The 58,683-nt window shown below is 34.8% G+C and overlaps 7 protein-coding genes and 1 non-coding gene across 13 annotated transcripts; 5 read left to right on the top strand and 3 right to left on the bottom strand.

The window, feature by feature from the left end:
* The first annotated feature begins 7,531 nt into the window (after nucleotides 1-7,531).
* Nucleotides 7,532-9,538, top strand: LOC133671268 (uncharacterized). The gene is made up of 3 exons (XM_062091990.1): nucleotides 7,532-8,925; nucleotides 9,016-9,088; nucleotides 9,212-9,538. The coding sequence occupies exons 1-3, from the start codon at nucleotides 7,532-7,534 to the stop codon at nucleotides 9,536-9,538; spliced, it is 1,794 nt and encodes a 597-aa protein (XP_061947974.1).
* A 1,927-nt stretch (nucleotides 9,539-11,465) lies between these two features.
* LOC133671224 (uncharacterized) lies at nucleotides 11,466-13,660 on the top strand. Its single transcript, XM_062091912.1, has 4 exons — nucleotides 11,466-12,185; nucleotides 12,357-12,848; nucleotides 12,936-13,166; nucleotides 13,364-13,660. The coding sequence occupies exons 1-4, from the start codon at nucleotides 11,466-11,468 to the stop codon at nucleotides 13,658-13,660; spliced, it is 1,740 nt and encodes a 579-aa protein (XP_061947896.1).
* A 6,105-nt stretch (nucleotides 13,661-19,765) lies between these two features.
* On the bottom strand, nucleotides 19,766-23,020 carry LOC133696132 (protein PIN-LIKES 3-like). 3 transcript variants are annotated; one of them, XM_062118212.1, is made up of 10 exons: nucleotides 22,756-23,020; nucleotides 22,202-22,389; nucleotides 22,021-22,100; nucleotides 21,670-21,916; nucleotides 21,326-21,523; nucleotides 21,142-21,234; nucleotides 20,917-21,017; nucleotides 20,707-20,759; nucleotides 20,379-20,564; nucleotides 19,766-20,070 (listed from the first exon to the last, which is right to left on the bottom strand). In XM_062118212.1, the coding sequence occupies exons 2-10, from the start codon at nucleotides 22,334-22,336 to the stop codon at nucleotides 19,946-19,948; spliced, it is 1,218 nt and encodes a 405-aa protein (XP_061974196.1). In that variant the 5' UTR covers nucleotides 22,337-22,389; nucleotides 22,756-23,020; the 3' UTR covers nucleotides 19,766-19,945. The 3 variants fall into 3 exon arrangements, with proteins under 3 accessions (XP_061974196.1, XP_061974180.1, XP_061974188.1); XM_062118196.1 differs by having other exon boundaries at nucleotides 21,142-21,237; nucleotides 22,756-23,018; XM_062118204.1 differs by lacking the exon at nucleotides 22,756-23,020 and adding an exon at nucleotides 22,473-22,716 and having other exon boundaries at nucleotides 21,142-21,237.
* Nucleotides 23,021-28,825: 5,805 nt separating this feature from the next.
* Nucleotides 28,826-36,143, top strand: LOC133681156 (AT-rich interactive domain-containing protein 6-like). Of its 3 annotated transcripts, none has more exons than XM_062104307.1 (13): nucleotides 28,826-29,116; nucleotides 29,533-30,253; nucleotides 30,359-30,398; nucleotides 30,824-30,876; nucleotides 31,516-31,561; nucleotides 33,181-33,312; nucleotides 34,236-34,343; nucleotides 34,436-34,487; nucleotides 34,577-34,646; nucleotides 34,756-34,822; nucleotides 34,911-34,961; nucleotides 35,496-35,588; nucleotides 35,781-36,143. In XM_062104307.1, exons 2-13 carry the CDS (start codon nucleotides 29,541-29,543, stop codon nucleotides 35,880-35,882), a joined length of 1,527 nt encoding a protein of 508 aa, XP_061960291.1. In that variant the 5' UTR covers nucleotides 28,826-29,116; nucleotides 29,533-29,540; the 3' UTR covers nucleotides 35,883-36,143. The 3 variants fall into 3 exon arrangements, with proteins under 3 accessions (XP_061960291.1, XP_061960290.1, XP_061960289.1); XM_062104306.1 differs by having other exon boundaries at nucleotides 29,509-30,253; XM_062104305.1 differs by having other exon boundaries at nucleotides 28,827-29,116; nucleotides 29,451-30,253.
* Nucleotides 36,144-36,563: 420 nt separating this feature from the next.
* On the bottom strand, nucleotides 36,564-40,828 carry LOC133681157 (serine/threonine-protein phosphatase 7-like). 2 transcript variants are annotated; one of them, XM_062104309.1, is made up of 5 exons: nucleotides 40,235-40,828; nucleotides 38,299-38,793; nucleotides 37,680-37,826; nucleotides 36,933-37,071; nucleotides 36,564-36,867 (listed from the first exon to the last, which is right to left on the bottom strand). In XM_062104309.1, exons 1-4 carry the CDS (start codon nucleotides 40,742-40,744, stop codon nucleotides 36,958-36,960), a joined length of 1,266 nt encoding a protein of 421 aa, XP_061960293.1. In that variant the 5' UTR covers nucleotides 40,745-40,828; the 3' UTR covers nucleotides 36,564-36,867; nucleotides 36,933-36,957. The 2 variants fall into 2 exon arrangements, with proteins under 2 accessions (XP_061960293.1, XP_061960292.1); XM_062104308.1 differs by having other exon boundaries at nucleotides 36,964-37,071.
* An 8,299-nt stretch (nucleotides 40,829-49,127) lies between these two features.
* LOC133672227 (thioredoxin reductase 2-like) lies at nucleotides 49,128-52,843 on the top strand. The gene is made up of 2 exons (XM_062092612.1): nucleotides 49,128-50,261; nucleotides 52,484-52,843. The coding sequence occupies exons 1-2, from the start codon at nucleotides 49,223-49,225 to the stop codon at nucleotides 52,552-52,554; spliced, it is 1,110 nt and encodes a 369-aa protein (XP_061948596.1). The 5' UTR covers nucleotides 49,128-49,222; the 3' UTR covers nucleotides 52,555-52,843.
* A 1,006-nt stretch (nucleotides 52,844-53,849) lies between these two features.
* TRNAK-UUU (transfer RNA lysine (anticodon UUU)) lies at nucleotides 53,850-53,922 on the top strand. Its single transcript has one exon. It is a non-coding gene; the product is annotated as a tRNA-Lys (tRNA).
* A 648-nt stretch (nucleotides 53,923-54,570) lies between these two features.
* Nucleotides 54,571-57,852, bottom strand: LOC133696353 (3-hydroxy-3-methylglutaryl-coenzyme A reductase 1-like). Its single transcript, XM_062118528.1, has 4 exons — nucleotides 56,742-57,852; nucleotides 56,040-56,221; nucleotides 55,591-55,937; nucleotides 54,571-55,234 (listed from the first exon to the last, which is right to left on the bottom strand). The coding sequence occupies exons 1-4, from the start codon at nucleotides 57,704-57,706 to the stop codon at nucleotides 54,992-54,994; spliced, it is 1,737 nt and encodes a 578-aa protein (XP_061974512.1). The 5' UTR covers nucleotides 57,707-57,852; the 3' UTR covers nucleotides 54,571-54,991.
* Between the last annotated feature and the right edge of the window lie 831 nt (nucleotides 57,853-58,683).

Genomic DNA, 58,683 nt, shown 5'->3' with positions numbered 1-58,683 from the left:
ACAAGAGGGATATTTCTTTTATATACTGTATCAGCAAAGGGGCTTCCTCTAACTCTATATATCAAATAAATCTTTTATTCATAGAATAAAGAATTTAGGCATATTGTTTTTTTCATATTTCGATATATAAAAGAACTAAAGAAGCCAACGTGCGAGTTTAATTATCAGTTTTATTAATTCCATTTGGAGAGGATTAATTCTATAACTTTCCACTTTGCATGACCTGTACTGTTTTATATATATATCCTGAAAATTTAGAGATGGAAGACTAGGCTACAGTAGCCGAAAAAATAAAATAAAAATTCTATATGAATTAGTATATAAGCATGTGATAATATTGAGCTGATTAAAAATTACAGTTACAATATGTGAGGAAAGCACTGTAATTTTCTTAGAAATTTACTGTTGATTGTTATAGTGTTTTTTCCCACATGGTTTTTTCCTGTTTTTGTTATATTTTTCCCTAAAATTATCTTTGTCAATTTTATTTTTTAAATATTAAGTTGGTTAAGAATTGCAATTACAAGTAAATACAGGTTTTTTCTCACAAAACACTATGGATTGATGCAGTTTTTCCTCACATGGTTTTTTTCCAGTTTCTTTTGTGTTTTTCTTTTTTGTGATATTTTTTTCCAAAATTATCTTCGTTGATTTTTTTTTAATATTGAGTTGATTAGAATTTAACTTTGTAATAAAGCTTAATCATGTGGGGAAAACATTGTAGATTGCTACAGTGTCTCTCCGCGTGGTTTTTTTTTGTTATAATTTTTTTAAAATTATCTTTTTTAATTTTATTTTTTTAATATTGAGTTGTTTGTGAATTACAATTACAAGTCATTACAAATAAGGCTAAATCATGTGGGAAAGCACTGTAACTTTCATCACAAAACACTGTGAATTGCTACAGTGTTTCCAACATGATTTTTTTTCCTTTTTTAGGTGTTTGTTTTGTTATTTTTTTTATATTGAGCTGATTAAGAATTTAGCTTTATAATTTTTTTTTAAACACTGTGAATTGTTGCAGTGTTTTCCCATGTGATTTTTTTATGATTTTTTTCAAAATTATCTTTGTCGATTTTTTTTTAATATTGAGTTGGTTAAGAATTATAATTGCAATAAAGCTAAATCATATGAGGAAAGCGTTGTAGTTTTTCTCACAAAACACTGTGGATTGTTATAATATTTCTCTAAATGGTTTTTTATTTTATTTTATTGGGAAAAACGCTATAGTTTTCCTCACAAAACATTGTCAATTGTTATAATATTTCTCATGGGTTTTTTTCCTTCCAAAATAATCTTTGTTGGTTTTTTTTAATATTAAGTCGGTAGAGAATTTAACTTTGTAATTTTTTTTCTTTTTATTAACTGAAAAGCTAAATCATGTGGTGAAAGCACTGTATCTTTCCTCACAAAATACTATAGATTGCTATAAATCATTTTATTCAGTCTCTAAGTTTTTTGTCATAACCCAATTTTTGAATAAATAATACAAAATGAATGGATAAAAATATATTTGAGAATGGAGTTAAAACAACACAAAATTTGAAGTTTGAGGATGTAATTATTAAATTTGAGAGTCAATTGGTCAATAATGGAAGAATTAATAAGTTGGAGACTTTAATTAAAAATTTGAGTTAGTTTAATTAATAAATCAGGTGTTTAATTAAAGAATTGATAAGTTTGAGGATTTAGTTAAGTTTTGATTTAATTGATTAAAAAAAAGATCAGGGGTTTGATTAAAGAAATACCAGATTTGTGGGTTGATTAGAAGCAAAATTTCAAGAAATTAAGAGACCGAGGCCCATAGTGAAATTGCTGGTTTGCTTTAGGAATTTTGACTGATTTTTCAAGGATGATTTTGAAAGAATTAAAAATTAAAGATTTAGTTAAGGGTCAAATTGAACAATCCGGAAGTTAAGGACTGTTTTGTAAACACTTTTATAATTTAGGGATTCAATTGAAATTAATCCAAATGGCAAAATTGAAAGGAATTTTTAATTAATTGAGATCCAACAGTTAAAATTCCAAAGATCAGGGGTCAAAATGAAAATGTCCATTGCTGCCGAAACGTCGCCGTTGCTGGTGGAACAACTGTGTTCGTCTTCTCCATCTCGATTCAATAGGCTAAAAATCTGCAACGGATTCGATCCAATCGAGGATCACGTCTCTAGCCCACGATCTCGTTCGTGGAAAATAATAGTCCTGCAAAGGCAAGACGGGTTAAAGGAAGCGGCTGGGGAATCTCTATAAAAGGGAGAAGAAAGCCTAGAAAGAGAGGGAGAAAAAGAGCAACCCAGAAAAACATAGCAATTAACCCAGAAAAACAGAGCAAACAAAACACAACCCAAAAAATATACAGAGTCAAGAACGGAAACATCAACCCAAAATAGATAGAAAAAAACAAAAAAAAAAGCAGGGCATAAACCAAAAAAATATACACAGAAAAGGAGAGAAAGGCATAGGAGAGTCACGGATCAGCCCTGTTTTCGTCCTTGCAAGAAAGCAATTGATCACCGAATCATCGGTTATTGATAGAAAGCAGTCGAACCCACACCAGCGTTGCAGCCGTCCTCACCATCGCCAAAAACAAAAAGCATTCGAACCCACACCAGTATTGCAGCCTTCTTCACCATCACCAGAAACGGAAAGCAGTTAAACCCCACCAGCGTTGCAGCCTTCTTCGCAATCTCTAGAAACAGGTGCGCCCGTTTCCATTTGTTTTTGCTTTTATGTGTTCAAATTGCATTTGAACAGTGCGAAGGTAATTTAATTACCTTCGCACTGTTGATGCACGTATGAAAGTGCTTCACGCGTGCATCAGCCGTTTGCACAGCCGGTCACTGGCTTGGGCCAGTGACCGGGCCCGACTGGCTTGGCCTAGCCCAGCCCCTGTGGGGCTGAGCTCAGCCCAGCCACCAATATATATGCTCGGCTGGATTTAGCCCAGCCCAGCCCAGCCCAGCCCAAAAATGTAAATAAAAAAATATATAATAAAAGTGTGTCTATATAAATAAAAAAATAAATATGAATTTATTGTTTTATTTCATTGATGCCAGAGTCAAAATAAAAATACTGATTCAAATTTATTTTATTGTATTTTATTTAATTACATAAAAATAAAACATATGCATGCAAAAATAAAATAAAATAAAATAAATTTATTGGTTTATTCACTGACGCCAGAGTCAGGAATAAAGATATCGATGTAAATTTATTTTATTTTATTTTATTTAGTTACATAAAAACTATGGATGTGTAAAAAATAAATTTATTTGATTTGTTTATTCATATGCAAAAATAAAATAAAATAAAGTAAATTTATTGGTTTATTCACTGACGCCAGAGTCAGGAATAAAGATACCGATGTAAATTTATTTTATTTTATTTTATTTAGTTACATAAAAAATGTGTATGCGTAAAAAATAAATTTATCTGATTTGTTTATTCACTGACGCCAGAGTCGGGAATAAAAAAAATACTGATTTAATTTTATTTTTTTTGTGTGATGCGTAAAAATAAATTTATTTGATTTGTTTATTCACTGACGCCAGAGTCAGGAATAAAAAAATGATTTAAATATATTTTATTTTTATAGCTACGTAATATTTACCAACGCCAGAGTTGGAATTATCCGTAGCTAAATATTCACTGACGCCAGAGTCAGGAATATTACATACAAAACCACCGTAGCATAATCCAACAAAACATTAGCAATTTATGACAATGTCAACAATGCAACCTGCCTTAGGCAGGACGCTTAAATGGTGATAATATCTTTCCTTTTGCGTAAGCAGTCTCATACCATAGAATCTCTGTTGACCAGTTAGGGTTCCTAGTGACCATAATACTAGGTGGCGAGTCCTTAAACAAGAATATTCCCCATTAAAGAACAGGATGCCAGAAATTCGTTCTTTCCAAAGATTTATGCAATTTTTAAGGCCGTCGCGATGTCGGGTGCTACAGAATGACAAATCCACTGGGGAAATATGGACTAAGCTTTGTCTTTGATTTTTTATAATTGCTACAAATACTTGTTGTGTTGTTTGGTTTTTATCTTATTTGGTTTATTTTATTTTATTTATTTTTACAGCTTTGGCATTCATATTTATTCATGTCATCATAAATATATTGGATATGGATTTATGCCTTCACACACCACGCATTTCATAATAAACATCTGCTATATCAACTTTAAGTTAAGTGGGAGAGTAGCGGTACCACAATGGCTTTAGCCTGGGTAAGACTCGTGAAACCATCCAACTTTCGCTTGATTGTTTACTCGATAGTGGTTGATATGCCTAACTGATATTATTCAGGGCCTCTATCTTCACGCTACTTGTAAGCCTCACATCAACCTTTCGAGGAAGATCACTGAGCATGCGAAAGACCTTTCAAGACTAGATAGCAACCTACCCCGAGCATTTAAATGACTAGAACCTACCATTTAGGTTGTTCTCTATATAAATTTCACTAAGGCAAGCTTAACGTATAGCATCTTCATTATAGGATTGTTTTTGGGTGACATAATGGCCATTAATCATGAAATCACAACTGTTGAGTATGGGCTCAAATCTTAATCATTGCATATGACTGAGGGAGACTGCCCTAAACTGGATGACAGTGGGATACCGCTGCTAAAGGATGTGAGATGCGTAATAAATGATGCCAGTCGTTTGCTTCCATTCACCAAATACTTGGCCGATGAGACATAATTTACTAAGATATATGGGAGAATTTTGCATCTTCTGAATGTTCCAGTACTGCTATTAGCCATAAAAGCCCTAATTCATTTTTGGGATCCTGATTATCAATGTTTTACATTTAGGAATATCGATATGGTTCCTACCATTGAAGAATACGGTGTTTTGACAGAATTCCCTGAGGATATCCATAAGGTTTACTTTCATCAAAAGATTGAGAATACTATAGAGGAGCTTGCTAAGCTATTGGGAATCCATCAAATGAGTTTATATAGAGAAAAAAATAATTCTGGGGGTTTGAGATGGAAACGGCTAGAAGAGCTGTTGATTGCTAAAAAGTCTAATCCTGGTGTTAATTTGGAGGTATACCAAATATTGGCTTTGGGAATATTTGGGCTGATTTTGTGTCCTTCAACTGTGGGAATTATCAGTTTAGAGGCAGCTAATCTGTTTGTTGAGTATAAGAAGACCAAAATTAATCCTTCTGCTGCGATCTTGGCTGAAACTTTTTTGTCTCTTAATCATTGCAAAAGGATTGGAAAAGGTTCTATGAGATGTTGTGTTCCATTGTTGTTCATTTGGATGGTAAGCCATATAAAATCCGAGACACCAATATTCCAAAATTTTTGGTGGTTTAATCAAAAGCTACTCGAGTTATTTGTATCAAGTGAATGGGAAAATTTTTCTGAAGATGATTGGAGGGTAAAATTGCAAGGAATTCCACAAAGCAATTTTAATTGGAGAGCTCCTTGGATGAAAAATGTAACATACCTAATAGGTTGTGGGAAGAAGCCTTGGGTACCTTTGATTGGAGTGATTGGATATATTAGTTATGCGTCTGCTTTGGTTGCAAGATAGCTTAGGGGCATACAAAGCATTCTCTTGCAAGGGGGCATACAAAGCATTCCAAGAACAGTTGGTTTAGCTCAATTCACCGGAGTCTACAAAGGTGCATATAATGAGATGCTGGAGAGCATTAAACATGATTGGGGATCTTTGGTGCTAGTTAAAAAAGAGATCGGTGTAAGGAATCCTACGGTTAGTGAAAAGTATCTTGAATGGCGAAATGGAGGGGTCATTTACATGATGGAAGTTTCTGAACCCATGGGCATTCGAAGGAAAAGAGTGAGCTGTGAAGAAGAATTAAGAGAACAAGTAAAATTGTTACAAGCTGAGCTTAAAACAAAGGAAGAACAGAGAGTGTCCTTGGAGCAACAGTTAGCCAAAGAAAGGGCTGTAAGAAAAACAACTGAAGAAGAAAAGGACTCTGTGGGTCAAGACTGGATAAAGGCAAAGGATGACTTGAAGATAATTAATAAGGACATAACGTATTATATGGCAAAAGCTAAGCATTGGGAAGAGTTAGCTATCAAGACACAAGCTGCATTGAAAACACGTCGGGCAGACGTAGTCAAGCTTAAAAACCAATTGGGAAGAGCTGAGATTGAAATAGTCAACACTAAACATGTGACTAAAATTCATGAAGAACTAAGAGTAAAGTTAAATGATCATAAGACTGAGGCAGAAGCACTGAGATCTAAGCTGAACAAAGAAAAATTAAAGACTGTACAGCTTATGGAAAGCTAGAAAATGATAGAACAACATAATCAAACATTGGATGCTGCCAATAACTTTTTGTCTAGAAACAACTTGATACATACTAAGAGGATAAGGGAACTACAAGATCAAGTTGATCATGCAGCTGCAGAAGCCCATTTATTACGAGTGGAAGCTCGCCAAGTGGGAGGTGATATAATAAAGTATCGAAAAAGCTTGGATAACACCGATCTTTTCTTAAAAGCAATAGCTAATAGAGGCGGTGTTTTTTCTCCTGTAATAGATTAGATCAATTTTTCATTGTAAGCTTCTGAATAAGTAATAAAGGGTTGAGACCTACATTTTCAATTCAAAAATGTGTGTATATGGCTGAAAGCCCAAATGTCAAAAAGCTAAGCAGATCTCTTCTCGGCATAACAACAATGATATCAAGTTCAAGCTCAAACCATATCCAAAGAATGACGGCCATATGTTTTTACCAATGAAAAGCGAATCCATATCCAATATGTTGCATTCATATTCATGCATTTCATATATTTGCTTATAAATTGTCATATTCTACATATAGCAGGTGAAATATAGGTCCCCAACTAAAACATATCCATAATACTCGTTTACGGAAGAAAATGGAAAATGAAGAGAGAACTCAGTTAGAAATTCAACACCAAAAAGAGTTGGAAAGCCTGAAGGAGGATGTAGCAAGACTTACGAGCTTGCTTGAACAGGCTTTGAGGCCTAGAGCTGGAGAGGGAACATCTTCTCAACAAACATTTACACCCCAGCTTCTACCTCCCTTTATTCCGCCATTTGAACCTCAACATGCTGCTCATTTCTTACCTACTCAATCAACATATCCAATGAGGGTCCCCCATGCAGTTTTGACAGAGGAAGAACCTCAAAGGAATAAGATAGTGGAGGGAAATGGTCATGAAAAGCTAGCTGCTTTAGAAGAAAGAATGAAGGTAATGGAAGGGAATAGTTTGTATGATTCGGTGAAGGCCGCTGAAATGTGTTTGGTGCCTAATGTGGTTATTCCCAGAAAATTCTGTGTATCAGAATTTGTTAAATATACTGGAACTTAATGCCCGATCACCCATCTTAAAGCATATTGTAATAAGATAACTGAGGTAGTCCATGATGAGAAGTTATTGATCCATTTCTTTCAAGACAGTTTAAGTGATGCTGCTCTTGCTTGATATATGCGTTTGGATAATACCAAGATCAAAGGATGGAAGGATTTGGTTGATGTTTTTATTAGATAATATAAGTTCAATATGGATATTGCCCCAAATAGATCAAGTCTGCAAGCCATGGAAAAAGGCAATAAGGAGTCTGTGAGAGAATATGCCCAAAGGTGGCGTGAATTAACCGCGCAAGTAAATCCTCCATTGTTGGAAAGGGAGATGACTGGTTTATTTTCCAACACTTTTAAAGCCCTATACTTTAAATACTTGGTAGGTAGTGCTGCACAGAATTTCTCTGATTTGGTTGTCATAGCTGAAAGAATCGAACAAGTTGTTCGGACGGGTAGGATCATGGATCCTATTGAAAAAAGAGGTTTTGTTGGAAAAAGAAAAGAAGTAGAAATTCACAATGTCGAAAGGGAAAGTAGAGGAAAGAAAACCTACCAAGATAATTACAGTTTCAAAACCATTACACCTACCCCCTCCATATCCAACATAAAATTCACCTCACCTACAAACACCAAGAATAACCTATCAAATAACCAAACCAACAATACCTACCGCCCAAGAAGAAATTTTCCAATAGACCAAATAGAACTTCCACCACTATCTATACCTCTTACAGAGATGTATCAGAGGTTGCTCAGTATTGGCCAAGTAGCATCTATTCCTTTAACTCTTTTACAACCACCATTTCCCCAATGGTATAAACCTGATAAAAAATGTGAATACCATGCGGGTCTCGTGGGACACAATATTGATGGATGTTTTGCATTCAAAAGAAGAATCCTTCAACTCATCAAAGCTGGGTGGATTTCTTTTGATGAATCTCCAAATGTTAATTCAAACCCTCTACCAAACCATACTTCTGGAAGTGGAGGAGTTAATAGCCTGGAGATAGAAATGGGAAGTAAAGCAACGTTAAGGGTGACTATGGATAGATTATATGGGATGTTGAGGCAAACTAATTATCTGAAGACACCGGTCAGAATACAAGCTGTAGGGGATGCTAATGAATATTGTAAATATCATCAGCAGTTTGGGCATGATATTGACTCGTGTGAGGAGTTTCATTTTAAGGTAGAAAATATGATGACATTGGAAATATTAAGATTGATGAAACCCAAAGAAGATGAGTTAGTAGGAACAATGACTGGTTTTAACAAGAAAGTGGAAGTTTGTAGATATATACCAACTGAAAGAGGTCCGCCAAAAATGATCCTAGCCAAACCTATGAATACTGTTAGTGGAAACTATAATGCCCAACCCTATAATTATGGTTATTCCTTTCACACCACAAGTCCTGCCCCTGTTTTCCATGCCGAAATAGGAGGACTCACTCGGAGTGGAAGATGTTTTACTCCTGAAGAGTTGGAAAACCATAGAAAGGCCAAAGGAAAGAATATGGTGGAATTGGCAAAGACAAATGAGGTTAATAAGCCAGTAAGTGATGAAGAGGCTAATGAATTTCTGAAATTGATGAGGCATAGCGAATATAGCGTGGTTGATCAACTAAAGAAAACACCTGCTAGAATTTCTTTGTTATCATGAATGTTGAGTTCAGAATTGCATAGGAACGCACTTCAGAAGGTTCTTAATGAAGCATATGTTCCTCAGGATATCACACAAGACTCCATAGAACATTTGGTGGGTAGGATTTAAGCCACTAACTACCTCTATTTTTCCGATGATGAGCTGGATCATGAAGGGACCGGTCATAATAAACCACTGCATATCACGGTAAAATGCAAAGACTGTGTGATTGCAAAGGTGCTTATAGATAATGGCTCTACTCTCAATGTATTTCCAAGGCATGTACTTGATAAAATGCCAGTTAATGCCTCTCACATGAAGCCAAGTACCATGACTGCTAGGGCATACGATGGGTCACCTAGACCAATCATTGGAAGTATTGATGTTGAACTAATCATTGGCCCCCAACCATTCCAAGTCACATTACAAGTAATGGATATTCATCCATCATACAACATTTTACTAGGGAGACCTTGGATCCATGCAGCCCGAGTTGTCGCATCTTCTTTACATCAACAGGTCAAGTTCATCATCAATGGGAATTTGGTGACTGTGAGAGCTTAAGAAACTTTGTCAATGATGAGAAATGTATCGATCCCTTACATAGAAACTAAAGAAAGTAAGGATGGAAATCTGCATGCATTTGAAGTTGTAAATGCTGAATGGGTACTTGAAAATACGATACGAAGAAAGCCAGAAATTTCTGAAGCAGCAAAAATGGCTGCTAAATACTTCTTGAAGCATGGATTACCATTTCAATATGACCTAACTACCAGAATGCTTGAGAGGGTTAATGTGATAAAAATGAAATGCACCGATCAGAGGTTTGGTTTAGGGTTTAAGCCTGGAAAAGCAGATTTTAAAATAGCAGCTGAAATTAGAAGAGAAAAGAGAGTAGCCTGGATTGAAAGAAGAGAGCCAGATGAAGATCGAATGGAGATCCCACCTATCCATGTAACATTTCCAAGAGTTGCATATGTGATAAAAAATAAGGATTATGAGGAGGGGCTAAGAAAAGAATTCAGTGGTGCTATTATTAATTATCTTGAAAATGTTAGTGAGCAAGATGTAAAGGAAGAAGAGAGTCCTCATGAACAGCTACCACAACTAACTATTGGTGTTTTGGAAGATGGCTCATCCGAATTCGTGAGGAAGCTGGCTGAGGGAGAAGAGTTGGAAAATTGGGAAATTCATGAAGTCCCAATTGTTTTCAAAAAGTAATGTTTGTTTTGTTCTTTGTTTTTATTATTGTATTGTTTGAACAAATTGTGCCTTGCCAAAATCATCGTGGCTCAAGAGTTTGGCAATAAGGTTTTGTTGTTGAGCCCTTATATCCTTTAAAATTTAATGAGATCATGAATATTTTCTTTCAAACATGTTTTCTTGTTCTTTGTTTATTTATTTACTTTCCCAGAATTATACACTCATAACCGAAACACATTCCGCTTTCAGGAAATCTGAAAGCGGATTGTCGTTAAACTCACAAACTCAATGCACTATGGATAATTGGCCTAACTTTGATGAAACTATAATTGCTATGGATGAGGAAGAGTTGGGTGAGGAAGACATCAATGAGTTCGCAAGGTTAGTGGAACAATCTGATCGCACATGGAAGCCTGTAAAAGAAGAACTAGAACTGATAAATGTGGGCACCGAATATAATAAAAGAGAGTTGAAAATAGGGAAGCTAATCTCTGCTGGTATAAGAAGTGAGTTGGTCATTCTTTTACAAGAATATATTGATGTTTTTGCCTGGTCATATGCCGATATGCCTGGTCTGGATATTGATATTGTGGTACATAAACTACCTTTGATAGAAGGTTGTAAGCCGATTAAGCAAAAGTTGAGGAGGACAAGGCCTGATATACTAATCAAAGTGAAAGAAGAGATAACAAAACAGTGGGATGCTGGATTCTTAGAAGTTGTCGATTATTCTCAATGGGTGTCCAATATTGTAGTAGTACCCAAGAAAGACAACAAAATCAGGGTATGTGTGGATTTTTGAGATTTGAATAGGGCAAGCCTGAAGGATAATTTTCCTTTACCCCACATAGATGTACTTGTAGATAATGATGCTAAGAGTTCTACTTACTCTTTTATGGATGGTTTCTCTGGGTATAATCAAATTAAAATGGCCGAGCAAGAGAAGAAGAAAACAAGATTTATTACTCCGTGGGGAACATATTGTTATAGAGTTATGCCATTTGGACTAAAAAATGCTGGAGCAACTTATCAAAGAGCAATGGTGACACTATTTCATGACATGATGCATAAAGAAATTGAGGTCTGTGGATGATATGATCGCTAAGTCTAAAGATGAGGAAAATCATATCCCAACTCTAAAGAAATTATTTGAAAGGTTGAGAAAATATCAATTAAAGTTGAACCCTGTAAAATGCACATTTGGAGTGAAGTCTGGGAAGTTATTGGGATTTGTGGTAAGCAATAATGGTATAGAGGTGGACCCTGACAAAGTGAAGGCCTACAAGCTATGTCAGCTCCTAAAACTGAGAAAGAAGTTCGAAGCTTTTTGGGGAGTTTAAACTACATTGCTCGATTTATTTTACAACTTACAGTCACTTGTGAACCAATCTTTCGATTACTTCGAAAGAAAAACCCCGGAGTATGGGATGAAGACTGTCAAGAAGCCTTTGATAAGATCAAACAATATATGCAAAAACCACCGCTATTGGTGCCACCAGTGCCTGGGAAGCCTCTCATTTTGTATTTAACAGTGACTGAATCAGCAATGGGCTGTGTGCTTGGCCAACATGATGAGTCTGGGAGAAAGGAGCAAGCCATCTACTACCTTAGTAAGAAATTCACTGAATGTGAATCTCATTACAGTATGATTGAGAAGCTGTGTTGTGGTTTGGTATGGAGTGTGAAAAGGCTCCGACAGTATATGCTATATTATACCACTTGGTTAATTTCAAAGATAGATCCTCTGAAATATATTTTTGAAAAGCCATATATGTCAAATAGGCTGGCCAGATGGCAAGTGTTGTTGGCTGAATATGATATCATCTACAAAACAAGAAAATCCATGAAAGGAAGTGCAATCGCAGATCATTTAGCTGATAACACCATTGAAGACTATGAGCCATTAAATTTTGACTTCCCTGATGAAGATGTGTTGGTAATAGAAAGAGATTGGTGGACCATGTACTTTGATGGTGCGGTGAATGTGTATGGTAATGGAGCTGGTGCTGTAATAATTTCTCCAGAAGGAAAACAATATCCCATCTCCATTAAACTGTAGTTTAGTTGCACGAACAACACAGCTGAATATGAGGCTTACATTCATGGATTAGAAGCTGCATTGGAACTGAAGATAGGGAAATTAGAGGTATATGGAGACTCTATGTTGATAATCTGTTAGACAAAGGGGGAATGGCAAACAAAAGATGAGAAATTGAAATCATATCAAGAATATATCTCCAAATTGGCTGAAAACTTTGAAAAGATAGAGTTCAATCATTTAGGAAGGGATAAGAATCAGTTTGTGGATGCTTTGGCAACCTTGGCCTCTATGGCCACGATTGATTGTGGTATCAGAGTACATCCTATAGGCATTGATATCAGAAGTTCTCCTGCTCATTGTTGTTTAATAGAAGAAGAAGTGGATGGCAATCCTTGGTATGCAGATATAAAAAGATTCATCCAATATCGGGAATATCCTTCTGAAGCTTCAAAGACAGATAAGAAGACTCTAAGAAGAATGGCAATAGAATACTTTATAGATGGAGAAATCTTATACAAAAGGTCATTTGATGGGACTTTATTAAGGTGTCTGGACATATCAGAAGCCAATAAAGCCTTGTATGAAGTGCATGGAGGAATTTGCACCACCTATGCAAACGGACACATGATGGCAAGACAGATGTAAAGAGCTGGGTATTTTTGGATGACTATGGAGAAGGATTGTATAGAATTTTTCCAAAAATGTCATAAATGTCAGGTGTATAGTGACAAAATCAATGCGCCTCCATTGCCCTTATTCAATATGGTGTCACCTTGGCCATTCGTGATGTGGGGGATAGATGTGGTTGGGCCTATTAATCCAAAAGCTAGCAATGGTCGTCGGTTTATCTTGGTTGCAATTGACTATTTTACAAAGTGGGTAGAGGCCTGCTCATATGCTCATGTGACTCAGAAGGTGGTCAAGCAATTCATTGAGAGAGAAGGTATGGTTTGCCAGAAAGGATAGTAATCGATAACGCCAAGAATTTTAGTGGGAAGATGATTGTGGAACTATGTACAAAATGAAAAATCAAGCATTCTAATTCATCACCTTACAGACCAAAGATGAATGGTGTTGTTTAAGCTGCTAACAAGAACATAAAAAAGATTGTCCAGAAAATGGTGGTTACATACAAAGATTGGTAGGAATGGCTTCCTTATGCTCTATATGCATATCGAATAGCAGTAAGGATGTCAACTGGCGCTACACCTTATTCACTAGTTTACGGAATGGAGGCAGTGATGTCGTTGGAAGTAGAGGTTCCTTCTCTAAGGGTCCTCATGAAATCTGAGCTAGAAGAGGCTAAATGGGCTAAGATACGATATGAGCAGCTAAATATGATCAGTGAGAAGAGATTAGCTGCAATTTGTCACCACCAACTGTATCAAAACAGGATAGCAAGAGCGTATGACAGAAAAGTTCGACCACGAGAGTTCAAATAAGGAGATCTTGTATTGAGAAAAATCCTATTACTACCTAGTGATAGTTATAGCAAATGGGCGCCCAATTATGAAGGTCCCTATGTAGTAAAGAAGGCATTCTCTGTAGGAGCATTGATATTGACAGGAATGGATGGAGAAGATTTGAGAAGGCCAGTGAACTCCGATTCTGTAAAGAAATATTATCCATGATTGTATAAGTTCTCATCAAATCAATAAAAGTTTTGGCCAAGAAATTCACTTTGCATATCTTTTCTTTCTCTCATAAATGTTTATTGATACCAAAGAATCAACAAATACACCCTTGAAGCCTTGCATGATCTCATAGACTCAATTCACTGCTTATATCAAAATCTTTTATAGTGGAATTTTTGGAAAATTAAGTTTGCTTTTTGATTTCAAAGATATTTTTTATGTTTATTTGAAACAACATTTTGACATTCTACTTGTAGAATAAGAAAGTGAATCAAACAACTCCTTCATAGAGGTGACCAAACTCTAAAAAAAAAATGAATAAACAACCTACCCCATGACTCTTGAATCATGTGTTTTTAAATGTATGAATAATGATATGTAGTGAACTTGTTGCTCATGACTCATGAAATGCATCTTTGCAAAGACCAAACCATCACACTGGATAAGGTCAAAGTTTATTGATCATAGCTACTTGCGCTTGAAATGAGGAAAGACTATCTTTGTTCTTCCTTTCACTTTCTGAAATAAGTACATCCTTTGTGATCCCCTTTTGAGCCTGAATAATTTTTCTTTCATAAAAAAATCCCGACTAGGATCACACCCCACACTGAGGGCAAGTGAAATTTCAATGATCAAGAAAGATGATAAAGCCGTAAGAAATGCCGAAAGTCAAAAGAGCCCAAGAAACTCAAATGCTAGGGGGCATGCCCAAATCACAAGAAAAAGTGATATCCAAGATGAAGTGAGTATGCTTTAGCAACGCAATGAAAAAAAGAAAAAAAAAAGCAAATCAGAGAAGAGCGGCAAAAGAAAATATGAATGACATCAAGAGTGAAACTGTTGATAGTGATCCTTAGTCTTTGAAACCCCGAAACACTCTTTGAGCCTTATGAATATTTTTCTCATACAAAACTTCGAGCTTTTTCTCGAGCCCTTCACTTTGAAACAAAAGGTCATCTCATGACATATTTTCACCAAAGACCTCATGGCCAAACACAAGAGCAAATAATCTCTTTTCCAAAAAAAGAAAATAACCAAGGAGTTGCAAGATTTCAAAAGCAAATTGTTTTAGACTCACATCGAAATAATTTTTTGTTTTTAAAATGCAAGATCAAGATTTCAAGATCCATTCTAGACCTATATTCCTTCACCAAACTGAAAAAGAAGAGAAATGAGAGATTGGTCTTTTAAAACTATTATTTGTCTAAGTCGTTGACAGACCACACTTGGGGGCAATGACCAATACAAGGGGGCAAGATTGTGTTTAGAAGAAAAAATTCTAGAAAATGAGATGTTAATTTCCTTCAACAAGACAAGGGGGCATTAATGATTACAAAAGACAGCTTGATCCTTTCAGCTAGTGACACCGAATGTTTTTAGCAGTGAGATGAAGGGTAATGAATGATCCTCTCAAATTATTTAACGAGTCAGAAAATCTTTAGCAAGCAAGTGGGTTATGATGGGCACCACAAAGGTTGAGTTGTGCAAACAAATCTGGGAAAAGACTTATATGGGCTAACTCGAGTGGGCTAGAAAGCCAAATGACAAAGATGACTCAAATCAGATAGTGCATTTCATATCCTACCTTCTTTTGAGTGCGCCTTCAAGCCCTCACCTCATTCCTTTTCGAGCGCGCCTTCGAGCCCTCGACCATCAAAGGTAGTGCATTTTCTATCCTACCTCTTTTTGAGTGCGCCTTCGAGCCCTCACCTCATTCCTTTTCGAACGCGCCTTCGAGCCCTCGACCATCAAAGGTAGTGCATTTTCTATCCTACCTCCTTTTGAGTGCGCCTTCGAGCCCTTACCTCATTTCTTTTCGAGCGCGCCTTCGAGCCCTCACCTCATTCATTTTCGAGCGCGCCTTCGAGCCCTAGACCATCAAAGATAGTGCATTTTCTATCCTACCTTCTTTTGAGCGCGCCTTCGAGCCCTCACCTCATTTTTTTTCGAGTGCACCTTCGAGCCCTCGACCATCAAAGGTAGTGCATTTTCTATCCTACCTCCTTTTGAGTGCGCCTTCGAGCCCTAGACCATTAAACGTAGTGCATTTTCTATCCTACCTCCTTTTGAGTGCGCCTTCGAGCCCTCACCTCATTCCTTTTCGAGCCAGCCTTCGAGCCCTCGACCATTAAAGGTAGTGCATTTTCTATCCTACCTCCTTTTGAGTGCGCCTTCGAGCCCTCACTTCATTCCTTTTCGAGCGCGCCTTCGAGCCCTCGATCATCAAAGGTAGTGCATTTTCTATCCTACCTCCTTTTGAGTGCGCCTTCGAGCCCTCACCTCATTTCTTTTCGAGCGCGCCTTCGAGCCCTCGACCATCAAAGGTAGTGCATTTTCTATCCTACCTCCTTTTGAGTGCGCCTTCAAGCCCTTACCTCATTTCTTTTCGAGCGTGCCTTCAAGCCCTCGATCATCAAAGATAGTGTGTATCTTAACCCTATTTCCTTTTGATTGCGCCTTCGAGCCCTCTTCATCTTTCAAGTGCACCTTTAAGCTCTCATCATAAGGTCGTTTGTCAATCTACTATTTTCGAAGTTTTCAAGACTCTTAGGAAAGCGAAACTTCATTTTTGTCTACTTTATAAATCTACCACTCTAAGCCAAAAAGAAAACAATTTTCCAATGACTTTGCATCGTAAATATTATAAAGAGGGGGCAACTGTCATAACCTAATTTTTGAATAAATAATACAAAATGAATGGATAAAAATATATTTGAGAATGTAATTATTTGGAGTTAAAACAACACAAAATTTGAAGTTTGAGGATGTAATTATTAAATTTAAGAGTCAATTGGTCAATAATAGAGGAATTAATAAGTTGGAGACTTTAATTAAAAATTTGAGTTAGTTTAATTAATAAATCAGGTGCTTAATTAAAGAATTGATAAGTTTGAGGATTTAATTAAGTTTTGATTTAATTGATTAAAAAAAAAGATCAGGGGTTTGATTAAAGAAATACTAGATTTGTGGGTTGATTAGAAGCAAAATTTCAAGAAATTAAGAGACTGAGGACCATAGTGAAATTTCTGGTTTTCTTTAGGAATTTTGACTGATTTTTCAAGGATGATTTTGAAAGAATTAAAAATTAAAGATTTAGTTAAGGGTCAAATTGAACAATCCGGAAGTTAAGGACTGTTTTGTAAACAGTGTTATAATGTAAGGATTCAATTGAAATTAATCCAAATGGCAAAATTGAAAGGAATTTTTAATTAATTGAGATCCAACGGTTGAAATTCCAAAGATCAGGGGTAAAAATGAAAATGTCCATTGCTGCCGAAACGTCGCCGTTGCTGGTGGAACAACCGTGTTCGTCTTCTCCATCCCGATTCAATAGGCTGAAAATCTGTAACGGATTCGATCCAATCGAGGATCACGTCTCTAGCCCACGATCTCGTTCGTGGAAAATAACAGTCCTGCAAAAGCAGGACGGGTTAAAGGAAGCGGCTAGGGAATCTCTATAAAAGGGAGAAGAAAGCCTAGAAAAAGAGGGAGAAAAAGAGCAACCCAGAAAAATAGAGCAAACAAAACACAAACCAAAAAATATACAAAAAACAAAAAAAAACAGGGCATAAACCAAAAAAATATACACAGAAAAGGAGAGAAAGGCAGAGGAGAGTCACGGATCAACCCTGTTTTCGTCCCTACAAGAAAGCAATTGATCACCGAACCATCAGTTATTGATAGAAAGCAGTCGAACCCACACCGGCGTTGTAGCCTTCCTCACCATCGCCAGAAACAAAAAGCATTCGAACCCACACCATTATTGCAGCCTTCTTCACCATCGCCAGAAACGAAAAGCAGTCGAACCCCACCAGCGTTGCAGCCTTCTTCGCAATCTCCAGAAACAGGTGCGCCCATTTCCATTTGTTTTTGCTTTTCTGTGTTCAAATTGCATTTGAACAGTGCGAAGGTAATTTAATTACCTTCGCACTGTTGATGCACGTGTGAAAGTGCTTCACGCGTGCATCAGCCGTTTGCCCAACCGGTCACTGGCTTGGGCCAGTGACCGAGCCGGGCTGGCTGGGCCTAGCCCAGCTCCTGTAGGGCTGAGCTCAGCCCAGCCACCAATATATATGCTCGGCTGGATTTAGCCCAGCCCAGCCCAAAAATGTAAATAAAAAATTAAAAAATATATAATAAAAGTGTGTCTGTATAAATAAAAAAATAAATATGAATTTATTGTTTTATTTCATTGATGCCAGAGTCAAAATAAAAATACTGATTCAAATTTATTTTATTGTATTTTATTTAATTACATAAAAATAAAACATATGCATGCAAAAATAAAATAAAGTAAATTTATTGGTTTATTCACTGACGCCAGAGTCAGAAATAAAGATATCGATATAAATTTATTTTATTTTATTTTATTTAGTTACATAAAAAATGTGGATGCGTAAAAAATAAATTTATTTGATTTGTTTATTCACATGCAAAAATAAAATAAAATAAAATAAATTTATTGGTTTATTCACTGACGCCAGAGTCAGGAATAAAGATACCGATGTAAATTTATTTTATTTTATTTTATTTTATTTAGTTACATAAAAAATGTGTATGCGTAAAAAATAAATTTATCTGATTTGTTTATTCACTGACGCCAGAGTCGGGAATAAAAAAAATACTGATTTTTTTTTATGTGATGCGTAAAAATAAATTTATTTGATTTGTTTATTCACTGACGCCAGAGTCAGGAATAAAAAAAATGATTTAAATATATTTTTTTTTATAGCTACATAATATTTACCAACGCTAGAGTTGGAATTATCCGTAGCTAAATATTCACTGACGCTAGAATCAGGAATATTACATGCAAAACCACCGTAGCATAATCCAACAAAACATTAGCAATTTATGACAAAGTCAGCAATGCAGCCTGCCTTAAGCATGACGCTTAAGGGGTGATAATATCTTTTTGCGTAACCAGTTTCGTACCATAGAATCTCTGTTGACCAGTTAGGGTTCCTAGTGACCATAATACTAGGTGGTGACTCCTTAAACAAGAATATTCCCCATTAAAGAACAGGATGCCAGAAATTCGTTATTTCCAAAGATTTATGCAATTTTTAAGGCCGCCGTGATGTCGGGTGCGACATTTTTTATCACCAACACAACTTTTTTTTTCGTCATGAAATATTTGCTCCATTATACCTTTAATTTCTATTACTTATCCAGCGCTAATTTACAATTATAACACTATCAAATGCATTTGTTTATAAGCCCGCGGCAGCGCGCGGGCATGTCATCTCGTATGAATTATAAGCACTTATCAATGATGATGTTGTTTATGAAATGTCAGTTATGCTACGCTCCCAAACCCCTCGTCTAGGGGGTTATAATAATACTACTATCTCATAGTGGTTAGAAAACAAAAGCTTTGATCTTTCATATCATATTTTTTAATCTTAGTTTGACGGCTCGATCCGGAACTGGAACTGGGTTGAGTTTAAAAAAAAATTAAAAAGGACAAAACCCGGGGTAATTCAGCTGATCCGGCAAGACCCGATAAAAAACCTGTTTGCAATCCGTTGATTTTTGTTTTTATTACTAAAACTGATTTTAAAAAAAAAATCACCCAATCAAAATCAAGAATCTAGATATTAAAAATATCAGTCATGGCGTGCTGTGCAAGCGTATAATCGTCAATTAGAAAACGAAAGCCTAATTGACCGCTTGTGTGTATATATATATATATATACATAGCACAAGTATCGCTTTCTCCTAATAAATGTCCTTCCAATTACAAAACCCGCCACGTCGCTATAACCTGTTGGCTGAGCAAAATTTTTAAATTTGAATGGCCTTGCGTAAAATGTTTCTTTTATGTTTTTTATTACGAGATTGTGTCAATAAATCTCATGATATGTATTTAAATACCCAAAAATATAGCTTTTCTTGGAGCATAAGCTTCAATTATAGGATAACAGCAGTGGATTGGGAGGTTTTTTTTTATCAAATGTTCTTGCTAGCATGGCTTGAATCGGCCTGACTAGTCGACATGGAATTTGGAAACTTTGAGGAGGTAAGAAGGGAAATTGACATGGTCGCCAAACCTTAAGGTACTGAGACTGAGACCAGAGACAAGAACACAAACTACCCCAAGAGCCACATGTAAAAGGTTGACCAAAGGGTAAGAGAAAATGCAGCCAAAACATAACACCACAGCATAATGACAGAACATTCACTCTCACCAGCCTTGAAAAGCTGAGCCATAACCCCTGTCAAGTTCATCAAAACAGCAAACATGTTATCCCAAAATGATTTATGATCAGAAGCAATTCAGGAAATCTGCTTGCCTTAAGCAAGAATGTTAGGCACCTTTAGTAGCAAATTATGACCCCTGGATTTTGTTGTAGCAAATTTGAGTGAACTTAGTTGACAAAGCAATGAACAAATTTAAAATGTAAGAGGGGGTAACAACTGTACAAGGTGTATGAGTTGAAAAATGGCAGGCTTCCAGAGTCAGCAAATAAAAAAAAAAACCGCGGTGACTATCCAATTGCAGAGCTTAAAGAAGTTCTCGTACCTATAGCCATTGCAGGTGGAAGTGCATATTGAAGCAAAAGAATGAACTGATATAAAGAATCTGAGCCAACCAAGCCGAAATGGTGTGCTGCTTTAACAATACCAATGCCTATAAGTGGCAAGAAAAAATTCCTCACTACCACTATCCCTGCAATGACTGAGACACTTATTTCTGATCTTCTTAAACCTGAAAGAGCAGAAATGTGGAGATTGTTAAAGATCATGAGATGCAACTATGTTTTTGGGCAATTGTAGCAGGAAACCAGGATCAGGCTATATATCTCAAGGAAATCAGGCCTGAGACAATCAAGACATGTTTAGGAAACTACCTTTAAGGAGGTTCGATCCCATTATCAGGGCCATGCATGGAATTGATGCCTGTCTGCGGGTCATAACGATGATAAAAACAAGATCAATGAGTATATTACAGGGAGTTCCTGAGCAATGAAATCTTAATAAAGTCAAAACATGAATCCTTGATAAGAAGAAAGGCTTTCAATCTTCTTAAGCCAAACAAATTCCATTTTAGGATTTATTACCCTAGCAAAGATGCAGAGCTTTCAAGCACTCGAAGAGGAGCACTATCACCAATAATCACCTTCCGGATTGGAGAGATTGTCCCAATGACAAACCCAAACATCTAAAGAAATAAAATAAAAGGAATCAAAGTAATCACATAGTTGATTAGGCACTGTCACTGACAAAATTAAGAACTAATACAAGGACATAATGCAGATAGTAGATAGTATGAATTTCTAACGTACCGCGGCAATTGTAGCTGGTGCAAACACCTTCTTGAGGTTGGTGTTTGCTGCGAATTTCTTAAAATTCCAAAAAGTCCTCTCCATGAATGTCACCTTCTGTCAAAATAATAAGGTGCTAAGAAAAGAGTTTCTGCCTAAAAAAATTCATAAGTAGCATCTGTAATAAAATGCTAGGAAACCTCACTTTTCCCTCAGACATAGTTTCAGGAAGTTCAGCATGAACAGAATGATCATGGCAGCTAGACTTTTCACTTGAAGGAAGTAAGGCCTCTGTGTAACTTTCAGAATCGGCTGTCGATACATTTTTTGTGTTTTCAGCACTGTTATCAGCATATATCCGCATGATAATATACACATATGACCATATATAGATAGCTCCAACCTGTTGAATCACAATTCACAACAGCAAAAGTGAAATTAACTTTAGAGTCACATCTTGAATCCGGTGATCCAGGCTGAGAGGAGCCTGAAAACATCTGCTGAAAGTGGGTTTCATTATTTAGTAACATAATGAAGATAAAATCTTACAGCCATAGAAAGAGAAGCATAAGCCATTCCATAAGAAGAGCAGACAGTTGAATCTCCGAAAGGGCTATTTGACTCGTTGCAGACTGCAGGAACGATAATGAGAAGCAAGTTCCCTAAATTTCCAGCAGAACAACAACCAATGACAAGGCCTTGGAGGTGTGGTGGAGTTCTGGTGATTTTAATGAGAATCCAAGCAAGTACAGAGCCAATTATGAATGTCAGAAGGATATTCACTGGCATGAACCATCTACAACACCACCACATCAAAGTAAAATGCCAAAAGTTAGCGGCAGAAATGCCCGGGGATGAGTAGGTAGAAGCAAGAACTGAAAATTTAGTAAAATCACTCACAAGCTAGCCAAACTTTGAAGAGTAATAGTTCCAGCAAGCTGGCTAGACACGAGCGCTGGACTGAACACATAGAATATAAGCTGCACATACACAGAGAATTTGCCTATTATGGTGAGAAGGAAGGCAAAAAACTGTTAATTTCTATAAAACACAGAATCCTGTAAACATGTATTGAACTCACATTATTTAAATAGGGTCTTGCAGTCGATCCCAAGAGATCGATACGATCAAGCGCAAGAAACAAGCCAACTAGAGTAATCAAGAGTACTTTCAGAACTGGAACCATTGCCACGACAAAAAGGTCAAGAAATCCCATTTCAGAACTCCTCTGCAAAGCTTGCAAGAACTCTTTCTTGAAAGTTGACGCTCCTGTAGCAAAGAAGAATCAATTCTTTCAGAACATTTATGAGAGGCACATAAAATTATTATCAGATATACAGAAGAAAATCGACCTTAAACAAATTCTGGATATTGAACTGACATGGAAGGGGCAATAGTCGACACGACACATTAATTAGTACGACCTTAATGTGTAGAATAATCGACACGAAACAAACATGTTCAACACGAAAATGACCTTAACAAACCTTTTTAGAAACAAATCTACCTCTAGACATTTTTATATTATTACTAAATGCTTATCAGAGGTGCTTAATTTCGATCTACGCAAGCTCGAGCTTCGATATTATTACGTATGTATCTCTCTGCAGCATGTAGGAAAGAAAATACAAATACCTTGTTGCAAGTTTCGCTCTACGCAAGCTCGAGCTTCCACTGATTTCCTGGAGTCAAGAACGTCAGCAACTTCTTGTTTCTACATGTGTTTGCTAACACTAATAGAATCGAAGTCAATATTTGGCATCTGAGACGTGTTTTACTTCTTGTTTTACTTTTAATTAAGTCGGCAAGATCAACACCAATTTGCCCTCTCTTATCTCTCCAAGGCAGCTATTGTAATCAATGGTTTTGATTGAGGAAAACTAGCTACATGATAGTTAGCTGCATTTTGAGTGGGGTCTGTGATGTCATTGCCATCCGCATGGTATCTAAAAACTTCACCTACCTTTCAATCTGACTAGCGTGCCTGTATATTATGTACCTGTCATAATCAATGAACCTTGTTTCACCTTAAGAATTCTCATCTTGTCGCGTTTTGTATTTTATTTTAGAGATTGGAGACTCGAATTCCTCATTTCCTGATCATAGAGACCGGAGATATCAGATTAACGCATGTCATTGCGTTATTTAAAAAAATTATTTTGGTGTTAATCCGGCTGTCAACCGCGAGTTAACCCAACTCAAATCAAATTAAGAATTGAGTTTTCAAATCAACTTGTCAAATCAAGATTAACAGTTATGGGCTTGATCATGCTATTTTCTAAAGCTTAACAAGGAGTATTTTGCTATTGGACACAATCGGAGTGTGGAAAAAGGAAACTTTTGTCATGAATGCATCAACTGATCAAGCATGAATGATTGATTTAAAACTTAGTTAGTAAGGAAACCGAAAGCTTCTAATCTACACACGAGCAATAATTTCTTGAGATGGGGGAGGTTTCGAAGCTAACAAGTGCTGCCGGCGGTGTTCCCATGATCCAACCAGGAGAACATATGGGCATGCAGCGGATCGATGTCAACGTTTTAGTTTTTACATGTGAATCACATGATGTGATTGGGAGGTAGAATTTTTATTATTATTATTATTATTTAAATCTAAGGCGGCCTTCTAAAATAAATGAATGGTTAGGATTTTCATAGCCTTCTACTAAAGAAAATAGGCCTTTAAATTGAATTTTAGATTACACAGTATAACCTTGATGAAATAATATAAAAAATAAAATCTAAAAAATTATTATTTTAATATATTTTTAATTAAAAAGTAGTCATCATCATATCAAAAAAATTATTTTTTTAACCATTAATATAATATTATAAATTACAATTTCATGAAAAAAAAAAGAAATTTTGATGAATTACATTAATCATTCAATGTTTTAAACGTGCGAACACTTTGTATCCTAAATTTTTTAATATTATACTCTACACTTTATAACTTTATTCTAGCTACATGACTCGTGCTTCACTGGTGATTAAATAATTAATATTTTTTAAAAGAAACTTCTAAACAAAATATATATAAAAGAAGAATTTTTATTATTTTTTTAGTTTTTGATTTTTTTTAACCTATCATCACTTTAGAGCGAGAGAAAAAATACATTTAAAAAGAAAGTCATTTCTAGATTTTTGCTGGATTACCCAAGTTATGGGTTGACTCAACTGGTCAATTTGTTTACTCCAGGTTTATTACAAGTCCTATATTAACTATAACAGATTCACTCATGCTCTAAGCTGTTGGGTCCAGGTTAAAAATTGTCTAAAATATTGGATCTTGATAAAGATAAGGTTCAATTAAATGTTGAGCCGTGGTGGTAAGTAGGGCTCAAACATGTTAGGTTATAGTGCTCGCAGGATGCAATTAGATGTTGGGTTACAGTGGAAAGTAGGGTTTAAAGTTGTTGGATTCTGGTTATAAAACTCAATATTATTGGGTCCCGGTATCGTGGGAGGTAAGGTCCGTTGTGAGCAAGGCCCAATCTTAGGCTCCATTTTCCTTAACTTCTGATGCAGGACCAAGTCCCTTGATCGGAAGAAAAGCTTACGGTTAATATGATGTCAAAATCTCATTTAGCACCCTCCAGTGCAAAGTGCAAACAATCCACTAACTGCAGCATCATACAGATATGATCTCAGAAGATTGTGATTGAACTATTTTTATTACATTTAAAGGACAAAACGTTCAGATCCACAGATCATTTCAACCGAAGGAGTTGCTGCTGACCATTTTATGGGCTTTGAAGAGATTGCTTTTAGAAAACGCGCCAGAGTTTCAGCATGATATCCTTGATGGACATTCTACAAAATAAAGAAATGGTAGTTTAGCCGATAATGATGCAGCAAGAAACAGATATATTGGCAAGGGAGGTGCATAACTATCTAAAAATTTAAAAAAGCTACTTAGAAAAGGATCCCTTTTTTATTTTTGCTGAACCACCCGAGTTTTGGGTTTTGCACTCCATCACGGGTTAAATAATCAAAATTTATGATGTTTTGTTTTGGTTATAAAACGGTTCGAAATTGTTGGGTCCCAATGGCAAAAGAATTCAATTAGGTGTTGAGTTATGGTGGTAAGCAGGGCTTAATTTTTTAATTTTTATATTAGTACACTTTAAATTTCAAAAAACATTAAAATCAAAACAAATAGAAATCAAAAGAATGGACACCAAACCCAAAATAAATACAAAATGAAAGACATAACTAAATTTTTCAAAGCATGGCATGAAAATCAAGATCTATGAAAGAGAAAGAAAGGGTAGGAGAAAAACCTTATGATCAATGAATCGTCGTCTGTCTTGGAGCACGTGTCACTCTAGCAGCTGTGCCACATCCTTGTGCATCGGATAAGATGGTGTTCGAGTTTTTTTTACCATTGTAATTGGCCACACGCGCCTTTTAATAGCACAAAAGACCTTGACACGCTGACATGTGCGTGACACACGTCATCCTATTTTAATGATTTATTAATATTTTAATAAGATAAATTATAAATAAAAGAAACAAATAGCATATTATTATTACAAAACAACCAGGCAAAGAACAAAACTCCGGCGTAAGCTATGCTTTACATTCAGAAAGTCAAAGATAAATTCTTTGAATGACATTAGATAGCATTCTAGAGTCATTAATTATTTACACAAAACAAACAAAAAGTTTAAAGAGATACACATGGTAAGTATAAAACCAACAAAATGAGCAAACAACCTTCATAGATCCAGTCTTATAGACTTTGCTCTCTGCCCTCCCCAAATAAAAAAAATAAAAAAAAGCCTCCATTCTTGGTCTTGAACCCCGCCCTTTCTCCTTCATTAGAGACACGATCAAGAAAACGAACGTGCGTGTGAAAAGATTTGGCAGACCGTAGCAGCAAATAAAAATTGAATAACAAACAACAGTACGTAGTAGCTGAAATGAAGACAAGAAAGGGGAAAAAGATATCCTTTGAACACTTTAATCAATTCATTGTCCTACGTGCTTTACATTTTGAAGTCTTTCCTAGATGATATTAGAATTAAGTTGGTTTCTTGTTAAGTTTTTACTTCTTACGTTTCAAAGGTCTAGATGGGTAGTTATGGTAACCTTTGGCTACCAGTCATCCCCTCTGTGTTGCCTTCATGTCTCAATTCCTGCAAGTGTTTACAGAATTCAACACCAAAACTCGATCTGATTCCTAGCTCTTCAATTCATCCTGCACCATGAGAATTCATCAATTTCTCTAGTCGGTTCCCCATCTTTTATGATGACTAAATTAGCAATAAAGGAATGCACATGCCAGATTTCTTGTTATGAAAATACAAGGAAAAAGGTCAGCACCAAATTTAAACGAAGGCTGGCAGTGCTGTATCAGAAGCTTTTCAAGTTAGCATTGTTCTTGAATTACAGGGAGCTTTATTTATTTCTCGTGAGCATCGTTACATTTTTAAACCTTACCGGCCTTCAGCAATGAGAAGTGCATCGCCTGCATGAGGAATACACGTGAACTTGAAGAAGGTGGCCATAAAACAAGTACTGCAGCAAACAAGTACTTCAGCAAGAGGGAAACACAAAATAAGCAAGTTGTGATGCGTAGGGACAGTCGTCTCTTCTTGGCGAGTTCCTTTCTCTAATTTGTTCATGAATGTTATCCAGCAAAAGTCAAGTCACCTGGAAAAGAAAGAGGAAAGAAAGAATATAAGCTAGAATTCCACTTTTAAGATGTACAAGGGATGATTTTATTGCAATTACCTGGTGGGGATATGCACAAGCCATGGCTGTTTCTCTCTTGACTCTTGAGGATTGCGTCCACCTTTCTCCGCGAAAAGACAAACTTCAGCATCATCTCTCTTTGAAAGTTATGATCGAGTGTGCTTAGCAACATAAAATGGTTTTTCTTTTCCAAAAGAAAAAACATAAAGATTACAGCTATTTTTTTATAAATATAAAAAAACCATAATTATCTATAATAGCCATCTTAATATTTTATATTTGCAATAATTTAATTGTAAAATATTAATTTTATTTTATTCAAATTAAAATTATCATTAAAAAAATTTATTGATGACTAAAAGAATCTTTATACTAGATTTATAATAAAAATTAAATTTATGAAGATAACTAAATATGAAAATATATAAACTTAATTTTAATATATTTTACATTGTTAAAAAGTGTTTGTGAATTAAAAAAATTATGCTGTTCATGTTTTTCTTCATCTTGGAAATAGTGAAAATCTTGTATTAAAAAAGAACATTAAAATATGTTTTACAGACTTAGTAAAATTTTAAAAGTGATGAAAAAATATTGCATCTAAACAATAAATTTCAGTTTTTATTTTTTTATATTACTCTATTTGCCACTTTCCTTTTCTGTTTTCTCACTATTAAATTTCATATATATAATCAAATATGAAGAGATGCCCGGGGTTTCATTTCTCAAAGTAAAAGTCTTTTCTATATTTTATTTGAAAATATAATGAAAAAATATCTTTTTTAATTTTAAAAAATTTATTTTTAATATTAGCATATTTAAACGATCCAAAAACATAAAAATAAAAATATATAATTTAAAATAAAAAAAATAAAAAATAATTTTTTAAAAACACTTTTTAAATATAAAAATAAACAAAATCTAAGTAAGTATTAGGGTAAATTATTTGTATTAGATAGGCTATATACAAAGCAGAAAGCAAGACACACCCACTTCTACTTAAAGGCCATTTCGGAAACCCAAATGACAGACATTATGATCTGATGGCCAAGAAAAAATAGAAAAATTAATTGGAGCTCGGTTTTCAACATGCTTAATATTATTAGAAAAATTTTTACAATATAATTTTAACCAAGCCCTGAAAAACTATAAAAAAAATAGTTCTAATTTGCTAGAGGTTTTATTCAAAATTAATTTAGAATTAATTATGATCTTATTAATGATCTTTCAAGAAGTAATTAAAATTATCTTGTCAAGATTTTTTTTACAATATCTAGTGTGTCAAAAACGGATCCCAATATCTCTATAATTATCTCTTTTTTTTCATTTATTTTTCCTTTAATTTTCTCTGCCACATTACTTTGTTTTTAGCCATTAAATCTTGAAACTTTATCTTTTAGTCATTAGATTTCAATAAAAATTTGAGTTGATTTTGACAAAGTTAATTATTTTAAAAAACATCTTAATACAACCGCTATTCTCAACCGTGGTTATGTATATAATTGATATTATAAAATGTGATTGAGTTCAATCGCTATTTTTAATAGCAGTTTTGTATAGAATCTATACTGGAAAACACAGTTGTGTTCAAATTGTTTTATTTTCCAAATACTTTTTAAATCTACATTATTCTTCTAAAGTTTTTACCGAACTATCTTTTTTTAAAAAAAAATTCTCATATTTAAAAAGTGTTTGTTACTTTGATGTAACCTTATTTCTTCTGTTTTTATTTATTTATTAACATGAGTGTTTTGGTTAGTTTGTATATATCTCGACTAATTTTATAATTTATAAAGTTAACGATTATGTAAACTTTTAATAATATTAGAGGAACTCAAATTTATAATTATTAAAAAACAAATTTAAAATCAGATTGCTTGAGGTAATCCACCTTATCTTTTTAAATAGCCTTATATTAATATTAAAAAAAATAAAAAATGAACCGTTACACAATTACAAAAACTACCTTAGAAGGAATCTTGAAAAACAAAAGTAGACGTGTGGTATTATCTGTTTAAGGTAACTTATGTTGTTCTGTTCTGTCAAAGAAACAAACAAAACCGAGAGAGAGAGAGGGAGGGAGGGAGAGATTTTTTTTTTTCATAAATTCCTTGCCAAAAGCACACAAATGTTTTCAATATCAGCTGATAAGGCTAAATAGAGCATTCAAGATTTAGGGTTTCTTTGTTATGTTTGTTTCTTTGCTGCATAGGACTACAAGAATCACTAGACAGCAAATTTCACCTCCTCCTCCTCCTGGTTTTGTTGCTCAGCCATTCCTTCCTTTGCATTACTGGTAAGTTTCTATCTTTTTTTATGTTTTTTCCTTTTTGTTGTTAAAGTTTTAATTTTTTTAAGTTATGGTTAAATGGGGACTGAAAATAAAATTAGGGTTAGCAACCACCCTTACCTGTAGATGTAACGATTTTAAATTTTGTTTATGAGTGTCTGTGGTTTTTGCATGTGGGTTGTTAAGAGGGGAACTAAGGGAAAAAGATAAAATTAGGGTTTGAAATTTGGAAGAATGGAGAAAATGTAGGTTAGGGTGTTTGAAATTTGTGATTTTGAGTTATAAAGCACCACTCTTACTCTTTTCATTGTGAATTTGAACTTGTTGGCTCTTTAAACAGGTGGGGTCTTTTTGTTAGGATTTTATTTGGGAACGGGAGTCTTGTGGTTTTTTTTTAGGTATGCTCTATGTGTTGTGTATAGAATCAGAGATGAGTAATAACAAGGACAACGAGGTTGGATCAGCACGGGAAGTGCCTGGTACTTTAGAGACAGAGCAGCTGGTTGATGCACAAGAAGCCCCTGTGGAACAAGCTGATAATCCTTCTCCTTCTAATGCTGACGCTGTTGATATCCCTTTGGAGTTGAATTCCAGTCTACAGCAACCCCACCAAGATTCTGCTCTGCCAACCCCATTAGATGATAAAAAAAGCTTAGTCATGCCGAAAGTTGAATCTGTGAAAGATGTCAAAGCCAACGGAACATATAATTCGGAACCTGAAACATGTGCTGGCGACGGCATTGCTATTTCAAGTAGTCATGTTGAAACTGCTAAACCGAATGTAGATGCTGAAATAAAACCCTCTGACATACAGGGTGCAACTGGTCATGATACTTGGGCAGTTGTTAAGAGGAGTAACGAACCAGCTGTGCCTCAGGCTGGATCTTCAGACGATGAGGCTGAAGGTGATAACAAGAGAGGATCAGATGATGCAAAGAACAATATAGATACGCCTAGTCCCAAAAGTAATGGAAACTCTACACCTAGGCGTACATTTCTTTTGGATGAAAATAGTGGTGGTAGTGAATCAGGTACTGAAGAGGAGCAAAATGATTTTCTGAGTGAGCTTCATAGTTTCTTTAGCGAGAAGAGCATGGAGTTCAAACCTCCTAAGTTCTACGGAGATCTCCTAAACTGTCTTAAGTAAGTTTTTAATGACTAACACCACCAAATTTCATGCTGTTCATTTGAGAATAATGACTTTTTCAGAGATGCATTTTCTAATATGTACCTTCTTATGGTAATAAGGCTGTGGAGATCTGTGATGAGATTGGGTGGTTATGACAAGGTACACATTGTCTTATCCATGATTCAAAACCATTTCCATTTTTGGGTGCATCTTAAATTAACTTCTTTGTTAGTTATTAGTGGCACTTGGTTTTTGTTGGTGAACTTAATAAACTCCATTATAGTAGGGCTAGTGCTATGCACAATAACCCACGCAGCCATGAAAACACATTTCTGTGCTTTTGTGTACACATAAATTTGGAAGTTAATTTTATGGAAGCAGAGTCATGCTTTGATGTTACATAGACAGGAAATTTTAAAAATTGTTGCTAGCTACTAGGTGAATCTTACTTATAAGCAAGTGGTGTTTCTCATTCATATGTTTTATCATAATAACTTACTTAAAAGCGATTTTGATAGGTTTTTTCATGAGATTTTAGCTGATCTCTATTGTTATAATGTATCTGGCTTCTTTCTGATTGGCAGGTGACCTCATGTAAGCTGTGGAGGCAAGTAGGAGAATCCTTTAATCCCCCAAAGTAAGGAACAATGCAAACATTAAAATAACTATTAAAGAATACTGAGTGCTTTCCAACCAACATATTATCTTTATTGTGAGTTGTAAGAAAAAAGTTCATGGGGGCATCTAAATATAAGATTAGAAGATCAAAATCATTGTTTGCACACTTGTTTTGTTAACTTAAGCCAATTTAAATTTGTTTTAATTAGTAAGCAATTGGATAGTACTTTTATGAAAACTGATTGGATATAATTGTTAAGACAGAGTACGTCTGAGGCCATTGCCCAGTAAGTGTGATGTGAGGGATAATCTAGGACATATGAGCAAGAATTTCAGGGAATAGTAAATGACAGCGGGAGAAAAACCAGATGAATTATTTGTATAAACAAATGCCTTGGTGTATCTTAGGTGCAAAACACTTCACATGAAAAAGGTATTAGCTATATTGACATGCTGCAGAAAGTCAGGAATTCTGGAAACTCAGATTGATTTTCATGATATTGCTTTATATGACCTCAATAAGACTTGCGATTTAACCATGTATCAAATGACATCCCCACATGCTTATCATGTTCCCTTTGTTTCCAGAACAAGTGTTCCTTATATTGTTTGTCTATATTTTAATGTCTTCCCATCCTTTTTTCTGCTGCTATTGCAGGACATGCACTACAATTTCTTGGACATTTCGAGGGTTTTATGAGAAGGTGATTATATGGTGATAAAATGTGCATATGTCACTGAACCTTGTCATTCTTTGTGCATTCTATTTTGTTAATTGCTGCTTGGTACATAGTTTGAATTTTCCATAGATCTGCATGTGTGTATAGATATAACTATATATACATGTTTATGTTTTTGGTATATGATCATGGAGAATGGTGCAAAAGGGTCCATATAACTAACCCCAACTAGTTTGGGTTGAGGTTTGGTTCGTGGTATTGTATTCTTGTTTGTAGTTTATTATATCAGCCAGGCATTAAGTTCCTATTCATTGAGTTGGTGTTTTTGAATATGTTTTCTTACTGTGATATTGCTAATGTGATGAGATATTATACAATATACTAAAAGAACTGAATTTTCTTATGGTGCTTCACTATTTTTCTTACAGTGCTTCACTGTCCATATGGACAGTGAAGCACCTCTTCTTCTTCCTTTTTTTTTTCTTTTTTTGCCCTTTTTTTAAAAACAATTTTTCCCTCAACTTATTTTTCCTTTTTATTTAATCATTTTGTGGTTTAATCCTGTGAGAGAAAGTTTTCAATTATAGTAGAAAGACAAAATTTAAACTAAGAGGCCCACAATGTAAAAGAGGCCCACAATGTAAAACATAGAGAAAATCCATAGTCAATCTCAAAGTTTTTACGATTTTTAATTTGGTCCTAGAGTTTATTTTATTAATTTTTTAGTCTTTGGGTTTTGAGAGAGGAGATAAACTCATCGAAAAAAGGTGAAAGGTTGTTGATTGACCACAATCTGGCCACAAAAAATAGACTTTTATGTCAATGGATTCCATTCGATGAGAGGAATTCAATGAAGGTGGTTTTTCCTTGTAAACATGGCGGGAAAAGTACATCAAAGACAATTTTGGAGTGTTTCAGAGTTGATAACTGGCTATGGAGGAATTTATGGTGCTTTTGAGGTGTTTTTAGATGAAAACGGGAAAAGTACATCTAGGCCAAGTCACGCCCAGCCTGTTTTTGTTTTTTTTCTTTAATTTAAATTTATTTTTTAAAAAATTAATTATTAAAATATTATAAATATATTAAATTATTAAATTAATTAAGAATACATTAAAGATATTATTTTATTAAATATCATTCAATTTCTACTTTGTTTTTGAACAAGAGCATAGCAATATTTTTATAATATTAGCAATTTGTTTTATAGCCCATAATTATTTAAAAAAAAAAAAACATTATCCAGTTGCTTTTGTTAGGCAGGGGATCTTAATAATCTGGTTTGAATATAGCCTGATGGTTAATTTAAGCTTGTCTCGATGATTGAGAAAGTAGAGGCAATGTGTTTTCTTTTTTAAATAGTAAAAGAATAAGGCCATGTCATTATTGTGGTGCATAAGTACCTAGAATGCGAATGTACTGCTGGAATCAAGTCACGTGGGGTTGACAAGTTTCACAGGTAGATCAACTTACCTGCTATATAACTTGAACATCTATCAAAAGCCTGAAGTTATCTCTGTTTTCTCCGATTTGTTGGTTATCCTCCTTTGGCTACAACTTTTTGCTGTTATTTGGTGTTTTGTTGGCTTGTGTAATGAAGTTTCTGTTTAAACTATGCGTCTATAATGGTGCATGTGCTTCATCAGGTACTACTTGATTATGAAAGACACATCACAAATGCTGGTGAGCCTTACATCCCCGTTGCTTCCAAGTCTGAGCCCAAGCAGCTGAAGCCACCCAAGCTGTCCAGGTCAGAGCCTGTGCATGTCGACAATCAGGTAAATATCAAAACTTCCCATTCAATAGATATCCTAACTTTGTGATACCTCTTGTTTACTGTTTGGTGATGTTATTTTGTTACTACCTTGTTAAACTGATTATAGATCAAGGTGAGTGGAGAAACATTTGTGGTGTTTTATTTGATAAAATGAGATTTTTTTAAACCCGAGGCATCCTCTTAAGAAAAAGATCAGCCTTCTGAATTGAATTATGTTGAAGTAATGTGAACTAAATTTTACTGGTGGCTGATCATTCTGAGAGTTCAGTGGTTTTCAGAATATGTTTCAATGGGCCATTAAATACAAAGTTAAAATATTGGTGGAATCAGATATAGTACATAATCTATATCTGGCTCTATAATTGTGACTTGCGAACATGAATTTCTTTTCCAGGCTGACATGATGGCGCCTTGCATGTCATACCCTTTTATTTATTTATTTTACAAAAATGTATTAACAATAAGAAATGTTATTGATATACAGTTCAGCATTAAGTTCCTGTGAGAGTCTAATGAAGAAGGGGACTTTCCTAACTTGTAACAGAAGTTTAAGAATCAGTTTCCCACTCAATTTATTTTACTCAAACTCCCAAATACTACTTCAGGGCATTGGAAAACCTATCTATTGGGGACTCTCCCAGCACTGTTATCCATTCAAGAACCCATCTAGAACTGGGCCATCTAATTTACTCAGGAATAACTTTACCAGCGGCAGGACATACCTGGTTCCGAAGTGGGTGCAGTCAACGTGAACCCTGCCTAACCTTATTTGTTTTTTGAAGTTTTACCCTGATAATATACTTAAGAGCTTTTGCTCATTTAAGATGCTATTTTCTTTCTTCTTTTTCCACCAAAAGCTTTAAGCACCCATTTTTCTTCATTGTTGTCCTCTTGCCTACATTCTCTTTGCTTGGTGATATTCAGGCTTCTGGATCGGGTAGAACTCGTAGGGATGCTGCTGCACGTGCAATGCAGGGTTGGCACTCACTTCGTTTTCTTGGTAACGGCGAAGTTAGTAGCCCTATCATTAAGGTCTGTTGAAATCATATTGAGCATATCTATTTTTTTTTTCTAATGTGTGTTCATGTAACTGGTGTTTACAGTGATTTATCTGTATTTTGTAGGACAAGAATACTGTACCTGTGCAAAAGCGTGAGAAGGAGCTAAAAAACATCGGTAAGAAACAGGTTTTATCAATTTCTCAATTTGTTACTTAATTTGTTTGCAGCTTAAACAAGTTTCCAAATTTGGACCTTTTGGCTCAGGTTTACTGAAACGCAAGAAACCATCTTATGTGGAACATGCTGTCAAATCTCCACGCACCAAAAGTGCACGGTTAAGATTCTTGTTACCCAGTTTATTGCATTTACCCATTGGTATCAAATATTTGCATTGCTTCGAAACAATACTGGCATTGATTTGAATGGCTTGATTTTTTTACCAGATTGGATGTGGAGGTGACTGATATTGGAGCCCCAGCTGATTGGGTGAAGATCAATGTACAGAAGACAGTAAGTTCTTGCATTTTGTTTTTTCCCCTTTAGAAGGCAATGCAGAAATCTGTACTACTTCTAACTTCAAATGAACAATTGTCTACAGAAAGATAGTTTCGACGTGTATGCTTTAGTTCCAGGTCTCCTCCGTGAAGAAGTGAGTACTTAAATTCTTGTTTTCCTGTCTTCTTTTTTACTTCACTTGTGCACATGTTTTACTCATTTTATCATAGAAAACAATCTGATGTCATTAAGCAGTGTATTTAGAAAATTCTTGCCTGACTAGAAAGCACCCCCTTAACTTGCCTGGTTTGATGTTATTATTTAAGCAGAACCTGAGGGTGCCAAGGCCATTTCTATATGCTTGGTGAACTGCTTTACATTATTTATAGATTGTGGGCTCCTAGTTTCATGTACTGCCCACCTTATTGAGACGCCCTTAAGTTGCCCCTGAATTGATGAAGATTTCAACTTCTCAATATACTCAATTTCAGAGATATAAGAATGTGTCTGCAAGATTGGATGTGAATGGATAATTTTTGTGATGACTTCATGAAATTGAAATTGGTTTCGATTCAACTCATTGCTTTCTAGTCAATATATCACTCTTTCATTCAAACTGTAAACACCAACATCTATGCTGATGATATCATGTTGAGACATTTATGAACTTGTTATTCTGCAAAATCAGGTTCGGGTTCAATCAGATCCAGCAGGGCGCTTGGTTATCAGTGGTGAACCTGAGCACGAGGATAATCCTTGGGGTGTCGCACCATTCAAAAAGGTACGCGCGCCATTTCTTTTTGTAATGCCTGTTATTTTACATGCTAGGGTAGAGTATATGAAACAATCCTTGCAGCATGTCTCATGGTTTTAGCTGTTGAGGAACAGCAAACATTTGATTACTGTACTCATTTAAGACTTGTTAAACATTTCCATTTCTTTATGAAGTCACTAAGATTAGCATTGTTTTCAGGTTGTCAGCTTACCCTCGAGGATTGATCCACATCAGACAACAGCTGTGGTCACCTTGCATGGACAATTGTACGTCCGTGTCCCATTTGAGGAGTCAGACTGATCAGTTGAAAAAGGTCCATGCCTCTTAAAGACACAAGCGAATTGCCATTAGGGAAACGAAGCTAATTGTTGGAGCTGGATGGATTTCAGACATGGTTGTAATTGCCTTGTGTTAGATTAGTACTTCACCGTGTTGATACTACCTAGGTAGGAGGCTTTTTTTAATTCAAGTTATCCATGGGACGTGTTATATGTTTTTGCTTGTGAGCTTTATCCACATCGAACTTGCATATTTTCATAATGTTATTGCAAGTTTCTCTCTGATCTCTTTGCTAAACTTTTACTGTGATCATCCAAATTGGTATATTGAATTATCCCCTCATGTTGCTTCTTTAACAGGATTAGGATTGATTATTAGTTACTCTTTAAAAAATTTACCTCAAGACTTTTCTTCGTGATTTATGGTTTTTTCTTTTTATTTCAAGCTCATGGTTTCCCCCGAAAAAATCACAAAAAAAGGGCATGAAGTCAGCCCTGACACCAATACTTGACGATAACAGCATACAATGGCAAGGCATGTTGCACAGCAGAGCATTTTATGGCTCCTTTGTTGCTTTGATGTTGTGTTGCTGGTGCTAGAAAGAAATATGGTATGGTAAACTACGAATCGCAAACTACGCAAAATTTGCCATTTCGCTAGGGAATGCATGAGAGAAGAACAAAAACAAGAAATGGACTAAAATTATGCAACAAAAAACCACTATAACCACTCTGTTAGAGGTTACATACAATTTTATACAGGTGTAAAGAGCACTAACAGGAGATTCCTCTGTAGCAATAAATAATATTTTTTTTTAACAATGAAGTAATAAATAATAGAGACGGCAAAATCATGGCGAAAATACTTGTAGCTCCAAATTATCAGATTTCCTACATTGAAAAAAAAAAAAACACTATGGCCACCATTAAGTTGAGGTCACCATTGATGCCAAGTCTAATTCTTCATCAGAGTCGATCACATCTTTGTAATCATAATAAGCATTCACCTGCAATGGAGAACGTATTTAGGAGTGTGTTTGTGCAATGGGTAGCTAATTAAAGACTATCTTACCATTCTGCTAATTTATAGGTGAAATTCATACCGCTGGTCTTGGAGTAATCGCTTCAAAACTATGGAACTCGGGATCATCAAAACAGGGGGGTTTTAGGACAATATATGCTCCTTTATTCTTGTATCTATCCTCGGTTGCCTTCAAAACAAAATGATTTGTAACAAAAAAAATATGAAAAGAAGCAAAGTGATGTTAAATTTTGGTTGGTCAATTAAATGATATCCATTAGTTTCATGTGGCAACACGCAATTCCTTGAGTGATTCAACCTATGCAGTAACGTTTAGGAACTTCATTCAAGTCTTCCGCGCATCATTGACATCCAACAAAGTTAAAAGAGATGGAGGGACTGTGTTTTACTTAAAGAAGACTAAGCCAGATTGATTGTCTAATGTAGATAATGTCATTTCAAGAATACCTAATGATTCACACAAATAAAAAAAAGAGTTTAACATGTCCAATATGCAGTGTTTCAAGATGTTCAAAATATCAAAACCAGTCAATCAAAAAAAGTCAAGTTTGGAAATCATTTCTACCAACATAGCAGACACTTTCTATATGAAAGCCAGGCAAAGAACATATACAAAAGCTTAACATCTCCAAACATGTTAATCATTGCAAGATTAGGATACCAATGTGGAACCCATAATTGATGCCAAAGGATGCAAAACTGTCTTTCCAATGTAAGAGTTGAGATGTGTGAAATTTGAAAAGAGACCAGTATAGGAAAGAAGGATTAAAACAAAACCTGAAATTGTGGGTAGTCTGGAGCACTAAAGAGAGTAATAAGCTTTCCTGACGGTACAACATGATCTATGGTGTACCCTTCATCCATTCCTCCTAGACCGGGCCTCTTTTCCCTTGCATCGGGACCTTCATGTGATCTGATGATTAGCTAAGGCAACAAAATGAAACATTAACTACAATGTCAATTCTTGAATAGTAAAACATCACCTTATTCTTAGCACGACGTGCTGAAATAGTGAAACGTGACTACGATAAAGAATGCAAGTAAAAACAAAGCATCTTTCTATTGTTCGTATATGCAGAAAATAGGCCAATTCTTCTAAAGTTTGTGATCACAAATTGCCACAAGCACCCCAAAGTAACTACCAATAATTTTCCTTTTCAACATAACGTCGAATTGGACCAGTATAATAATTAATACAAGGAAAAGGAAAAATCACATATGAATAGAAAGTTTCTTCTGATTCTGATTTGGGGATAGGTCATTTATTTTAAAAATCTATGATTGAAAAATTAAAAATTGAGCATTTGAGTAGGTAGTAAATTTCTCAACAACATGCCAATAAAGAGAATTAAAAATGCAATGAAGAAAATTAAATGAGAATTTAAATTTGCACGACCTTCAGTTCGAACTTCTTTAAAAAATCTTCAGTACAATCAGGTCCCCATAACAAACCAATGCCTCTCTCTGTATTTGGTGAAAGTCCAGATTTCATTGTTGGATCTGACCATAACACATCTCCAGGAATTAAGTTCTGACCTTCCCACGGAGGGTCAAGAACCGATCTTCGAGCTTTGGATAACTCCTCCAAAGAACCAAGACATAATGGTTTGGTTTCAGAATTTAAAATTATCCTCCGATTTTTCTTTCCCTTTGATCTCTTTGATGGGGTGATGGACACACTGCGGAAAAGTCCTCCGTGAGCAGTATATACACGCCCAGCTATAACAGAGGCCAAGGGAAGGCCTTCAAAGCATCCCAAACACTTCCGATAGACATGCTTACCTTTATCACCATACTTTGCCAAAACTTCTTTCTCAAAACCATACACAGATGTACAATACTTGGATTCATGATTGCCGCGAAGGAGAAATACCCTTTGTGGCAAAAATATCTATGCAACATACCAATTCATAAACATTACTCAATTAACAAAAAAAAAAAACAAGATTGAGTTTAAAGTAAGAAGTTGTAATCTATATCCTCAAGAAAGCAAAGGAGAGATTGAGATAAACATTCATGCATGGAACTTGGACATTTAGCAAACAAATAAATGACTACTTAAATGAAGCAAGCACCACCAGCCCACAACATCTCTAGTAACTTAGCAATATGAAGTTGATACACAAATTGTATTTTTTTCTGCAGATGTTCAATATAAGGTCTAGAAATTAATATATACCTCATTCAAGATAGCAAGATCAATACTTTCTCTATGTGTGAGTGAGTACAACATAGAAAAAGACTACAATGACAAACAGCAAAATCTGCTGTGTCCTAACAATTCTTTTTTATCAAAAGAAAATATCAACCTTAAATTGTCTTAAGATTGCACAAATAGTCCAGAAATATTAGAAACTTAGTATACTGTGGCTTACAGCTTAATAAGAAGTGGGCATGTGGCACCTCTAACAAGACAGGAAAGAGGCCATTTAGTTATAATCTAATACTTAGTTAAAATAAGCCTAAAATAGTAGGGGGGAAAGGAATCTTTTAAAGAGGGATTTTTCTCACCTATTCACTCTCACACACTCACCAATGACATTTTCTCTATCCCTCACTGAACCACTCCTCTTCTCTTCACTCATGGAACCAGTCGATTGATCCCTCCCTCCATCATCTCCTCCAAGGCGTATCTGGTTGAAGCCTGGACCAGTTGCGATATGAAAAACCCATTTGATGGTCTTATACAGTGGTTCTGTTTGTCAACCTTTGCTTAAGCTGCAATATTCATATCTGCTTAAGGCTTCTAAGGATGGAGTTCTAAACTCTTCCCAAGATCCATTCAAGATCACTTGCTATCCTTCATGATCCAATTTAAGGTACTTACTTTGCTATGTCACGACAGTTACTTGATGGTAACATTACTATGCATAATTGCCGAACAATTGTGATTCCCAACATTAACGTGTTTTATGTGATATTAAGAAGATATTCTCCTAATATACCTAGATTCTCTGCTGGGCTATATTTACTTGATACAAACTCATGATATTCATAGTAAACAATGGCTATGAAGAGAACCACACAAACACTGTTTGAAAGATCTTATAAACTAAACGGTCACATTTCTCCGAATTCGAATAACTTCAAGCTCCCTTTAGCTTCCCATTATCAATTATTATTACATTTTTCTAGCCATATAGTGCCATAGATAACTCAGTTAAGCATCAGAACAGTCACATTTCTCTGAATTCAAAAACCTTCAAGCACTCTATAGCGTCAAATTCATGAAAAGAAACTAATACGAGAAAGAAAAAAGTTTCCATTAATTTGTGTGTGTGTTAACAGAATTCTTGAATTGCAATGAACAGTAGTGTTTTAAAGAAAATAACCTTCCAAGCTAACAAGAGCAAGCAAGTCTCAAGGCCCCAGGCTCCTCGATCAACATAATCTCCATTAAACACAAAAAACCGATCTTCACAAGGAAATCCAGCATCTTGCAACAAAAACATAACATCATGAAGTTGCCCATGAACATCTCCTACAACAACCACTCTAGAATTTTCATTACAGTCATCAATTCTAACACAATTAGGCTCTTTGTGCAGAATTTTCGAGGCAGTGAGGACTAAAGCGTCAAATACGGAAACAGGGAGGACTGAAGGGAGTTCAGATGGAGGGAGGTTTTTGGAAGACCAATCAAAGGCGGAAATGAGGTTTTGGATCCAGTCGAGAGTGACGGAAGAGTTCGAAGGCCATGAGAGAGGGATCTGAATAGGTGGTGGTGATGGACCTTCTGGGGTGGACGTGGTTGTTGTGGTGGTGGCTTCTTCTGGTGAATTGGTGGCGGTGGTGGTGGGTTCGTGATCTGACGGAGAGCCAGATGGCAATGAATCTGACATGGTCTTTTTTTATGGCTTTCGAAACTATACCCAGTGTATAAAAATTAAAGATGTCTGTCTGCAGATTTGCTAGTCTCTGTTCAATCAATTTTATTTTTTTTTACTTTTTATACATTTGTTGTAATATTTTCAGACTTTTTTTTCATAAAATATATTTTTAAATCAATTTTTATATTAATTATAATTAAAATCTCTTTTAAATAACTATAAAAAAATATTTTTATATTGATTTGATATATTTATATGTTAGATTTCAAGATTTAACCTCAATAAATTATATTAATATGTGTATTTATGTCACGTTGTATCCATAACCTTTTTATACCAATGTTTGGTGTATTTATGTTTTGAAACAATTACTAATCTGAAAATAATATTTATAATTTTAAATCATTAGAAAACATTCAAAATCAAATTTTAAATGCACCAAAATCATTAAAAAAAACATTAATTTAATATTTTTCAAACTAAATACGCTATTAAAACACATAAAAACACAATTTGAAACACAAAAAACAAAATCTCAGGATCTAGGACACCAAACTTGAAATCTCATGAAACTGAACCTAATGTTTTGCAATTTAGTATATTTTTAACGAAGGGCCACCAATGTATAAATAAGCATATGTTGCCTACTTTCTCTGCCTTGTGTTTGGAATCCACTTTATCCTGGGCTTGAATGAGCTAGGCTTGGGTCCAAACAATAAAGAATATCACTTAAACAAGAGGTAAATATATCACATTTAGTTATTAGAATAAACTCTTAATCTAATAATTTATTAATTTAAAACTTAATTTAATTTGAAATTTATTTCAAAATAGTTTAGAGGTTAATTTAATTAAATTTGATCAAATATACATTAACACCCAATCAAAGTAATATAATTTTTTATATACCCCATTTGTTTGTTGGAAAGTAGTTTCATCTTGAAAAGTGAATTTCGGGAAAGTGAATTATTTTTTGATTTTCGGTAGTGTAAAATAAAATAAGTTGGAAAATAATTTCCAGTGTTTGGTTATGTCATGGAAAATGAGCTGAAAAATTACTTGTTAATGTTTTATTTTTTTAAGTTTATTAAAATAAGGAGGAACAAATCTTACAAATTAAAAAGTTGAATGAGAATGAAATTGAAAAAAATATATAATTTCATAAATTATCTCATAAAATAAAAAATAATAAAAATAATAGAGATCAAATCTAAAAAATAAAAAAAATTTAAAGATGAAGAAATTAAAATAATAATAATTAACATTTCATGAGTTATTTCAAATAAAATAAGTAACAATCAAAAGAATGAAAACCAAATTTGATAGTTAAAGAAATTTAATTAAAAAATGATAAGAAAAAAGCAAATAACAATTATAAAAATAATGACCAAAGTTAATATAAAAATTAAATTCTAAGTGATGAAATTAAAAAATAAATATTTAAAACAAAATATATATAGCAATCAAAAGTTTGAGAACCAAATTTGATATAATCAGCAAATAATATGATATTTCTAAATTTTTCACAACTTTCAGAAAGTGTTTTTTGCTCAAAATAAAAGGAAAACACTTTCCTGAAAATCAAGCCAAATTTTTCTTTGACTAGAAAGTGTTTTCCATTGACCGGAAAATATTTTATGTTGACCAACTTTTCTAATGGCAAACAAACACAGGAAAGTTTAGAAAGTAATTTTTTAAAAATCACTTTTCAAAAAACAAATAACATATCTTTAAAATAACATCATTTTATTAGATAACAAAACAAAACTATATAATTTTAAAATTAATCTAGATTGATTCGAGATTGTCCGAGAGTTGTTGGGCATTTAGGTTTTCCATGCTCCATGCACTTGTGTCGTGATGCTATCTCAACAAACTGCAGCTAATCCTTCAAATCCCAATACATATGGAATCAAATTAATTACATTTTCCATAAAATAATGTAATAAGATCCTTGCTAATCCACGGAGAATGGTGAGGAAATAAAAAAAAAAAGAAAATAATATTTATTTCATACGACAAGTCATTCACGCGTTTTCTTCCTAATGCTTTGATGGTCCGACAAGGTTTCTTGCCACCACAGAAGATAAGAAGACAAATAGCTCAAAACTCGAAAATATAATCAAACTGTGATCCTCGACGACATCATGTGATTTTGGTCGGTGAGGTCTAAAACCACCGAGGAATACGATCCTCTCGAGTTTACGTAGAGTTCGTCATTCCCAATGTTTGGATATAAAAAACAAATAAGTTTCATAACTAAAATAATACTTCATTGTTTTGTACTAATCAAAGGACATAGAAATTTAAAAATCCATCTTTCAATTCGTTAATATATATATATATATATATATATATATATATATATATATATAAAAATTACAAAAAACATTTTCCAAGAATTTTTTTTTTCATCAAATATGTTGTAAAAAAATTAGTCAATGAAAAATATTTTACTGTCAATTTTCAAACCTAGCTTATTTGTTGTAAAATATTTTCAACTCGTGAAGTTCTATAAAATATTTATAAATAATAATAAACTTACAATATCATCTAACTATTTTAATAACCATCACCTTTTTTTTTTTTCATCACAACCTCCTGCACCATCATTACAGCTACTTCACCATCACTTGGTTTTTTTTTCAACTATCATAGAAAAATAAAATATTTTATAGGAAAATATTTTTTAAATTAAACATTTAAAAATATTGTACACAAAATAAATAAATCTTTAATATTTAAATTGAGTTACACTCGATTAGGAATATAAATCTATTTTAATATGACATCATATTGTATAATTATTTTTTAAGGGTCATTTTCTAATAAAAAGAGGTAATTGTTACTTCTAATAAGAATATATATGAAGCTCTTAAAACATGTATTTAAATAATTGTAAGTCTCATTTAAGTCTTGATTTTGACTTTTAAATAAGATGTCAACATAAATACAGAGAAGTATTTCTTTTTATAACATGTACGGAACATTATAATTCATCTTATCCAAATAATATAATTTTTTTTTTTAAAAAAAAAAGTTAAATCAGAGGGCACAGGTAATGTGAAAATGGGAGGAGGCTATCGGGAAAGGTCAAGGACAGGGTAGGGAGGCTGGGGGGCATATCTCTTGACACGTGTCTGAACTGTCCAGATGATGCCTCATGGGACATGGACAGATATATGTCAGTGCAGGTTTTCTCGGCTACCTACTTCCACAAAACTACAGACAGTGTAGACGACCAAATTAATCACTGTGCATTTCTTTTTTTCTTTTTTTTCTTTTTTAATTAATGTGGGGGGGGGGGGGGGGGGTTCGAGCCCATTTACACGTAACTCAATAAATTTTTATTTTAAAATTAACAATAAATAAATCTTCATACATTTCTTATTTCTTTTACTTCCAAAAATATCCTCAAATGCACACTTTGCAGGTCCATAGGTTCCTTGCTTCAAATTAAAATTATTCAAGCCTCTTATTGAAATTGCAAATCTGTTCGAACTGATCTTGAAGCAGAATTTCCAGTTAGGTGCAGGATTGAAAAAAAAAACAAATTATCATGTTAAATTAAAAACCTTTACATAGTTATTTAATTTCTGAATAATCACATTTAAACATGTAACTTCATGGCAATCCTCTGGCTTAACCAAGCGATCGGTTGATCCAGTTGCATGAACCGGTTAATTATTTCACACAAAACTATAATTTTATGAATTTTTTCTTCCAAATATATTTACGAGTACCAATGATGCAGGACTTGCGATAAACGGATGATTATGAGCAGATATGTGTGAGTTTATCATAACTAGATGAGGATCTGCCTCAGATAGATTGCGTGAATGGCCTAACAAATACATTTATAGACTAGTGAGACAGGTTTAGGCATAAGAGAAAATCTGGTCTCGCTAGACTAGAATAATGGCTTAAAAGCATCATAAGGATTAAAAAGTTATTTTTTTAGTTGAGTTTTTGAATGTTGTTTTCCTTAAAAGTAAGTATGGAAGGTATGGAGTCACTGTTCCGATCATTAGATCTTTAGATTTCATAAATATCACCCTAAGACCCTGATTTTGACAGTTTTGTAACTTTCCTTGTTATTTTTGAACCGGTCAACAAGTTAATCTTGAATTTCATTGATATTGCGGTTCAAAACCGTGACATCTAAAAATATATTATTTCACCAAAACTTTTTACTACAATATTAATTCATCATTTTTTTTAATTTTATTTTGTATGCTAATTGCCCAGTTTTTCCTTAAGTGCATGGTTGTGAAAGTAGAACCGGTTCAGTATGTTGGCCTGGAAGCTCAGCTGATCCAATGCTTGGATTGATCCCAGTTAAAAGATAAAACATGGTTGACAAGGTAAAAAATCAGGTTGACCCATTGATTCAGGCTTGACATGGTCCACTTAATCAATTCATTTTTTTTAAAACAATTTTTTTGTCACCATGGTTTAGTTTTAATTCTTTTTAAAAAAATCAAATCAATTTAGGTAAACTCTTTACCTGAATTCTTTTCCCGAATCAATCTTGATTTGGTTCTTACAACTATAATCGAGTGAATTAAGGAGTTGCTAAGTTGCCACGCAAACATCTTGCTGATATCTTTATATTTTTCAGGGCAAACCTCAAATAAACCACTCTATGACACGTGGATTCTTGATTCAGTCTCCAATTTATTTAGTTTTTTTTTTCTCAAATAGAATTCATATATCTAAAAAATTCACAATTGAATCCTCTTACTCGTACCCATTTACGAATTACGCCTTAGATTTATGTTTATGTGCAAAATCGAAGTTTGATGTTCTAAGCTGGAGAATTTCTAAAATCTAAAAGTCTAATTAAGATAAAACAAAACAACCATAAGGATTTGATTAAGATTTGGATTAATGTTCGTCTACCTTTTTGCAAATCAATCATCCTAAATTACTTTGGTTTGAATTTTTTTTGTAGAAATTTTTTTATTTTTTAAAAATTATTTTTGATATTAAAGCATTAAAATGATCTAAAAACATATTAATTTGAAGTAAAGAAAAAAATAAAAAATTTAATTTTTTTAAAATATTTTTAAAACACAAATACAAACTAGAATTTAAATATATATATATATATATATATATATATATATATATATATATATATATATATATATATATATATATAACACCAAACCTTCTTTTTCTATCGCAAAAACAATGCAAATCGTACAATTGTCTTCCACAATGCCGTACGGAAAACACCCACTATAGACTTAAAGAGCCCAATCACACAAGGCATAGCATATAGAAAGGTTGGTTGGTCAAATTGCTTTTTTAAAAGCATATTTGTTTAATTAAAAATATATATTATTTTATTTTTAACACCAACGAACATGTTAAAGGGAAAGCATTGAAAACAGCAGTAAATTATATTGTTTTAAAATAAATATTAAAATACAATTCGAAGCACAAAAGAAGAAAATTTCACAAGTCAAACATTGTTAGACTAACAAATCTTCTGCATAAGAAAATCAATATGGTTATCTACAAGCAGTGTTCTGTCTCCCGCAATCGCAAGTTGCTCTTTCCGGATTTCACTCATTGATACCATTTTTTTTTTATCGCATCGATGTAAGGCTATGCTTTTGGCACCTACTAATTTGAAAAGGGACGCTTCCGTTTTCTTTTCTTTTTCTTTCTTCCCTTTGGCCCTACCATACTAATCATATCATACTTAAATTATTATTATTATTATTATTATTTCCGGGTTTTGTCCGGGTCAATTTTTTTATATCAAAACGATGTTATTTTAGTAAAAAACAACATAAAAGTCAACAGGTTGCAACCGGGTTTTTGATCGGATCTTACCGGGTCAACCCGCCAAGTCACACCAAGTTTTTCCTTCTTCTATTTAAAACTATGCTTCAAATTTAGGATAGAGATATGACATGAGAGAAAAAAATTATATAAGAATTTATTAAAGATAATAAGAGTATTTTCTTTAACATTAAAAGTTATGCTTTTGTGTTTTTTTCTCTATACATCTCTTTTATAATATATTTTTTTATTTAAATTAACGTGGGTGTTTAGATAACCTTACGTGCACTTTGATTAATTTTATAAGTTCTGAAGTTAACGATCATGTACGTCTCCAATGACCCTGAGGTTTGTAAGACTCGAACTGGTGACCTCTAGAAAGCAAATTCAGGATCTGACCAGTTGAGATTTACCCCCTCATGGTTTATTACAGTATAAATATTGATAGTTATAACTTAACACCATAGAATTTCTTATAAGTTAGGGAGTTTTATTTTATATTTAAAATGTTCAAAAAAAGATTTTAATCTTAATTGATATATAAACTAATATCGGTGTATAATTTGCTGACGAATTAGAAAAAAATAATATTTTAAGATACATATGATCATATCCACGTTGTAAATGCATAAATCTCTCCCATTAGACCGTCCAAAAGCCACAACACCAAAAACCCACCATTTTCTAAGTCCCTTCGTATCTCATCATTACAACTCACCTTCCAAAAAGTCCTTCTTCAACCTAATTTATATAAGAAACTTAGGCACCAGTTTTAATTTTCCTGCATTAGCATCAGAGAATTAAGGGGTCATATGGCAGACACCGAAGTTGGGAAGAGAGGTCGTCTTCACCACCACCACCACCACCACCACCACCACCACCACGGAGCCAGCTGCACAAGAGGTTTCAGGCTAAAGTATCCCAGAAGATTTTCAGTTCAGAGATTCAGAGCCAGATTTTTCTGCTTGTTCAGGTTCTTGAGTAGATGGAGATCTTCTTATGGACAAGCAGTGCAGTATTTGAAGAGAGGGATGGGTAGGGATAGTGGCATCAAAAGATGTGGTAGCAGCAAGAGGGTATTGGTGATGGATGCAACCAGCTGCCACTACATGGAAAAAGGTGATGAACACTACAGTTTCAGATCGTTTGGAAGATCAAATTCTTTCTACTCTGAAGCCATTGCAGATTGCTTGGAGTTCATTAAGAGGTCATCCATCTCTGTGGAACAAAAACAAGTCAGCCCAAGATAATCATACATATCCACTGTATGTTCTTGTATAAAAAAATCATAGTGTTTTTCGTGTCATTCACTTGTGCCTTTTGCTGTGTTAGATTCTGATTTTTTTGTTCTTCTTGTTTTGCCTCTTCAAGAGTGCTTGAAAGCTGAAACTATTCCCCTCCTCGCCTTGTGTATATATAATCCAGAATCTTGGGTTGCCATGAATTTTTCTGTAGCAGAAGCAAGAGAAGTTTGGAGAAATTAACGAGAAAAGTACTTGTTAAACCAATTACTAGTTCAATTCATTCCTTTTTCTTGTCATATTATCGAAAAATATTTAGAATTCTGGTAACTATTGTTTGATTTTTGCTTGGAATATATTAAAGTAATAATTTTTATTTTTAAAAAATTAATTTTGAAATCAGCATATTAAAAATATCCAAAAACATTAAAAAAATTATTTTAAGTAAAATAAATTTTTTAATTTTTTTAAAAAATGCCCAAAGCTGTTCTTGAATTTTCAAATATATTTTTGAATTGATTTTGACAGCAATATTACAAGGAAGAGTGGCAAGTATTATTATATATGTTCTTGAATTTTCTCACAATTTTTGAATCGATATTTTTAGTATTTTTTTGATGACTTTAAAATATTAATGTAAAAACTAAAAAAAAAACTTGAAAAAATTAATTTAATATATTATAAAAAAATACTTAAAAAAAATATATTATACTATATAATACCAAACACACTAAAAGATTATTATCTAGTGATAATATCGGTAGGGTGGCAATCTAGGGAGGAATATTCATGGTAGGTGTGAAAGGAAGAATTTAATCAAAGCTTGTATAATTAGCACCTAACACCTTGCCATTATTTGACTAAACATAGTTATGTTCTTGACAGAAGGCAAAGCTTTTTCGTTGAAATTTAGGGCTTGATGCCACTGTATTTTGGACTTTCTATAAAGTTAGCAAATTAAAGCTTTAATTATGATGTTATTAATCCCTTAATTATTTACTTAAAAAGAAGAAGGGAATCTCTATGATGACCAATGATGACTATGGGCTCCTGGTCACTTCATGTTTGGGCTGGGCTTTTTATCACGAGCCAGCTGCTAATGGGCCGAACTTGAGTAGCTCTGAAATGGCTGACCATTCAATTCAGTTTTGAAGTGTAGGTCTGTATCTTGACCCAAGAGGCGTCTGTTTTGACCAAAGAAAAATCAATTTACGGAAAAACCATGACTCTTCAAAAACAATTAAATTTGAATAGTATAATATTAGGTAAACTTGTAAATCATGGAGTTATTTATTTTTTATTATTAAAATGATGGCAACAGTGGCAAGAAAAGAACCACAAATCCTCTTTCTTTGGATGTAAAACCCTAAGAAACATCGAGGAGATAAAAGGAAAAATACAAAAAATAAAATAAAATAAATAAATGAAAAAAAGCAAAATCCCATAAAGAGGAATGAATCAAACATCTAGCAGACTAAAATCCCTCCTCTTTAAAGCCCGCAATTTCATAGGCATAGCCACCACGTCCATCGTCGCCGCTTCCTTCTCCACCACATCCACTCCTAAAATAACCACCGCAACCTTCACCGCCATGGAAGAGCTCAAGACCCGTGTCTGCATAATCGGAAGCGGACCCGCGGCACACACTGCAGCGATCTATGCCTCTCGAGCTGAGCTAAAACCCATCTTGTTTGAAGGTTGGATGGCAAATGATATCGCCCCCGGCGGCCAGCTTACGACCACAACTGACGTGGAAAACTTTCCTGGTTTCCCTGAAGGAATAATGGGGGGTGATCTGACTGAGAAGTTCCGGGCTCAATCCGCCCGTTTTGGGACCCAAATCTTTACTGAAACGGTTACTAAAGTGAATTTTTCGAAAACCCCATTTGAGGTTTTCACTGATTCTAAACGTGTCGTTGCTGATTCGGTTATTGTTGCTACCGGGGCGGTGGCGAAGAAGCTGAGTTTTGCAGGGTCGGAAACGTTTTGGAATAGAGGAATTTCGGCTTGCGCGGTGTGTGATGGGGCTGCGCCTATTTTTAGGGAGAAGCCATTGGCTGTGATTGGAGGAGGGGATTCCGCAATGGAAGAAGCGAATTTCTTGACCAAGTATGGATCTAAGGTTTATATTATTCACAGGAGGGATACATTTAGGGCTTCTAAGATAATGCAAAGTAGGACGTTGTCGAATCCGAAGATCGAGGTCATTTGGAATTCCGTAGTGGAGGAGGCTTATGGAGAGAGGGTTGTAGGTGGGCTTAAAGTGAAGAATGTGGTTACTGGGGAGGTTTCGGATTTGAAGGTTAATGGGTTGTTTTTTGCTATTGGACACGAGCCTGCTACTAGGTTTTTGGATGGGCAGTTGGAGTTGGATTCTGATGGATATGTTGTGACCAAACCGGGGACTACAAAGACTAGTGTTCGTGGGGTTTTTGCTGCTGGTGATGTTCAGGATAAGAAGTACAGACAGGCTATTACTGCTGCTGGCACTGGTTTGTTTCATTTACCCCCATTTTTATGTTCTATGATTAATTTTATTGTTTGGTTTTTAGGACTCGTATATGATTTTTTCTCGGAACCATCAACATGAATGTTTTAATTAATAGTTTAAAGGGCGGGCATAAACCTCGCATATAATGATTTCTCTGCACTATCAATATGAATGTTTTGATTAATAGTTTGAAGGGCAGGCATAAGCCTCAGAGTGTAAGTTATGATCCTGAATCCTTCAGGAAAGGTTAATAAATGCACCGTCAGTGTCATGCTTGGTATTGGATGTTGAATCTTGTTAGTTGTCTGGTCCTACTCGATCAATGGTGGATCCTGAACAAGATTTTAGGGGAGGCAATAACATGACTGAAAGTATAGTGTAAAGCTTGTGTTCGCACACAATTCCATTCATATTAAGTTTGGATAATAGATTTGATTCCATCAAAAATGAAAAAAAGAAAGAAAAAAAAATTAGTTTAAATTTTCAATTTTTGTTGTAATTTTGATTGTCTAGTATAATGAGTGTACAAATAATACTTTTAAATTAATTGGGAAAGGAAGCACTGAAAATTTTGTATTTTATTGCTTCAAACTAATATGTTCGTTATATATCTATATATACACAGAGAGACGTTTAGCCTTTTAAAAAAAGGAAAAATTCGAAATCAAGTATTCAATTGCAAGCATATTTTGAGATGCAAGGACTGAATTGCATGATTTAAAAAATACAAAGACTTAAATGCATATATAGTAAAAAATTGAAAATCCTTGGGGAGGCTGCTACCCTCCCCTGTCTATGAAAGTAGCTGCCACTGTACTTGATGTTATCGTATCAAAGCCTCTTTGTATAAGTTGTAGGCTTTACCAATGTCAAGAACACGATTTGTCCACACCTACTCATGTTGTTCAATTGATAAACCATCCCGGAGGCAGTGAGATTGAGGTTAACTAGTCTTGAAAATGTGAACAATTTGATTGATCTTGCTGAAATAGCGTTCTCTGTCATTGGTTTAAATGCTTGTTTCAGATAGAGTTTCAAATGGCAGACATAAAACTCCCAATATAACTCTCCCTGAACTGTTGACAGAGGTGTATAAAGGATGCTTAATATGTGATTAATGCTGTCAGATTGGTCTTGTTTGATATTACATGCTAAAGCCTCTCTTATAAATCCCTCTCTTCCTGAACCAATTTGAAGAAAACAATGTACCTTTACCTGCTTGTCTGGTTCATAAATAAGTTACTCTTTAGCTGACATTGAGGTTCGGACCAAGGGGTCTTGAAATTCAAAGAAATCTCATGCAAAGAGTGTTCTTTGTAAGAGGAAATGGAGTGTAACAGGAACTATGCTAAGAAATCAATTGTGACTGGAGTTGGGCTGTGAAGTGGTTTTCTGTCTTTGGTTGCTGATGGAATAAGAATCAAGTAGTAGTAAACCTGACTTGTTTGGAAGCAAGACTGTCAACTTTTAGGTAGGACACTCTAATAGTTATGTAATGGTGTGTTCTCTGGTATTGTAGTGGTTTCAGCTTGACGCAAAGAATAAATGAAAATCTTAAAAAAAATATTTTAATAAAATTACTTTTGCAAGTGCTCCACATACTTAGCATTTGGGTCACATTTTAAATATCATCCCTTCATTTGTGTGTTGAACCTACCTACATTGTCTGTTACGGGCAACATAGCATTTCTATTTGGTAGCATATCATCCCTTCATTTATGTGCATAAACTATGCAGATCCCTTTGGAGATTTTATTCTACATAACACACGATTTGATTGTGAGAGATAAAATGAAGTCTGAAAGACAATTGTTGTTTGATGGATCGACATGTGCCAAGTTGTGGTTGACTTGAAAAAAATATTAAATTTATATATTTTAATAATTTTGATGTGCAAATATTAAAAATATTAAAATATATTTTAATATATATTGCGTTACAATACCAAACACGCAGAGTTAGTGCATAAGGGCAAACCCTGTACACCTTGTCCAACCAAAATATAGAACTCTTTCCGATAACAAATAAGATGTCAAAATATAGAAATCTTTCCGGTAACTGCATGCACCACAGTTTGTCTAGGACCCGGTATTTTTGGACCATACTTGGTTAATTTTGACTGAGCAAGAGTACCTTCAAGGAATAGCTTTGTTTCATCCACCTTACCTGGTTTTGTGTTCTCATTCTGATTGACTTAAAATCTGTTGTTTCATGATAATGCAGGCTGCATGGCAGCGCTAGATGCAGAGCATTACTTGCAAGAGATTGGATCCCAAGAGGGCAAAAGTGATTGACTATCTAGGATATGAAAGGGTACTCGGGAATCTGAATAACAGAGTTACCCAGATGTGCTGCAGACTTTGATTGCATCGTAGTATGTATACAACATTAGCACAATATTATCAGTCCATTCATTACTCGATTTGTAAGTGGAATTTGTTGGACATAATTTATGTTTCCACCTTTTCTTCCGTCTGCTGTGAACTTATTTGGGTAGCTTGTGTCCTGACACATGGTGCTCCAATTGGAATTAGGCCGATCAAAGCTTCCAAATGATGCTTTGCTGAGGCCTTTTGTTTGTCATCACTGACACTGAATGTCTTCACTTCGATGCACGTGAGTTTCCCCATTTTGAACTAAAAACATAATATTGTTGGAATCATAGTTATCATATCCTGGCCATGTTGTTTTAGATTTGTTTTTTCAAAAGAAAAAAACTATTAAAACGATATTATTTTAGATAATTTTTTCTTTTTAAAATCTCAACTGGTCAGTTCTCATCCGAGTTTGATCTTGACCTTGACCTGGGCAATTAGGCAGGTTATGCTTGACCGTTCAATTTCCAAACTAGCTTGCAATGAAACTAGGCTCAGGTCAGGGGACTTAGTTCTGGAGTGGATGCTATCTTTTCTAGTGGGCTGATATGCAAAACGCAAGCAACAAGACCTCATCATAATAGATTGTTGAGGTTTAAACCGTGAAGAACTGGTAGCCATTAACATCAAGGTAGTAAAAAACCCTAACAATATTATGATCAACTTTAGATTTTGAAGATCTCAGATTGAAGAAGATGATTTTTCTCTCATTATCCTTTTGCTATAAACTGTGACTGAAGTAGTTAAACACAGGGTAAGCTATATTTTAGCCTCCATAGATTCAGAAATTTTCCACATTGATCCTTGTAGTTTAAGATTTTGTAGTGTCAACTCTGTAGTTTTGAAAGAGTTCCAATCTAGCACCAAGGAGCCAGCAGATAGCTCATGAAACCTAGAGGAGCAGTGCCCATTTTTTCTCCCATTTGCTTTCACTTGTCAACTTTTCCCAAGCTCTCATACATGCGATAATAAATTTTCTAAAATTCAAAAGACAATTACAAAATTGGCCTATAATAATCACACCGAAACTTCTGGAAACTCAAGGGTTGACATTGGGTATTTTAGAGGAGATGTAAAGTGGAGCTTCCCTGAACCAACAGGGTCCGAAATGTAATTTCCCCATCAACAAATTTATTGGGTGTGAATGTTCCTTCATTAGTTTCCATCATTCATAAAAGGTATATATAGACAAATCCGCTAACAAGAACGAGCAAGCCGTCTTAGCTCAGCTGGTAGAGCGCATGGCTTTTAACCATGTGGTCGTGGGTTCGATTCCCACAGACGGCGTAGCGTAAAATTTATATTTTTTCTTCCGTCTTTTTTGATAGCCCAGCCTGGTAAGCACCTGTAACGTCCTGAACCATTGAATTTATTTTTGTGTTTTAAAAATAATTAAATTTTATTTTTTAAAATTAATAATTTTTTGATATTTTATTATTTTAATATATTTTAAAACAAAAAATATTTTAAAAAACAATAATTATCCAATTTTAAAACGTCCATTTAATTGGTGGTTGCCAATTCACCTTCATCCCAGCGGGTGATATGCCTAACACCCGCCCCCATCTCATTAATGTCAACCTTGCAATCCTCTTGTTGATTTTTTTTTTAATTTTTATCAAAGCATTCTATATCCCATGTTACCTACAATATGTGTTATAGTGGGCAACGCCAACAAATCGATGATGCCTAACGCCAAAGCCAATCTCACCAGCTTGTCAGTGCAAATTGTTAGTTTTTGCTGGGAATGCAAGTGATGCAATTTGATCAAAAAAGAAATCTCCCTGATGGGATTTTTTTAGGTTCAAAATTAGTGATCACAGTGCTAAGAAGATGCACAATCAAGGGTTTTTGGACCGGCTAGGGCTGATTTCCTGATCATGTGCTTAGCCTGATAACAGAGAAATGCAGAGTTACAATACAGACAACAGGCACTTGAAACAGATCTAAATCTCATTAAGAGATGCTCTCACCTAAAGTTAATCCAGATCCAAAGTACAATTAACAAGAAAAATTAACTTTAAGAGATCACAGTTTGGCCCAGAGAGCCTCGACAATTGGCATATCATGCAAGGGACAGAGGTGAAAACAACAGATCATGGCTCCACTATCCCTTTAAAAAACTCACAAATGGAAGCATCCTGGTAAATCTTGGAAAGAGACCTACCAGAGTCACATGATTCCAGCAATGTGAACTGGCTTTGTTTATTAACTAGCTGCTCCACATGGCCATCTACTTGTTTGTCCCCTCAACACACTCGCCAGCATTCTGTCTAGATTTTTATATTTCCTACTTTCTTACTGAAGATTTATTTTTTGCTTCTTCATTGTAAGATATCTTGCCAATTAAAATATTTTAGGAAGCTATCTTTGACACATCTTTGCTTGATCTGTTGTATTTCATGTGGCTCTTTACAAGCTGACCAGCTGCAATTGCAGACATGAGGGACAGCTCTCCTGCCAAAACAGAACCAGCAACGATAGTAGCCAAGAGTCTTGAGTTTGATCCTGGAGAATCTTTGCTTGCGCCCTTTACTCCAAGCAGGTTCAAGCAAGCTGATTGGGATGCTAGTTGGGTGCCACCTCCAACTGTGCCCACCTGAACCAAATAGTTGATGCATAAAAAAAAAAAAAAGAGAGTTAGAGTTTTGCTCTTGATGTCAGAACTCAAATTATAACACAGTTTTTTGATTGCATGACTATTAATTTACACATGGCCTTCCTCTTCAATTACAAAGCTAAAATAAGGTTCTTTATATGTCATGATCATTGTTATGAAACCGGCCCACCCAGCAAGTTGACATGGGTCTTGGCCGAGTTTCAAATAGAAAAAACTCGGGCTTATAATTAACTCGGTTAAATCTAAATAATTTGCCGGGTCACCCCGAAACTCGAGTTGAATATTGAATCAACAGACCAAAAGGTTGGAAATGGCTTATTAGCTAGGCATTTTACCTCAATGGAAGGCATGGTGACTGAGATATGAAGGTCCTTTCCATTATTAACAGCTTCCATCATAGTAATGCAGTGAGAGCTCTCAACATTCTGAGCAGGATCCTGTCCTGTGGCTATATAGACTGCACTGACAATATTGCTGGCATGGGCATTAAACCCACCAAGAGCACCAGCCATAGCTGAACCTGCAAGGTTCTTAAGCATGTTAAGCTCCACCAAGGTATCTATATTGGTCTTCAGTACCTTCTGAACCACCTCTTCCTTTATGATTGCCTCACATACAACTGACTTTCCACGCCCTTCAATCCAATTTACAGCTGCAGGTTTCTTGTCTGAACAGAAGTTGCCTGAGGAACTCAAAACACAGATTGAAAATACCGAATCATTAACTGTATACATCACCCGATAATGAATCCAAAAATGGAAATTAAGCAGCACGGAGGGTTTACCAGAGATGCCAATGATGTCCATGTCAGGAAAATCTGTTTGAACATAATCAAGAACATTTTGGACTCCTTTGGAGACCATGTTCATTCCCATAGCATCACCTGTGCTGCAACTAAACCTCATGTACAAATTCTTTCCTGCCACTGCACATTTAATGTTTTGTAGCCTTCCAAATCTGCTTGACCTGCATATCATCCACCACGTCAAGTATCTGTGCCCGTGTGAAATAAAAAATTCAATCATAATTTTCCTTTTGGAATATAAAAATCTTCCCGACAGAGACAAGAACATTAGAAAAGCAAAACCTGTTGTGGTAGATAAATATAATAGGCGGGTAATGGTTAACCCATGCAAAATACTAATGAAGAAAATTAGAACCCATCGCCATCAATAAATTTTCATTCACCAACAACAAAATATTGCCAAAAGATCAAGAAAAGTTCTGCCAAGACACTCTTTAAAAAAGCAAAACCAAATCAAACAGACTTTAGCAGTATCCAAAATCATATGGTACCAACTTTCTAGCTCCTTGGCTGGATAGCCTTGGAGATGGACAATTTCCAATTTCAAGAAATCAAGAAATAAATCATTGTAGGCCAAAGAAGACTAAAAAGAAGGATTAAATTTGAAAAAGGAAGATTGATTAATTAGTCTAATATCTGCTTTCTTAAAAAAAATAGGAAAAAGAGGAGAAAATCAAGAACCTGTTGAAAGCAACAGAAAGAGTGTCGAAATTAGCAGGATCCTCAACAAAGAACTTCAACTCAGCAGCCCTTTTTGCGGTCCCAAACCTGACAACAGGAGCTCTAGTCATGGCATCTTTAAGCAACATAGAACTAGCACCACCTGATGCATAAATAGCCTTGCACCCTCTATTTGTAGAGGCCACCAAGCACCCCTCAGTCGTAGCCATTGGGACCATATACTCCGTCCCATTAAGCAACAATGGCCCAGCAATTCCCACAGGAATCTGCACAAACCCGACAGGCATCTCACAACACTGCCCCAATATTGACTCATAATCAAACCCTTCTAATGGCAATCCCTCCAGAGACCTCCCTGTCATCCTCTGAAGCGCTTCACGCCGAATAGCAGCTGCCCTTTTGCAATCTCCAAGCTTTGATTCAAGAGAATACGAAGGAATAGTCCCAGATACCACTCCTTTGATAACCTCCTCGTCGTCACCTGATAAAATTAATGGTTCTAATTGAATCGTTGGTGCAACAACTCTTTCCCTCGAAACAGGGGCAAGAGTGCATGCAAGTGATTCCGCAGGAGTGCAACCGATACCATTTTTCTTGATCATAACATTATTATCTTCCTCAACATCCCAAGAATCATTAGACCCTCGAGAGATAAAAGATTGAACAACGCCAATCCCAAAGAAACCAAGAAGATAAATAACCGAAGCAGCCAAACATACTATCCCAGCGATTTCAGGGAAAGTGATGATATGAAGGGGAGTGGAGTTTCGGATCTTTTCGCGCCAACGATGGAGAAGGAAGTAGGCCACGGAGAAAAATAGCCCGAAGAACAAACCATTTGTTAAGTAAAGAGGTAATGGGAGTGCATCCGATGCCTTTACAGACGTCGGAGGCTGTAAATCATGATGATCATGGTGGTGACGAAGGTATGGTTTCAGGGTGGGTTCGCCGGCATGTGTATCCATGCTGACGTCGGATTTGGCTGGACGCCGGCGGACCTCGTGTATTGAAGTCCGGCTAAAAGGGTGAAGATATTGATAAGAAGAAAAGAAACAAACAAATGTCAGAGAGAGAGAGGGACAGGGAGGAGGAGAGGCTTGAGAGGAAGAGCGGAGAGATAGGAAGGTTTTTATAGTACAAATAGTGGAGGTTGGCGCGCTGTACCGCAGCTCACATGTACGGCATGCCTCTGTATTATTACTATTATTACTCTTCCTAATTTTTAAACCCAAAGTTAAATATGGGGTAAGTTAAGGTCAGGACTCAGGAGTCAAATAGATTGATTTGACTTAACTTAATTTTTTATATTTTATAAAAATTAAAAAAATATTATTTTTAAAAAATAAAAATAAAAAAATTGATAAATTTTAGCTGGTTTTTCTCTGCCTATAACTCGGGTGACTTGGATCACAAATCAACCCGTGGAATCTAATTGGATTTTAAAACAGGTATATTATCAATTATTATTATTATTATAATTATTTAATATCTTTAATAAAGATTAATAAAGATTGTAGAAGGACTTATCATCTGTCTAGATATTTTAGGAAATTAGTGCTGCATGTATGTATTATTTCAACTATTAAATAATAATATTTTGGTTACGATCTTTATTAATCTAATTAAATATTTTTAGTATTTTTTTAAATAATTTCATTGTTCGATAAATCTTGATATAGTTTTATTATTTTTGAATATATAATATTATTGTTTTTTTTCTTCTTTTTAAATCATTTTAGAGTTTTATTATTTTTTGCATGGGACATGAAGGCTTAATTTGATTGCAATTTCATTGTTTGATAAATCTTGATATAGTTTCATGTTTCCGTTTGTAAGCATGCATGTTTATTATTTAGTGCTTTGGCTTTGAATATACCACTAAATATAGACTATAATAATAATAATAATAATAATAATAATAATAATAATAATAATAATAATA

This window comes from Populus nigra, chromosome 1, assembly GCF_951802175.1.
Source record: "Populus nigra chromosome 1, ddPopNigr1.1, whole genome shotgun sequence".
NCBI classification, from domain to species: domain Eukaryota; kingdom Viridiplantae; phylum Streptophyta; class Magnoliopsida; order Malpighiales; family Salicaceae; genus Populus; species Populus nigra.
Note: the sequence above shows the minus strand (reverse complement) of the source record. Positions and strands in the feature narration are given on the sequence as shown.

Coding starts and splice junctions, on each gene's coding strand:
- LOC133671268 (XM_062091990.1), top strand. CDS start 7,532: ATGGATATTGCCCCAAATAGATCAAGTCTGCAAGCCATGGAAAAAGGC. Junction 8,926..9,015: donor GAATTTCTGAAATTGATGAG/GCATAGCGAATA, acceptor AGAATTGCATAG/GAACGCACTTCAGAAGGTTC. Junction 9,089..9,211: donor AAGACTCCATAGAACATTTG/GTGGGTAGGATT, acceptor GTGATTGCAAAG/GTGCTTATAGATAATGGCTC.
- LOC133671224 (XM_062091912.1), top strand. CDS start 11,466: ATGTCAGCTCCTAAAACTGAGAAAGAAGTTCGAAGCTTTTTGGGGAGT. Junction 12,186..12,356: donor ATGGTAATGGAGCTGGTGCT/GTAATAATTTCT, acceptor ATAATCTGTTAG/ACAAAGGGGGAATGGCAAAC. Junction 13,167..13,363: donor TCATTGAGAGAGAAGGTATG/GTTTGCCAGAAA, acceptor AAAGATTGGTAG/GAATGGCTTCCTTATGCTCT.
- LOC133696132 (XM_062118196.1), bottom strand. CDS start 22,336: ATGGGATTTCTTGACCTTTTTGTCGTGGCAATGGTTCCAGTTCTGAAA. Junction 21,018..21,141: donor CACCAGCTACAATTGCCGCG/GTACGTTAGAAA, acceptor TTATTTCTTTAG/ATGTTTGGGTTTGTCATTGG. Junction 20,565..20,706: donor GGGATCGAACCTCCTTAAAG/GTAGTTTCCTAA, acceptor CTGCTCTTTCAG/GTTTAAGAAGATCAGAAATA.
- LOC133681156 (XM_062104306.1), top strand. CDS start 29,511: ATGCTCTATGTGTTGTGTATAGAATCAGAGATGAGTAATAACAAGGAC. Junction 30,399..30,823: donor GATTGGGTGGTTATGACAAG/GTACACATTGTC, acceptor TCTGATTGGCAG/GTGACCTCATGTAAGCTGTG. Junction 30,877..31,515: donor GAATCCTTTAATCCCCCAAA/GTAAGGAACAAT, acceptor CTGCTATTGCAG/GACATGCACTACAATTTCTT.
- LOC133681157 (XM_062104308.1), bottom strand. CDS start 40,744: ATGTCAGATTCATTGCCATCTGGCTCTCCGTCAGATCACGAACCCACC. Junction 37,827..38,298: donor TAAAGAAGTTCGAACTGAAG/GTCGTGCAAATT, acceptor TTGTTGCCTTAG/CTAATCATCAGATCACATGA. Junction 37,072..37,679: donor CAGACTACCCACAATTTCAG/GTTTTGTTTTAA, acceptor TTTGTTTTGAAG/GCAACCGAGGATAGATACAA.
- LOC133672227 (XM_062092612.1), top strand. CDS start 49,223: ATGAATCAAACATCTAGCAGACTAAAATCCCTCCTCTTTAAAGCCCGC. Junction 50,262..52,483: donor TATTACTGCTGCTGGCACTG/GTTTGTTTCATT, acceptor ATGATAATGCAG/GCTGCATGGCAGCGCTAGAT.
- LOC133696353 (XM_062118528.1), bottom strand. CDS start 57,706: ATGGATACACATGCCGGCGAACCCACCCTGAAACCATACCTTCGTCAC. Junction 56,222..56,741: donor CTTTCTGTTGCTTTCAACAG/GTTCTTGATTTT, acceptor GATGATATGCAG/GTCAAGCAGATTTGGAAGGC. Junction 55,235..55,590: donor TCACCATGCCTTCCATTGAG/GTAAAATGCCTA, acceptor TATTTGGTTCAG/GTGGGCACAGTTGGAGGTGG.